Here is a 61,691-nt window from a genome sequence, read left to right on the forward strand (position 1 = left end):
TGGTTTTTTATTTGAAAATTAAGAGTAAGTGACATCTTGGTAAATTGTCCAAAATAGGGAGTTGAAACAAAAAACAAGATTTTGTCAGGGATTGGGAACAAAGTATTTCTGAAACAGGGACTGAGGAGAGATACAAGTTTACTTTTAGGGATTTATCACAAATTTCCCATATATTATTTGTATTTTTTAATTTTATGATATATATTTACTATTTTCGAAAATGTCTTTTGGGTGGGAAAATTTGTTTTATTTCTATTTAGGGGACTTTATATATATATATATATATATATATATATATATATAAAATATAGAATATAGATACAGGCGAAGGATTAATGAACATCATAATCTGTACGTCATCTAATTAGGGGTGTTCATCGGTCGGTTCGGTTTTAATTTGTCTAATTTTGGTTCGGTTTTTCAGTTTATAAAAAATGTAATCCGAAGTCAAACCGTTCTACTTCGGTTCGGCTCGATTTTTGTACTATAATGGACCGGTTTATACGGTTCGGTTTGGTCGGTTTGATCATTAATAATACAAAACACAATAAAAAAAACATAAATTTCATCCAACATGTAATTTAAATATCTTAACACACAACTTAAAGTTATAGTCATATAGTGAAGAAACAAAAAAATAACAAATAATACAAGGACATCCACAAATGAGGCTCTCCTTGGGTCATGATCAATGTCTTCCTCATACGACTTAGAAAATTTGAGGCACAAGACATTACAAGACAAACACTTGAGTGATAGTTCTCACAATTTCTATGGATTGAAAACTCCTCTCCACTTGTGTCATGCAGCGTATTATAGAATCTTGGAGCATGTTAACAAGGACATGCTTATTTGTGCCGTAAATCAAACAAATTATTTTTCATATTTATGAGATTGTTCCTAATACATGTCATTTTGATCCAAAGTTATTTCCACTAGGGGAATGTGATCCTCATGACCCACAATATTTTTTCTACAATCGAAACTTATTGTTCTCGATTGAATCGAATTTATCCCATCCTTGGGCACTAGTTGTGTTCGATCTCGCAGTCACGTGTTCTTAAAGATGAGTGAAATTAGAGAAAATGATAGTCCTCAAATTGTTGTATTAGATGAGAAAAAATCACATGAAACAACTCACTAGTGTGGAACTTGGAAAATATACCCCTATTGTATACATTGGGTGGCAATGGACATCCACAAATGAGGCTCTCCTTGGGTCATGATCAATGTCTTCCTCTTACGACTTATACAAAGTGAGGCACAAGACATTACAAGACAAACACTTGAGTGATAGTTCTCACAATTTCTATGGATTGAAAACTCCTCCCCACTTGTGTCATGCAGCGCATTATAGAATCTTGGAGCATGTTAACAAGGACATGCTTACTTGTGCCGTAAATCAAACAAATTATTCTTCATATTTTTGAGATTGTTCCTAATACATGACATTTTGATCCAAATCCATTTCCACTAGGGGATTGTGATCCTCATGACCGAGAACACATTGTTCTCGATTGAATCAAATTTATCCCATCCTTGGGCACTAGTTGTGCTCGATCTCGCAGTCACGTGTTCTTAAAGATGAGTGGAATTAGAGTAAATGATAATCCTCAAATTGTTGTATTAGATGAGAAAAAATCATGATCAATGTCTTCCTCCTACATCTTAGACAAAGTGGGGCACAAGACATTATAAGACAAACACTTGGGTGATGGTTCTCACAATCTCTATGGATTGAAAACTCCTAATACAAATTTAGTTCAAGTCCATTAATCGCACCACGCAAGAGATTATCCCAATGATTAAAGATATTATTCTTAATATGTGATAATTTATTCCTAAATTGAATTGTATAAAATATGAAGCTACTCGAACTTGTTTCATCCCAAATGGAGTTTTAGAAAATAATATAAACATACTTACGAACTATTGTATTTCCATCAATCACAAAAGCTTACAGAGACAGTTAATCAAAGTTGTTTTTGAGCAATCCCCTTGCATTTGATAAAATACTTGCAGCCAGTCGAGCACATTATGTGTCCATCTTCACTGTATTCTGATATTCACACATCTTAGCTAAGTCACGGGCTAGACACTCTACCCACATGCATGCAAAAACACCGCAATCAAGTGATTCACCTTGATGACGCGTACATTCTCTCAACACATTAGAGTCGGATATGACAAAATTTGAATGATGACGAACCCAACCAACCAAAAAACGTGACTTCAAAGATAAACATTATTAAAAAAAACTTTCTTACAAATCACATAACACACAATAAAAACTCACCAAAGTTCCACACGCTCCTAAGCTGAAAGAATCGGAAAGTGGATTCCACATTTTGAATATCCCTTCTTTAGCATGAAAATACCAGCAGAAACCAATGCACTCTGCTATTAATTTGGAAAGTGAGGTATTTGAATCTATTGAACAAATATCCGTTAATTTTCTGAAAACAAAACTTAGAGGCAGCAAAGAGTCCCGCAAAAAAGGATTCGTATTCATTGTTCTTGTAATGACCACACCCTCTGCATCTGCCATCATCTAGGCTCAGCTCTGGGTGGGTCAACTCATGTCTTCTCCCACCTGGATGAGGAGTTTTTGCCCTCCTCAGGGTTTGAACTTGCACTACCAAGTATATATGCAAATTCAACTCAACCCTGATACCACTTGAGGCAGTAGTGAGTCCCGCAAAAAAAGAGTCGTAGTCATTGTTCTTGTATTTTATTTTAGTGTGCATCCCTTCCCCATTTATTCTAAAAAAAAATACAGCATTCCATATTATTTTTTCAATGTCATTATTTATTTTTAAGTTAATAAAAGAGGACGTTACAGTTTGAAATTATACATTTATCTGGGAATGTCCCGAGTAGTTGTATATTGTGTTTAGAGTACTTTGAAGATGTTATTATGTATTTATCGAGGTTGTATTGTAATTTAGTTTGTGTATGTTGTGATTGTATCTGGCCGACACTCGTTTATGCATGTTATGTTGTTGAGAAAAGTGTTGAGTTATTTTGAGTATTTGAATTATTCATTTATGTCCTCTTTTATCGGGTTTCATGCCAAAAATTTTATAGGCCTAAACAAAATTTTTTAACTCAGTTTTTATGTTGTTTATGAATTAATTATGATTGCATGCTAATTAATCTTGATAAAGATAATGAGTCCTACAAAAAATATCGTATTGTGACACGATCGACAAGGTCACCTTGGGAGTTCAATGATACGAAAAATAATAAATAATTCTCATGGACATCCCTTATAGAACCATGAGATTTTTTTACACCATAATTGAACACTATTATTTGGGCATAATTGTCATCAATCATGCCAATCAAATTAAATCAGTCAAGTTTAACGATGAAAATAAAACTCGCTGGCCTATGCCCAACTTTATATAGTTGTAACACTATTGTTTGGCATAATTGCATCAACCCTCATAAAAATTAGTAATTGTTATTTGGAACAATTAAAAAACAAAATTTAATTTTGGGATAAGAATCTGAGTCAATAATGATTATATGGTTGACGTGATTATATTGTATAAAAAAAATAGTAATTGGTGGTATTATTATGGGAAAATGAGCATTTTTCAATTTTAAAAACCAAATCATGACACTATTTTGGATTTAATTGTGTCAAAGCCTTTATGAAAAAACGACATGTAAAATTAATAGCACTTTAGGGACCAAATTGATATTGGTGTGAAATCATGGGGACTTTTTTTATCCTTCTCCCAATTTTTGGTGTAATATGTTTGGTTTGATGTATTGTTAATCTATGTATAACTTATCACATCTAATTTCGCGTTATTTTCTATCGAATTCCTGCTAAGCAGCTCATCTTGATTTTTCGCCAAGTTTCTGATCTGAAAACCCTTTTCCAACTTTTTCGCGTGTGCAAATGGTTCGCGAGGCTAGTAGTCGAAGTGCGATGCATCTCATTCAAGATCCCCTACACCATCCCACTCTCTATGATCGATGGATTGAGGGGCCCTTCTTGGCCGTCCGACATGTGTGAATTTCTGAAGAAATTCCCCTCCATTAGAGTAGCAAACATCCAGTTTACTATGGTCGACGACGAACATCCCGCCGGAATCATTAGGTGGAAGTCTTATTTTTTTGGATTTGTACTGTTGGCTGCTCGATCTATGATGGTCGCAGGGGTTTCACTAGAAGGTTATGAGTATATTCAGAATCAGAATTTCTTTTTTATACACATATGAGACCAATGAATTAATATTCAACAAAATAGATGGAAAACCCAAATTTATCTTCCACAGTCAACCTAATTCCAAAAACCAATGTTATCCTCCACAATCAACATAATTCCTAGATTCCTAGATGAAAAATACAACTTTCCACAGTTGGAAAACCACATATATATGAATTCATCAAAACATTTAGAAAACCACATATCTATAAATTCATCAAAACATATGGTCGCACGTACGAGCATGTGAAACTATAGAATCGAGGTCTCCAGTCCTCAAGATGATCTTAGCCAATTTAGTATAATTGACTTGTTGGAAACAATTTGACAACAGTCGGTAATCTTGGACTCCAGTATTATTGACAATATACAAGAAAACATCCCCAAGTATATATTGAGAAAGGGGTAATCTGCAGTAGACTTTTTGCGTATCGTGGTGAAGCCGGTTGACTCTTCCAAAGACTCCAGTATAGAATCGAAAACGACAAACTCTTGTTCTTCAGAAACTATTCCTTCAGAAAGCAGCCAAGCCCTGTTCTCCCGCAACTTTTCCACATCCAGATCTATTGTCCTCAGTCCACTGGAGTCAACAACAGTGATATTTTTGATATGAGGAAAAATACCAACAATTTCAACAATATGTTTAACTCTGAGTACATAATCAGAGTAGCACAGGCCCATTAAATGGCGGAATGTTCGAGCTCCATCACACCCATCTAATTTCGCGTTACTTTTTATCGGGTTCCCGCTGAGCACCTCATCTTGATTTTTTGCCAAGTTTATGATCTGAAAACCCTTTCCAACTTTTTCGCGTGAACAAACGGTTTGCAAGGCTAGTCGTCAAAGTGCGATGCATCTCATTCAAGATCCCCTACACCATCCCACTCTCTATGATCGATGGATTGAGGGGCCCTTCTTGGCCGTCCGGTATGTGTGAATTTTTGAAGAAATTCCCTCCATCAGAGTAGCAAACATCCAGTTTACTGTGGTCGACGACGAACATCCTGCCGGATCGTTAGGTGGAAGTCTTTTTTTTCTGGATTTGTACTGCTGGCTCCTCGATCTATGATGGTCGCAGGGGTTTCACTAGAAGGTTATGAGTATATTCAGAATCAGAATTTCTTTTTTATACACATATGAGACCAATGAATTAAAATTCAACAAAATAGATGGAAAACCCAAAGTTATCTTCCACAGTAAACATAATTCCAAAAACCAATGTTATCCTCCACAATCAACATAATTCCTAGATGAAAAATACAACTTCCCACAGTTGGAAAACCACAGATATATGAATTCATCAATACATTTAGAAAAACACAGATCTATGAATTCATCAAAACATATGGTCGCACGTACGAGTTACGAGCATGTGAAACTATAGAATCGACGTCTCCAGTACTCAAGATGATCTTAGCCAATTCAATATAATTGACTTGTTGAAAACAATTTGACAACAGTCGGTAATCTTGGACTCCAGTATTATTGACAATATACAAGAAAACATCTCTAAGTATATATTGAGAAAGGGGCAATCTTACAGTAGACTTCTTGTGTATCGTGGTGAAGCCGGGCGACTCTTCCAAAGACTCTAGTATAGAATCGAAAACGGCAAACTCTTGTTCTTCAAAAACTATTCCTTCAGAAAGCAGCCAAGCCCTGTTCTCCCGCAACTTTTCCACATCCAGATCTACTGTCCCCAGTCCACTGGAGTAAAAAACAGTAATATTTGTGATATGAGGAGAAATACCAACAATTTCAACTAGGGGTGGGCACGGGTCGGGTAATTCAAGTTTCGGGTAGTTCGGGTTGGGTACCCGATTAGTCGGTAGTGTTTTACACTACTCGAAACCAAACCGACAACCTCGAATACCCGATTAAATCGGGTCGGGTCGGGTTTGGTTTCTACTTGTAACTAATGAAGAAAAATCATTTGAATCTTCTTGCTCTTTTTTTATTAGTGTCAATTTCAAAAACAAAAAAAGAGCATGAAAAAATCATTTGAATCATAGGTTTCCAATACCAGTTTTTCCCATGGAAGAATGAATAATAAATAAAAACAAAAATGAAGAAAAATAATTTGATTAAGATTAAAAAAAAATCAATTTCAAAAAAAAAAAGATTAAAAAAAATCATTTGATCCAAGTTTCCAATATGACCAGGTTCTCCCATTGAAGATTAATATCAATCAAATATATTGAAATTAATGGGCTTATTCCAATTCCAAAGCCCATATAACTTATATATATATATATATATATATATATATATATATATATATATATATATATATATATATTAAAAAAATAATAATTGGATAGTCGGGTACCCGATCGGGTATTTCGGGTAGTATTTTACTACCCGAAACCGAACCGACTAAATTTTAATCTGGCTCGGTTAATACCCGAACCCGATTAAAAAACCCAATTTACCCGAATTTTGCACCAATCTGTTTCGGGTCGGGTAGGGACCCGAACTACCCGATTTGATTGCTCACCCCTAAGTTCAACCATATGTTTAACTCTGAGTACAGAATCAGAGTAGCACTGTAAGACCCGAGATTATTTAATTTTAATCCAAAAATATTTAATTTGGAAATATTTAGAGTTTAGAATTAAATTCTAATATTCTTAAATGAATTAAGATTGAAATTAAATTAAATCATTTTTTCGGTGACTAATTGCAAATAGCCAAAAATACAGGGACTAAACTGCAATTATGCTATATATATATATATATATATATATATCTATATCTCATTTTCACTTGATTTCTCATTACTTATATGTGGATATCAGACTAAAAGGCAGAAGCACGGCTGAACTTCATTCCCACGCCATTTTTGTCCCGTTCAAGCTCCGATATTTTTTGATCCGGCCGTCAGTATTTCAAAAGAAATATATATCTGCGATCACCGCTCCGAGAGCTTTGTTTTGGTACAACTTTTATTGATATTTCTCATATTTAATTTTTATGTTAAGATGAGTTGTTATTATTCTTGGATATATGCATCTATGAGCTAGTACCGATTATATATTCGATAACAGATCGGTAAAAGACTGTCGTTCGAATTTGATATGATTTATTGAAGCAAATTCGAAAACCTTACAACTATGATTATGTTTTGGACGTCTATATAGATGCTTGAAATGGTGGGAATTATGTTAGAAATGAATATTGGTTTGATGTTGATCTAGTTTGGATTGCCGGTTTTCAGCCGTTACGCCGTTGGTTTCAGAATTGATTTCCTTTTGAACTTGTTTAACTAGCTATGTTGAGATTGATTTGGAAGATGATGTTTATGATTCAAAACACTTCATTTCAGCTTTGTTACTGATGTATTCGAATTCGAGAATCCGGAATTGAATCGGCAAAGAGTTCAAGAAGGTTTGAAGCCCTTTTGCATTTGAAGTTTGAGTTGAAAGTTGAGCAGCCTTTTGATATGAATTCATTGATGTATTTTCATATTTGAAATACTTTCAGACTCGACATTGAAAGGTATAAATGATAGCATATCTAGATGGGATAAAACACTCGAGATAGATATGATTCTCGAGTATTCCCTTGTCAATCACATACTTGTTTGCTTATATGTCTTTATGTGACTTTGATGAATGTGTTGCTTTGATTGCTTATGTGATTAGATGTTCAAGATGTTTTACAGTCATTAATGCATACAGATTATGTTGCATTCATCTTGAACTCTAGCCTGAAAAGCACAGAGTGCTGAAAGGCCTAGAGTGCATATGACGTTTGGAGGGCTATAGTTGAGTGGCACGGAATGTAAATTTACTTTCAGAGCTAGATGACTCACTATAGTTGCACAAAAGTTAGGGAAAATGAGATACTTGACGTCACCTCGATTGGTGAGTTGGTGATTGGTTAAGATTTTATTCCCCGGGATCCCAAGAACCGAAATTCTATTGTTATCAGACTTGATAGCCTACCCTTGAAATATGCATTGCATTCATGTTTATTATCTCGCATGTTATGTTATTTATACTGGGAATTGTATTTCTCACCGGAGTTATCCCGCTATTTCTGTGTTTTGTATGTGTGCATGACAATAGATAGGGCAAGAGCTGGACAAAGAGGTCTTGAATAGCTCGAGATAGCAAGATAAGCACGTGGTGACCTTGGGCTATGCTTAGAGTTGTTATCAAACTTTGTATTGCTTTTAGTTGGAACTTCATTGTACATAGAATAAACCTTGTAGAATACTTGGTTTTATTTGTATCTAGCATGTGTTTATGTTGAGTACCAACTTTGGAAAAATTGAGGTAGCAATACATGATTAGTTTGTGTTTTTGATGTGTTCTTCAATTGTATATCATGTTTGGCATGTATAGATCCATTCACATCAACAAAACAACAAAGATCAGCAATAGAGCAAAATTTCAGCAGGCCGGGCAGAACTCAGCTCGCTCGAGCGCAGCTTGGGCTCGCTCGAGCGAGCCAAGGGTGTTTGAAACCCGAGTGGTTCTCGCTCGAGCGAGCCACCCTACTAAAAAAAAATTTGGTTTTCTATTCTTGCATGCCTAGTTGATGATTAGTAGTTAATGATGCTTAACTTTTATTGGCCCCTTAAGATGAGATTAGCACCCGAGGTCCCCACAAACACAGACCCATTAAATGGCGGAATGTTCGAGCTCCTTCACACCCATCTAATTTTGCGTTATTTTCGATCGGCTTCCCGATAAGCACCTCATCTTGATTTTTCGCCAAGTTTCTGATCTGAAAACCCTTTTCCAACTTTTTTGCGTGTGCAAACGGTTTGCCAAGCTAGTCGTCGAAGTGCGATGCATCTCATTCAAGATCCCCTACATCATCTCACTCTCTATGATCGATGGATTGAGGGGCCCTTCTTGGCCGTCTGGCATGTGTGAATTTCTGAAGAAATTCCCCTCCATCAGAGTAGCAAACATCCAGTTTATTGTGGTCAACGACGAACATCCCAACGGAATCGTTAGGTGGAAGTCTTTTTTCTGGATTTGTACTGCTGGCTGCTCGATCTATGATAGTTGCAAGGGTTTCACTAGATGAAAAAGCCATTGAACCAAGTGACGGAGCTCGAACATTCCGCCATTTAATGGGCCTGTGCTACTCTGATTCTGTACTCATAGTTAAACATATGGTTGAACTTGTTGGTATTTTTCCTCATATCACAAATATTACTGTTGTTGACTCCAGTGGACTGGGGATAGTAGATCTGGATGTGGAAAAGTTGCGGCAGAACAGGGCTTGGATGATTTCTGAAGGAATAGTTTCTGAATAACAAGAGTTTGCCATTTTTGATTCTATACTAGAGTCTTTGAAAGAGTCTCCTGACTTCACCACGATACACAATAAGTCTACTGTAAGATTGCCCCTTTCTCAATATATACTTGGGGATGTTTTCTTGTATATTGTTAATAATACTGGAGTCCATGATTACCGACTGTTGTCAAATTGTTTCCAACAAGTCAATTATACTGAATTGGCTAAGATCATCTTGAGGACTGGAGACGTCGATTATATAGTTTCACATGATCGTACGTGCGACCATATATTTTGATGAATTAATAGATCTGTGATTTTCTAAATGTTTTGATGAATTCATATATCTGTGGTTTTCCAACGGTGGGAAGTTGTATTTTTCATATAGGAATCTAGGAATTATTTTGATTGTGGAGGATAACATTGGTTTTTGGAATTAGGTTGACTGTGGAAGATAAATTTGGTTTTTTCATCTATTTTTTTGAATATTAATTCATTGGTATCATATTTGTATAAAAAAATAATTCTGATTCTGAATATACTCATAACCTTCTGATGTTGCTGCTTTTATTTATTTCGAATGGAAATGGAATGTAGGCGATTGAAATCAATCCAAGAAGCTTTCACATGCCAATAATCCTATCCTATATATGAGCATTTACTGCTTCTTGCTTTGCTATCTTCCATGGCCTATACCACATCTATGTGCATGAACCCTGCCGTTCCTTACAAAAGTAACAGATCCACGCTCAAAATTCTTCTCTAGACAACCATGACATGGTAACCTGCCTAATGAATCAGCCACCGAGCTATACTGACCAATTCAGAAAGTCGCAATTATTGTAATGAAAATTTTTGAGGGGATCAGGGTATCGAACTTAAACCCGTGCGCACCTGCAAGAGACGCTGCAAATCAAGGTGCATTTTGGGGAATTTTTTGTCGTCTAACATCTTTTTATTTAGAGAACATCCACCTATAACCAGATCAGGAAACAGGTTTCAAAACAAATATCATGAGGCAGAAAATAAAAACAATGCCACCAATACAGCAAATCAGCCAAACAACTCTGCAATAAACTTGTGAGTAATCATGGTTTTAGTTACATTTCTGCCTTTTTTTCGGGATTTAAGAGCAGAGCTTATGCACCCACCTCTTTCTAACTGTTTTATGTATGAAATGGATCACAATTCAGTGCAACATTTTTTGACCTAGACCTCCATGCAGAAAACAATAAACTTGTGAGTTATCATGGTGTTTAGTTACATTTCTTCTGCCTTTTTTCGGCATTTAAGAGCAGAGCTTATGCACCTACCTCTTTCTGACTGTTTTATATACGAAATGCATCACAATTCAGTGCAACATTTATTGACCTACAACTCCATGCAGAAAACAATAAGATGTGTCTTGATAACCTACCAAGTTTCAGATATTTTCAGAATTCGATATATTGTTCGAGATGAAGCCATTTTCTGATATATCATATATATATATATATATATATATATATATTCTACCAAATGAACAAATAAAAAATTTAAATATAAACGAACTTAATTTGATTGTTAATTGAGACGATCAATATTCTTACAATTTCCATAAACACAGCTATTTTTTGAAACTTGAAGTCTTAGGCTAAATCTTAAACAGGTTTGACTATACACCTGCTACTTATCTGAATTTATTAATTTTCTTTTGCTTGAACATAATACGCTCAAAGTTCTTTCTGAATGTCCAAATCTTCACTATTCTGCACTCTAAAAGAAATAGATAAATTTAGTTTATACTTGCAGAACTTTCATTCGTTGTGCCGTTATCATGTTAACTTGATTCAATGGGATATTTAAGCTTTCTACTCCTAAATTAGAGAATTGAAAAGCCTAGAATGTAAAAACTTAACGAGTAACCTGACAGAAAATGTTTCCTATAGATCAACTTGCCCTTTTAAGCTATAGCTCCGAGTAACCACTTGACAAAGAACTCAAAATATCAACCTATCACTCAATGAAAACATGGATCCATGGAACTTGCCCAAAATTCCAAGCAACACAAGGAAATCAATTTGATCATAATCAGAAAAGATCAAATAAAAACAAAGAATGAGCATAAGAACACACCATGATGTTAGTGATTTTATCACTCATTATTTTTTCTCATGCAAATCCAAACCATCATTAACAATAAACATTTCAGAGAATCACAGATATCATTACTATGTAAATATGATAAAAAGTAGACAATCCAGACCAGGGAGATTTTGGGGTTGGGGGTAGGGGGGGGGGTGTGGGGGGTGGGGAATGGTTTAGCTGAAAGCATCAAATAACTTCTCACTCAACCAGTATAACTTACTAGCATAAATGGTTGTAACACAAGTATATCTTTTATGATCTGCCCAAAAATTGCCTTTAATTTATGAAAAATATTAGAAAAGGAAAAACTACAGAAAATTGTAACATGAAAATAGGATGGTATCCTTGCAGTCTATAATTACAGTGGTCAGGAGAAAAAGTTGCAATACGGGAGCAAAGTAAAGAACTTGGAAACAACAAACCTTTGTCCATCTCCAACTCAACCGAATCCAACTCAAGCTCAAGTTTAAGCTTGATCACAACATCCTGAAGGGTGTGTGTCGATTATGTGAACGACGATATTCGAAATAGATTTCGGCATTGGATTATCAGCCCCCTCTGAATGATGCATTGTCAACAGAAAATCAAGGACATGTTCCTTAATCACTATTCTACCACTATCCTTTGCTTCACTGCCACCGTAAGTCGAACCTTACACGATTGGAATCTCCGATAGCAGCGACTTGTTAGCTGGGGAGAAACCCAATCTTGGGACATGGCACGACCTAATGACACCGTAATAACTGAATTCTCAGTAACTCTTGAAGCAATTCTAAATGTAACAGGGCCAGGTGAATTAACTCTGAATACTAGAGCACCATCCACATGTTCACTCAAGGGTCCATTGCTAACAAGTGAGAGGATGTCTTGAAGTTTGAGGGGAGGACAAAACAATTTAATGAGGTATTGTGCAGATTGTGATAGTTTTTTATTCCCTTTGGAAAGTCTCTTCAAACCAATTATTCTCCTTGGTGAAATCTGGGGTTTCTCCTGCCGTAATCAGGGTCACCTCCTTAATTACACATCCAAAAAATGGCAACTAGCCTGGGGTGGTGCATTCCACCTTCTTATCCAAAACTCACGAAAACAATTGTTCCCGTTCTGCATAATAAAGAATGCCCGTCCCATGGGATCCACTTCCCAAACATCTACCACTGGAAAAACAGTACGAAAGTGATTATCTTTCACCTTAGAGATACCTTGTTCATCCAAAACAACTCTCCCCCGTCCCATGGAGTCCATGGCCTGCACACTTTTTAACTTTGGAAAAAGTGGAATAAGCTCTTCTAAGTAAAGAAAAATCAATCATATTCAAGGAGTGTTTGCAATAGATTGTGATTTTGTAGAAGTGATTAATTTATAAATTATAAAAAAGTTAAGAAAAATCAAAAGTTAATTAGTGCTTGAAAACAAATGTGAAAAATCTAAAAATCAAAGTTTGGTAGCATTTGATAAATAAGTGATTAGAATGATTTTAACAATGACCTTCTTATTAGAATCACTTTTGGAAAATTATAATCATCACGTGACTAGCTTTTGAATTTCAATTAACTTAAGCATAAGCTAACACATAATCTAGGTTTAAAAAACACAAAAAAATGATTTTTTTAAGCCAAAAGCTAACAATAACTTTTTTTTAGTGATTGCAAACACTCCCTTAGAGCTACGAAGATGAGATGATTTTGATTAACAAAAGAATTCTGACAAATTAAATTAAATAACAAGAAATTCGCAAGACGAAATATCAATGAGAATAAATTCTATTATTATATAGTTCAACTTCACTTGACTATCCACCATGATTAATTCTTATTGATTTCTTAATTATAAATTCTTCTAGTTTATTAGTCAAAAACCCAAATATTTCCTACGACATTTCTCAAGTGATAGTAGAAGTTCATATCTAATATTAAACCCAATATTCCTATCAAAGTTTGAATATTAAATCCGATAAACAACACAATAATTCTTCCAATGACTTTAATGGAGTTATATGCATTTCGAACAATACAAACATCAATAATGTATTTTCCTATGTCGTATTCAAAATTCTCTATCCCGAGTGATGAATTCTGAACAATAAATCATTCAATCTATGATCAATAAATTGAAAGCATTAAGAACAGAAAAACACAGATAAACTATGCAAAAAAATCAATACATCAAAATTATGGGTTCAAGTCAAGATGCATCTACCCTCAAGACTAAAAGTTTAGTTCATGACGAATTTGAAAATAAAACTAAGTACGTTCTTCCAAAAGTTCATCAAAGCAAAATTATAGAATAAAAGAGTAACAAGAACAAAGTTATAATAAGTTTCTCCATCCCCGGATGCTGTCGTCTTCCGTCTTCGTACCGAGTTCTCTTACTCTTGTGTGCTCCAAAAGTCTTCCAACTGTCTTATTTTTTGCAAACCCTCCATATCCCTCCAAAAAGACGCCCAAATTTCTTTTTTAAACCCACAAGAAAAGTTTCGAATTTTCAAACACTTCGCAGCGCAGAGGCGCTCTAAGACAACACAACTGCTCTGTAAAAATTATGGGTCTAGCGCAGAGGAGATAGACTGGCGTAGAGGCGCTGTCTGTCTTCTTTTTTTATTATTATTTTTACTTGAATTTCGATCTTTCTTCCATCTCTTTGTTTTCTCTATGCCTCTTTTCTACTCGATTTCAATTTTCACCATTTTTTCTCAACAAAAAATGATTGTTACCTAAACTCCTGCAAATGACAAAAACAAACACAAACACGCATAATATCGCTCAATACATAACAAAAGGCAAATTAAATCATATAAGATATAAGTGCAAAAATTACACTTATCAGTCATATCGAAAAAAAATGACTAAAACTATTTTTAAAAAACTGAAAATGAACTTTGACTATATAAAAACCAAAATCATAAAAAGATAAGCATACAAAACCAAAAATACAAAAATATTAGAATGTAAATAACATATCAACATTAATAATCTATTTTAAAGCCATGACTTTAAAATGAAGTGATGTAATAGTTTTTTTTTTTATGGTTAAGTGATGTAATAGTTAATGAGTTAGTTATGGAGTAAAGCGGTAAGTAAATGGAGCGTAAATATCATTAATAATCTATTTTGAAGCCATAACTTTAAAATGAAAATTTTCACTTCGTATGCATATCCAAAGTCTCACTCTTCAATATTGCGATTGAAAATTGGGTTTTTTTATTTTTAATGTAAAAATAAATAAATTTCAAAAATACCGTAAAATCAAAAAAAATTCACAAATACCGTAAAACTCCAAATCTGACAGCGGACGATTGTGTACACGTAGGCATCGTCCTCTGCCACGAGGCACGAATGCTACCCATTAGGCAGCGTCCGCGCCCCAAATTTAAAATTATTTTAAATTATTTAACACTTAAAATGATTAAAGAAAACGTGTTGACGCATAGCATTTGCGTGTAAAATAAAATAATTTAACGCGTAAACAATTAAATATATCATCTAAAGCGTAAATAATTAATTTAACGCGTAAACAATTAATTCTACGCGTATTAATTACTATATATATGTTCACAAATGTTATTCGGATATCACTCATAAAAATATCAATCTCTTTAAAATTTTCTCGTTTCTTTTATACGTTTTTCATTTTTATTTAAAAAAATCATGTCGGAAAACATTGATATATTTTTATATTTTGGTGGTCATATTATTATGGATAGTGGATCGATTGTGTATAGTATTCCTTATACTAGACCGATGCGAGTTCTACTTTCCATTACTTTGTCCGAGTTGGTTGAAGCTGTGCATCAAATATTGAGGATTGATCCAACTACTTTTACTATCAAATTATCAACAAAATATTCTTTCATGGAAAATTCATCTTGGCATGAAATTCAAGTCAATCTTGTCGATGACAATGCTTTAGAGTTTATGATGCAATATCCCAATATACGTATATTGCATTTGTACGTGGAAGTAAACCAAATTGACCATAACGTTGGTCATGTCGACCAAGAATCGGATATTTTACATGTCACTGAAGGAATGGGCAACATGTATATTTATCCTGAAAGTGGATCGTGGGATCAATATATCGCCGGCACATGCGAACCTGATCCTGCAAGTTGGCCGCAAAGTACACGTGTTTGGGAACAAAATTCTGGTAAAGCAAATTGGAATTCAGAAATTCAAAACTTTGTGCCACGTGTTGATGATCCTAGGAGTGAAAACGAAGATATCCAGAGAAGCGATACAGAGCCAGAGATGTCATACGTGGAGTCTGAGGAAGAAGATGATGACGATGTTGAAGATGTGAATGATGATGTACATGTGAATATCCATGCTAATACTAATGAGGGAACATCATCTCGTCCACCATCTCGTCAGAAATTACAGAGGCAAGATATTCCTTTCTTTTCTACCACTTCTGATATGTCATATTTTTTCAATACATATTTTGGAGAAGAGATTTCTGATTCTATTGGCGTACCTCATGACATGCGGACAAGATACTACAATGAGGAGAGAGGAGAACTATGTATAAACATGGTTTTCAAGGATAAAAAAGATCTGATTGCATCTGTGAAGGATTATTCGATCAGAGTTTCTAGGCGTAAATATCTTGTTGTTAAGAGCACACGCATTTTGTGGAAAATTCAATGCAAAAATGATTCTTCCACCCTCAGATGTCGTTGGGGTCTTCGCGCATCTTTCAAGGAGAAAACAGGTTATTGGAAAATAACCAGATATGGTGGGCCTCATACATGTATATCAACCAACGTCGGCATAGATCATCACAACTTGAATAGTGATATGGTTGCACATACACTATTGGGCATTGTACGATGTGATCCTTCGTACGAGATTAAATATATAATACAGAGTGTGAAAGATAAATATGGATATCAAATCTCGTATACGAAGGCATGGCGGAGTCTGAAACGTGCAGTGGAAATTGTTTATGGAAATTGGGAGAGCTCTGTTCAATTACTACCGAAGTATATGCGTGCTCTTTGCAAATACAATCTTGGAACAATTGTCGACTGGAAGCATCTCAGAAACAATGAAGAAATAAAAATATTGAACTATTGTTTTTGGGCGTTCAAGCCGTGTACTAATGGATTTCAACACTGTCGAAAAATTATTAGTGTCGACGGTACACATTTGTACACAAAGTACAAACACAAAATGTTGATCGCTGTCACTCTGGATGCTAACAATCAAGTTCTACCATTGGCTTTTGCAATTGTGGATGAAGAAACGTCTGATTCCTACCTCAACACCCGATCAGGACGATGCATATTCACAATATCAAAAAAAATCAGAGGACAAACACATCGCCAGATTCTATTATCGTATGTACTAATGATCGCTTTAACATCAACATCTTTTTATTGTAAACTATCCAGTTAAACTGCATAATAATAATAAAATCATTTTTAATTAATAAATATAAATTAATATAATTATTGTAAAGTTTCAGTAATCCTATAACACACCTCGATATTAGTCATACGATCGAAGCAATCCCTTATAATTCTAACAGCGTGCATTGGTGAATGAGTGTAACTAAACACATTTGACCACCTACATAAAAAAATATTATTAAAATTATTACAAAATGAATTTGTAATTTATACAATGCTAATATTTTTCAAATATTACCGTGTACCATAAGGAGCATATGAAATATTTTCTTCGAATTCATTTTGACGCACAGTCAGAGATAATCCATTCATATCAGGATTAACAAATGTAATCTTGCTCCATGCCCATATCTGCCATCAGTAATAAATTAAATTAAAAATTATTATAATATGATATTAGATGAACTTAAAAATTTATACCTGTAGGATAAATAGAGGCCCGGATATTATAGTTTTTCCTATCCGTGTTGCATTGCATAACCCACGATATAGAAATGCCAGAACTGCACTTCCCCAACTATAAGATCTGATGCATTCAATATCCCGAAGTAGTTGCAAAAAAAATCAATCTAACAGATCCTCCTTGATAATCTGGAACCATGATTCCTCCAATAATCATTAATGCTACACAACGGGTATATTTTACGATATCTATTTCTGGACTATTATCATCGATATGTGCAGCCATGCAATGCTCATATAAAGTGGTCATCGATAAGTGACCACCTTTGAAATATGACGTCAGTGGCGTAAATCCCAATAAATTCAAACATATATGTTGTCACTCTTCAACTTTATGTGAAACATCTATACCAATTACAGGCTCACCATCAATAGGCAGACCCCAAATAATGGAAATATCTTGTAAAGTGATGGTTGCTTCACCAAATCTAAAATGAAAGGTATGTGTTTCACGTCGCCATCGTTCAACCAAAGCAGTAATTAAATGATTATCATATTGTCGAGGTCCACACAGCAAAACATCATAAAACCCAATGTTATTTAAATATGCAATCACACGACTGTGCAGACCATGATCATTAAATAACTGTCAAATCAAATTATCGGATAGTTTGACTCGAACTATGTCATCAATTGTTTTTGTGGAAACTTCTGACGACATATGTGTTGCTTGTAAATATAGCACACTGAAATCTATTGGCCCTCGATTTGTTGTCATCCTGACAAATATACTAACAATTATATAATGCAAACCAATAAACACATATTATAAAATTACAAAATACAAAACATAAAAATAAAATAAAATATAATAAATTTTAATCTATGCATATAACAATATATGTCTATATATGCACATATTTAATATAAATAACGATAACAATAAAATATATATATATATATATTTCAATCTAATAATATATATTCTATATTTATATAGTATATCAATAATAAGGTAATATATATGCATATATATCTAATATAATAACAATAACAATAATAAAGTTTATATATATATATATTTTAGTCTTTTAATATATATATATATATATATATATATATATATATATATATATATAGAATTCTATATTTATATATATTATAAGATTTATGCTGCTGGTGGAAACGTGAAAATGAAGGTGGAAGGGGGTGGAGGCGGATGGGAAGGGTTTGGACGTGAATAGGGTAGGGTAATTAGGAGGTAATTTAGGTGTAATTAGTGTAAATTAATTACAAATTTGAATAATTAAATAAATAAATAAATATTATCAATAAAATTTAAAATAATTATTTGAAATATTATTAATTTAATTTTAGTTAATTTTACATATATTTGTATAAAAAAATTCATTAATGGTATATATATTATAATTTTGGTTCAAAATATGATATTTGATTAGATATTTCAAATTTTAAAATTTGATTAAATATTTTAATATTTTGATTTAAAATCTATATCTTTATGTAAGTATAATGATTTTAAAATAATATTATTATATTTACACACTTGATAAACATAATAAATATTATCATAGATATTTTTTTATCGTTACAATAGATAATTATAACAATATAATAAAATATATAAATTTGAACAAATAATAACAAAATAAATAATAAATAATTTAATTATGCATTACGAATTTGAGTAAATAAATAAATATTATCAATAAAATTTAAAATAATTATTTGAAATATTATTAATTTAATTTTAGTTATAATAACATCCACCAACAACTACAAATGTTCACCCGCTCTTCCTGATTCCAGTCTTGGAGGAAGGGAGCTTAACTATTTTTTATTATTAATACATTTAATTTTTATTAAATTAATATAATATATTTAATTATAAAAAAGAAGAAATTTGAAATATATACTAAAACATATTATTAAAATAAACTTAAAATTCAAAATAATGCTTAAAATAATTCTGAAAAATAATCCATACCTTTAAATGGCTTTTTTTTAAGTACCTACAAACAACAATTAAACATATTCAATTATAGTAACTCAATTAAACCAAAACACCAAAATTTCAAAACTCTAATCTCGAATTTACCTTCAAATTTTGAAATAGAGCTCCAACCAACCTAAATATTTTATTCCTAGCTTGAACAACGATCGGCGGCGATGAACAACGGTGAAAAAAAACACGATTGATCGGACGATGTTTCCGAGATGGCGAAAAAAACTTGAAAAATTGGTGTAAAAAAAACTCTCGTTGCAAGGATTCCAGAACTACTCTCGGATTTGCAATCGGACGAACGATGACGGAGAAATCTACTGTCAAAGAAACTAAAATTGAGAAGAGGAAGAAGAAATGCCATAGAGATAATAATGGAAGAACGAAATTGTTTCTGAAAAATTAATAGAGGTGGGTGGGGCAGCAAAAATAATAATGGAGCGGATGCTGCTGGCGTGGCACTGACCCACGCCACGACGCAGCATTCGCTCCAAATGTTAGCGGACTCTGCTACGTGTAGGCGAGTGTCCGCTGTCAGACTTAACGTTTTACGGTATTTGTGAAATTTTTTAATTTTACGATATTTTTGAAATTTATTTTTTAATTTACATTAGAAAAAAAAACCCTTGAAAATTTGTATATTTTAGTTCCATAAAAAAATATTGAATAAACAAATCCTTTTCACAAAAAGATCGTTTGTCTATAAATTTATATGTATTTTATTTTGACGGCAAATCTATATGTATTTTCTGTAAAATAAAAAAGATGAAGTTTGGTCTTAATTATTTGTAAAAACTTGCTTCCAGAAAAATAAATAAAAAAACATTTCATAAACATTTCAAAAAATATAAATAAATAAACATTTCATAAACAAAAAATAAGATACTTCTCCAAGGCATTCACATTTCACCAAAATTCCACCCAATTTACATATTTTTCATTTATTTTCATTAAATTTTAATGTCAAAATGTTACTGGTCTGATAATTTTACGATCCAAACTATTTTTGGATGTTCATATTATTTATAAATTTTTGTACACGTTATGTATTTCCATTTTAGATATCTTAGACTTATAATGTTTGAATTATATTTATATATATTCCTAATTAAAAATATTTATGAACATGAAATTAACCACTTTAATCATTGGTCATTTTATTTTATTTTAAAAAAACAAGATATGTTTCAAAGAACAATCAAACTTGACCATGTTACGTTTTTTTCAGTAATTCCCATATAATAATCAAAAACTATATTATGATGAACTTGTTTGGATTTCCAATCAGATACATGTTTTGACGCACAATCTTTTGGTAGTACGTACTTCATTCTTTAAAGATAACTGATGTTTTGATTTAAATTATCTTTTTTGCGTGGTCTTTGATCCAATATTAATGTGTCAACAAAAGTCTTTAAAATTTAAATATATTTCTTCTATCGTGCAAGCAAAGTCATGTTTTCACAAACATTAGTTAATACATAAGCCTGACATTGGTTGCTTTTGTAAGATATATAGGCGAAGGATTACTGAACATCATCATGGGTACGTCATCTAATGGTGGATGTTGTGAAGTAATTCACCCGAAGAATGGGTGTTTCGACAATAACTAACACAAATCAGTACTCGTAATCTGGAGAGTATCTAGAGTGTTAATTAAATCTTGTTTTTAGGGTATTAATCAAATCATGAATCTAATGATCTATATTTTAACACATAAGTATAATTAATGTTAGAGAGCTGACGTTACAAATTATGGAACCATTAGATTGACAAACAATTAAAGTAATACCCGTAAGATAAGTAAAAACTTTACCAGATCCGGACAACTCTTAAGATCTTTGCATACATCATATTCTATACTCTCTATCTATCTGGGTAATGCTACATGTAGACCGAGTGTTACACGTTTGTTATACATTACACCTAAAATTACATGATTATCCTACATGCATTTTCAAATAAAGTATAAAGATAATCATGTAATTTTAAGTGTAATGTGTAACACTTCATATACATATTGACTTATTAAAATAACTATGCAAATTTACTACTATATCTATATTAACTCATTAAATTTAAGCACCTCATATTGACTTTTGGTATGTCAATATGACGTTGAATTTTTCTTTATCTTCTCTCTGCTAATTCTATATCTCAAAGTTCAAACCATCTAAAGTCTAAACAAAATCATATCTAATCTATATCTATATATATAAAATCTTAATAAAATAATATAAATCCTCTACACTATAATTATTAAATACAAAAAAAATTCATTATGTATGTTCCTATCGTTTGCCAAAAAAAAAAAAATTAATTAAAGCTATGATCTCTATACTAATTAATTTTTAATTAATCCAATAAAAATTTATATAACTTTATCTCCACCTAAACTTATCTTATTATTATTTATCTTTAATTTTCAATTCAATTAACATCTTTATTTATATTTTTAATTTTTTTAAATAACTACATAAATAACAAAATTATAACATGTATATATAAATACACAGCATATACACAAACATTAATTTTAATAAAAGTATTTTATATTTTATTTCTTTCTGAAAAAAAAACTTCGAATTTCCAAGTGACACCCATTTCTGTGTCAATCTTTGAAAATTTCAGAGCCCGCTGGACCGAATAATCATTCAAAGAGACGATCTGCGGAACCAGCCCTGCGATTCATTCCCAGAATCCAAGCATAGACGATGTCAAAAATCGCCGTATATTTGCAATGTGATGCGGGATTCTACAAATTTACGTTCGATTCTGCAACCCTTTTTTCTAGCGGCTCGGACGATGCTTGGAGCCTTGGACAGCCGAATTTCGGGATGCAGAGCTATGGATTTTTCGAGCTTCCATTCCTGAAAAGCTCTGCATCGAAGACCTTCGAGAGTCAATGGTGTAGCAAATCGCGGAAATTTCATAATTGGAACCGTTCGCCTACTACCAAGTAATTAGTTAGCCCTAAAATAATTGCTGCCCCTTGAGTCCTCGTCTTTGCCTGCGGCGGGAGAAATTTCCTCATTCGGTCTACCAAATTTATGGCTTTATTAAAATGTTCAATCAATAACGTAATAAAACATCAACAATGTTGAGGTTTCCTCGAATTTTAGCCTCCTTTTCGCCCCAAATCAGAGTCTTTCTCGACATGGTGGGATCCTCCATTAAAGTACTGCAACTTCTGCTCAAGAAATGCTTCAGGGAATCTATAAAAGGCGTGCTTTTGTTGAGAAATTCATCCCAACTTTGCGGGGCTGTTCATTCTGCTACTGGCTAACTTACAGCAATCACGTAAGATCATCAATCTGCCGACGTTGGATGACAGTTGATGGGTTTTGACCCGAAAGTTGGGTTTTTCTTCAACTCCAAGTGTTCGTTCAATTCACGTTTCTTCCCCTACGCAGTTTCTCGGATATACTCGTGTTCACACACACGTGTTAAATATTTAAGGTTAAGCGGTTCGATATCTTTCTTGATCTCGTCTATCCTTTATCCACAAGTTTTCAATTTTTAAACTTCATAATTCATATTAACCGCCTTTATCGTAATCTAGAGTCCTAGACGACATTGAATCTTCTTGGCTTGTTATATAAATATACAGAGGTAGTAGAATTGTATTGCACATTCCAATCTAGAAGGCCAGGCATTCAAAAGTTAAAGATAACTTTTGTTCTTTATTTTTCGGTCATTATTTCGGAAAAAAAGCTGGTGGTTTTTGGATCCCTTTTTCCTGTGTTGGCGTCTCGTATAATTGATATTGGACAGTTTCTTTGACTCGCCGCATCGCAAGAATCCGGGTCGTGTGGTTTTAAGAGATTTGAGATTTGTGTGATGGGAAATAAAAGCTCACGTCCTAGGGAAAGGGAAAGCAGGAGGCAATCTTCGTCTGGTGCCTCGCAATATGCTCGTAATTATCCCGTGCAGCATCCTTATCCGGAAGGGCATGTGACAACGAATCAACACTATGCCCCTGCTCAAGGTCATGGCACTACATCTCAATTACATGCACCACAGAAGAAGTTCGAGAGGAGGTATTCAAGGATCGCCGATAACTATAATTCGTTAGAGGAGGTACGTGCACGTTAAATATTTGTACAAAAAACATTCATAAGCGTTATCCGATACAAGCCTAAATGCTTAGAAGATGAAAACACATGCATAGCAAGATTTGAGGTAGTTTTTTAGAAGGCTCATATATTTCAATACTCGAGGAAGAATATCTTTAACATTAAAACATGTAGTGGGTCCACCACTGACCATAATTTCCTCTAAAGGATTTGGTGGTAAAACCAAACTCTACTGCTGATCTGCAGTGGTTTATCAAATAAATATGTTTTGTATGGATTCATATCATAATCATCCAAAGTCTCTGTTGTGTTTTTATTTGAGTAGGTGTTAAAATTACAGTTCTCTTTTTGAGCCACTTGAATGCTTAATTTTTCATCAAATGTTTCTAATGCGAAATCTTTTCTTTCAGGTGACTGGAGCTCTTTCACATGCTGGCCTCGAGTCTTCCAACCTAATTGTTGGAATCGATTTTACCAAGAGCAACGAGTGGACAGGTTCAGTGATTTCTTCTATGCCATTTAATCTCTTAGTTACTAAACTTTGTGTAGAAATATGCTGAGCTCAGTTGAATGTTTAGGCAAGAGGTCGTATCATGGTCAAAGCTTGCATCATATTGGAAGTGGTTCGAATCCCTATGAACAAGCAATATTTATTATCGGAAAAACCTTGGCTGCTTTTGATGATGATAACTTGATTCCCTGTTTCGGATTTGGAGATGGTATGACATCAATAAGCTTTCTTTTTTTTTTTACCTTACACGATGAGTGTTCGTGTCTCCGTGTGTTGTTTTTTTAAAATCTAATTCATTTCTTCTAATCAATCTTGGCAGCATCAACTCATGATCAAAATGTATTCAGTTTCTACCCGGATGAGAGACCTTGCAGTGGATTTGAGGAAGTTTTAAGCCGGTACAGAGAGATTATTCCGAGTTTGAAACTCGCAGGTAGCACACATATTTTTTTGTCGAGATTAGCATCTGTTGATGAATTGAATGTTTTAGCTTAGACTCTCTCACTTTGCTGCAGGTCCAACATCATTCGCACCTATTATTGAAATGGCCATGACTATTGTCGAGCAAAGCGGAGGCCAATATCATGTTTTACTGATTATTGCGGATGGACAGGTATAATTCCATCAATACAGCTGGCTGTGTTTTCGATCACAATCAAGAATATGTACAATCACAATGTTTCGGTGATCTTTATCTAGAGATTCAGTAGCGGATATCACGTTTTTTAATATTGTTCTTTATGGTAGGTTACTAGAAGTGTTGATACAATAGGTGGTCAATTAAGTCCTCAGGAGCAGAGAACTGTACAGGCGATTGCTCAAGCGAGGTAACTTGCCAGAAATTGGCAAAACAACTCCCAAGATTTGTAGATCTTTAGTTTTTTTTTTGTTTTTGTTTATATTTTATTATTATTATATATATATAATTTTTGGTGACGTTTTTAATGTTTGCAGCAAATTGCCTTTGTCTATCGTTTTGGTTGGAGTTGGAGACGGACCTTGGGACATGATGAAGGAATTCGATGACAACATCCCTGCTCGGGATTACGATAATTTCCAGGTTTGTGTCATCCTTTTAATCTGAATTTGCACACTATTTGTTCGTTTCTCTCACGTATTACTGTTGTTATCCAGTTTGTCAATTTTACGGAAATTATGTCCAAAAACGTGCACCAATCTCGAAAAGAGACGGAATTTGCTCTTGCAGCATTGATGGAAATTCCAGCTCAATATAAAGCAACTATGGAACTCAACTTGTTGGGGTAATGATTACTTTACATGGTTCTTTCTTGATCATAGATATATGTGATGCATCCGCAATCACGCATGGGTGAATTTGCTACCGATCTTACATTTTTTGGGTTTGCAGTACACGGAGAGGAAATATACCTCATAGAATTGCCCTTCCACCTCCTGTCTACGGTGCTGGTAGCAATTCAAAACTGTTTGGTAGCAATTCAAAACCCTCTCGTGCCACCAGTTTTCAGCATAGCCCAAGTTCGTATTACAACCAAAGTCTTGTTTCTGGCAGTGAAAGTCCTTCCGCCTCGAGCTCTACCTATGAAACACAGGTATATCTGAGTACATAGAAACGTTTCTACGCCTCTTCTCGTTAGATTCAGTTGATGGGCACTTGCTAGTTCATTTGCAAGTGTTCTTCTCCGATGGCCAATATAAAAAAACGTAACCAATTGTTGTTTCTTTGCTGAGCAGATTTGTCCTATTTGCCTAAGTAACACAAAAGATATGGCTTTTGGCTGTGGACATCAGGTACGTCTATACAGATGAGCAAGATTCTAAAACACGTGAAGCATGTCCCAAGTATTGGGTCAAGCACGCATTATAAACTTAAACTAGTCAAAGTTTAAGCACAAAAATATTGTATTCCGTTTTTATATAATCTTAATTACCTTGAGCAAACAATTGATAAGATAATGTACAAACATCATAAATTTAAGACCAAGTCATAAATTTGTTTCGTTCTTTTTCCAGACGTGTTGCGAGTGTGGAACGGACCTTCAGCTGTGCCCGATTTGTCGAAGTTCAATCCGGACGAGAATAAAGCTCTACTGAGGAGCATCTCTGCTTCTCGTTCTCTCTTTCAACTCCAGCATCAAATTATTCTTTGCATTGGTTGTGTTACTATCTGGAAGATGAAGTTTTGACTTTTTCATGTACAGTTTATGATTGGCCTTTATTTGCTTGTTTTGATTTTTTCCCCTACGGGCCTACGAGAGTTTCTTTTTTTCCTTTTTCTAAAAAATATAGTTTTATTTTTTATTTTTTATTTTGGGTGATGGCTCTTTGGAGTTAGCCGACAGTTTTGGGAATTAAGACACATTTTATGGGGGTGATTGAGATTGCATGGTTGGACATTTATTTTGTTTTGATCTGATGATGCTGGCGATTTTTCATTATTAATTCTGGATATTTTAAATCTCTCTCATATTATGAATTTTACAGCATAAATAATTGGACATTCAGTTTTCGTCTGGATATGTATTTATAAAACGTTTTTGTCGAAAAATATTTTTTAAAAACTTTTTATAAAATGTTTTAAAAATAAATGTGTTTGGATAACTATACATAAAAAACATTTTAACATTACAAAAGTAATGTTTTTCATCTGTTTTTCATAGTTATATTCTAAAAAAATTTAAAAACACATCTCTAAGTGTTTTTAAAAAACACTTTCTAAAAAATACTTTTATAAAAATCTTGTCCAAACAAACACATTTTTTTTATTTATAAAACGTTTTCAGATTTAAAGGAGATGTTTTGAATCAGATTATTATTAATAAAAAAAAAATTTGAGAAAAAATATTATTATGTTTTGAGTGGACAAATACTAAAGATTTTAAAACCGATTATTCCGGTTATAATGGAACTGAAACCGTACCCTCTTGGATGTAATTAAGAACTAAAGATTTCGGTATCTTGTTGCAACGGTGTTGGTTACGATATGAATCAAATTGAACTAAATTTATTCATTTGAGATTTAATAGTATTACAATACCAAGACGATTATAGTTTGAGTAATTGCGATTGTATTCAAAGAAAAAATAATGATTCAACTATATTAGGTACTTCTGTAATTTGTATAGATAATTCGTGAATATTTCAATTTCGGATTAATAAGTTTGAGGACTGACGAGGCTATAAATTTACTAAAATATAGCTATGTTTACTTTGATTTTGTAAAATAATACGGTGCAGCAGATAGTATAGAAAACTCATATATATATATATATATATATATATATATATATATATATATATAATTTACAACCAATAAATGAATGACACGTCAGTTGGTCCTCACGTATTTACTCAGAAGATCAAAAGGTTCAGTTCAGATAATTTAACCTAACCTTTCAGGTATTATTTTAATTGTTAATCTAATGTTTCAATGATTTGCCACAACATCTCTCCAACATTAATTATGCATATGTACTAAAATATAAATCATTATATGAATGATTTGAGCGATACCCTAAAAGCAGTGTTTTAAAAAACTTAAGCGACGCTTAATCTTGCTTAAACTTTAATACGCTTAACCTCGATTAAACGACCGATTTTTAGAACTGAAGATTTCATTTGTTTTTTTTAAATGAAAGCATTTTATTTTTATAAATATATATATATTTATAGTTTAGAAATCAATTAAATCATATATTTATGGTTAATCTAAAATTTTATTTAATGTTTGTCTTAAAATAATTAAAATTATAATAAAAATTGAAAAAAAAAATTCACGCTTAAGCTCGTTCTAAACTCGCTTAAATTTAAAAAAACTTGACATTTGACCTCCACGCTTTAACGTTAAAATCTTGTCTAAACGTAAGATGTACTCATTAACCAGATCAAAACCCCTGTTTGGCCCACAATGACAAAATGTACTTAAAGAATTAATTGATGTAGTATTTTATTCCACACCGTATGATCCTCCCCTCTACCGCTAGCTAGCTAGCAATGAATGCAATCAACAACCTAATAACCACTTCCCTTGTCCCTTCCTATATTCTCATCCTCCTTTCATTCCCTTTTCCACCAACATTAATCCATGGCTACTACCGACTCTCTCAAACTCTCCTACCAGAGGCTGAAACAAGATCATGACATCTCTTCCGAAGAAGACTACCAGAAGGTGATCGAGAGGTACTACTCCCACAGGCGGCTCTTCAGAAGGGTTCACATCAGGAGGAGGTTTAGGGTCAAGATTCCGAGCTTGCGGAGATTCTTGAGCCGGAAAGCTAGGGTTCTCAAGTCTGCATGGCTCAAAATGTGCCGGAGATTGAAGGAGAGTCAAGCCCATTTCGGCGATATCTTTGCTGGGAATTATCTCTTCATGCAGGTCACTCCCACCCCTTTGAAGTCATCAGCTTCTTCTCTTCATCATTATCGTAATAAACAACCTTTTGTGTATCACAAACATCATCAAACAGTACTACTTCACCGCGGGTTTTCGTCCACTAAGTATTCGGTTTCTTGATGATCTAGCTCCTTGTATCGATTTTTCACAAACTTTGATAAGATAATCGATCGGCTGGGATATATATATGTATACAATTTAATTTGTGTTTTGATTTGTTCTTTGTGTAACTTGTAAGTTTATATATGTAGCTTTATATACATTGCACGTTGTCCGAGTTAAAGAGATTAAGGTTTGAAATTAACAATATATACTCGAGATAAATATATAAGACCAAAAATAAAGTTTTTTAAACCATTCGATTGCATAATTGTATGGCCATTAAATATACATTCATAGTGGCAGTGAAGAAAGTGAACAATTAATGACTGCACAGTACGTAAGATATCAGAATGACCTTTTAATATCCATTTCATGAAGTTGTTAATATATATCTTTCAATTCAAGCATCTTCCTCCCAAATATAAACCTCAACGTTTCATTTATTTTTAAGGGGAAATTTGTGATATTGTTGCAACAGCTTTTTCTTTGCATTTATGACGCCATCAATTCAGTCGTTGAAGTTCAATTATGGACGTGACCTTTTAAAAATAAAAAAAATGTTTCCAAAATTTTTATATTTCATTTATAGATTTAGATAAATTATTTAAACCTTTAAAGTCGATTTTTTCACATTTGAGACATGACCACTTGATATTAGTTACATGACATATTTTGCAATAGAGCTTGTGGAAATAGGCTGTCAAATTAGGACTCCATTTATTTATTTATTTTAAATTAAATGGTGTAGGACTCCAAGTTATTTTATTATTAAAATACTAGGAGTGGAGTGGGGGTGGCCCGTTATATTATAAAAAACTATGGTTAGAAAATACTGGATAAATTTGGTGGATGCGTGATGAGTCTGATGACTAGTGGACTCGCCAAAAGAGTGATCACTTTAACAAATCAGTGATGATTTTCCATTTTTTTAATAAGCCTTGCTTTTGTCTAAATTAATGAAAATATTCTAAATTATTTTTTAGAAAAAAATTTTAAATTACATAATCATATTCAGCACAAGGATCATTATGAACAAAACATTTCTTTAATAAGTTTTATTCTTGTATATTTCCATTGAATTACTTATTTACTTTATTTTTTTATTCAACTAAAAAAATGGCCTTTATCCATTAAAAGTAACTAAAGTGACGTATATATAGCGCGCTTCGTCGTAACCATGCGTGTACACAAAATATAAAAAATGAACGATTTTTTTTAAATAAAGAAATATAATTATATAATGTTGAATTATTTATAATTATGGCCGAACAATTTCAAACATTCTTTCACTAAAAAAAATAAAGTTTAAATAAATAAATTAAAAAAAGTAAATCAAATTTGAATAAAAAAACAAAAGCCACAACAAATTAAGGATATATTTGAAATATTAAAAAAAGTCTCACCAAATGTTGTTATTATTAGGCTTTCTTCCTTTATTAATAGTATTAATAGTATAGATAAGTAAATAAATGAATAAATAAATTGACTGTGTAAGTTCATTTATTTTGTGTTTGGTTCCGTAAGTCGGACTATATCTTGACTTTTGGTCGTCTTTTGTTCGGGTGTCGATTTGCTCATGTGAAATAGCGATGTGGCTTGATAAAATGCTAATGTGATATTAAAAAATATTTTCATATTCAGTACCTCATCAGTCATCAGTGCTCGAGAAAATAAAATGACGAAAATGACCAAAGAGACCTATCTTGCATGAATAAAAGCCAAATTTGAATACTTAACCACCAGAACAAAACACAAAATATAAAAACTTCGAGAAAGTTTATTATTCCTTAAAGTAGTAGTGTTCTAAAAAACGCGAAAAATACGTGAAGAGTGAGAAAAAGCTTCGTTTTTGGCAAAAGCGTGAAAAAAGCGGTCAATTTTTTGGTAGACAATATTTAATTTAAATTGTTATTTTTTAAAAATTTTAATATTTTTATTTTAAATGATAAATATTTAATAATATTATTTTTTTTTATTTAAATGCATCCAAATTAAATTTGCTTCGTACAGTTCCTTTTTTTGCGACTAAAAGTTGAACCTAACACAAAGAATTTACTCTAGATAATTTGTTATTTTGAGACTTATGTTTTTTATAACTTGAAATTTTATGTATTCATTCTTAAAATCTTTAAGTTTATATGTTATTTAATTAACTTAATATAATTAAAATTATACAAAAAATGAAAAACGTTTTTTCAAGCTTAAATTTATTCTAAACTCGTTTAATCTTTTGAAGCTTGAAGCTTGATCGTCACGTTTCGCGCTTTTTATAACCTTAGTTAATAGATAATAACGATACAATATAAAATTTTTACCATAAAATATTTCAAACACTTATGTTTCGATTGTCTCGATTTAACACAAATCCTCTTCGTAGTAGTTTAATCTCCAATATGATTAAACGACAATTAAACAAGAAATGGTAGCTTTAATACAAATTGTCAAACCATTTAGGTAGTATTTGAGATTACTTTAAAAAAATACTTTTGAGTTTATCTTTCACAAAATTTTGAATTTTTTTTTAGAAGTAACTTCGAACACTACCTTGATAATCTACATAAAAATCCTATAAAATAGTTTCACGATTTAATTTTGTGTAACGTCTCCGAATTATATCCTAACCTAACTATACACAAAAATAAAGATCGATAAAACCGTCTCGAAACGTTATCGTCCATGAATCAAACAGTTGCCACAAAAAAGTGCACCAAGTTTCCGAACATTACCACCATACTAAACAAGAAAAAAGAAAAAGGGTGGTTTCCAAACATTACCCTGTAACGTGGCCACGTGTACTTCTTCTTCACAATCTCTAGGGTTTTGTCAATTCCCCCTTTACTCGACCTTCGCTTGAGAAAACCAAAGACTACAGAATTACGCCAATTTACGAGTGCTGCGTTTATAATGCAGATTTTGCGGATACTCTCAGGTACTCTGCGAACCTACCTTCTGTTCTTGTGCAAAATATTTAGTAGTTTAGCTCGTTTATGTATTTAGTTGCAATCTAGTGCTTGATTTCGATTTTTTTTTTTTTTGCCCTGTGTGTTGCGATTCATATTTCAATTATACAGGAAACCGTCGAGCAGTAATCCGAACCATAGGCCGTAGAAATTTCAGTGCTCCTTCGGAAGAGTATTTAAAAAGAAATTATGCTGCCAATGAGGCGGAATATAACACAGTCATTGGCTCTCTCGTTTCTCAGCGAAGGTTTAGTGCTTCTTTGCTGTTTTTGCTAGCATAATTGTGCTGGTTTTTGTTTTTGATGAGATGGCCTGGCGTTTGTGAATTGCAAAAATTAGGCATTATATGATGAGGGATGTGTACGACGACATGATGCTTGATGGGGTGAAGCCAGAGAGGGATACATTTCACTCACTTATAGTTGGGACTATGAAAGGGGCTCGCTTGCAAGATGCATTCTTTTTTCGTGATGAAATGAAGTCTATGGGTTTGGTACCAGATGTATGTATTTTCTTTACATATGTTTTTAATGTTTTGTGATAATGCAGCGCAACTGCATAGTCTTGGACCTCTTGGTTGTGAATTGTGACAAAAACACCAATTTGACTTGTGGTTGTGACAGTCTGTCGATTGGTCCTATCACCCAGATGGTTATTCTCATGCTTAAATGAAACAGTAAGATATGTTCGTTTTCTACCTAGGTTTTTTTGTACAACTACTTGATCTCGACGTGCGGAAAGTGCAAGAATCCGGACCAGGCTATTCTGGTATTGTTCATCAATTGGCTTGCCATCTTTTGTTCTCCCTTTTGCTAAGAGTTCAGTAATAGTGTTTGAAAAATTAATACTGTTATTTTTTCCACATCTTTTATGTCTGTCTAAGCTCCTAGATGAAATGAAGAGATCCGAATTAAAACCTACCGGGCAAACCTACATATGTTTGCTTCATGCTTGTGCAGCTGGTGGTCGATTAGATAAAGTGTAAGTTAACTTTTCTCTGTCTTTACGTCTGTGTTAGTTAATGCCTGAAATTTAAAAAATTCAGTGTAGTGGCTGTATTCGTGGATGATTAATGTTTTTATAGCTTACCATTCTGGGTTTCATTGCAGCAAAGCAAATGTAATACAATTGACACAGCGCCCATCTGTTTTAGTTTGTACATGCCCTATCATACCCTAACAAATTCTAATCATGTATTTTCTTTCATTATTTTGAGTATTTTAAACTTTTCCGCATGATTGATATTTTACTCCTTTATTTGTATGTTGACCCACAAACGCTGATCAGTCCAACCAATGATTCTTCATATCGTAAATGTACATGCTAATTGTTTCAGTTTCTCGCATTTTCTGTATTGCAGATATGCAATTGTTAGAGATATGACAGCTTCTGGTCTCGGTTTGAATCAATTTTGCTATGCTGGAATAATAAATGCATATAAGAACAGGAAACCTTTTACTGATGATACAGCCTCCAAAGTAAATACCAAGTACACTTGTTTAACTTCATTGAATTTGATTCTTGCCATCCTTAACTACTCTCGATTTTACAAATAAAATCTCTTTGGTTTGGTTATAATACTCATGTCCTATTTCTGGAAAAGATTATCGAGCTCGTTGAGCAGTCCAAAGGATGGTCCTCAGTTGATCAAACAAAACAAAGCGCCGAAAATGTAATGATGGGTATATTTGAAGAAGAACTGTATGGTCTCCCTACAGCTGAATATGTTCATCGCCGTGGTGGATTCATTTTCAGGGAGTTGACTGTATACCATGTTGCATTCCATGCTTGTGCTGATCTTATGGATGTTGAGGTACTATGTGAATGACTAAATGATTCAGTTAGCATCATGCATTGTAGTTTAACACATTTATGTGTTCTTCTATTTACTAATTTCTTCTTTCTTCGCATTGTATTTAAAAACATGTTTGCATTTCATTGTTATATGTAGTTTTTGTGGTCTTCTAGATTTAGAGGGAAGAGAAACTACAGTAGCATTTGTTCCTAGGTTGCATCTGATGGGTTTTCCCCTGTGTTTGGGCATTTTACTTGCACATTATTGTCATATGTATACAATTTATATTTTATCATGTATTTCCCCAATCCCCTAATATCCTTATTTGAGTAAAGATAGTCGAGGCCAATGTGCAAGGGAGCACTAGTTGGTGTTTTGTGTTTGTGAATGCTTCAACTTTCACTCTCTTGTTTGCAATGAAGTTCCATCCACCACCCCTTTACCCTGGTCATTTTTGTTGTGCTTGATTTTGACTGCACCATCTTAGATTAAGATCTTTTTTTGTCACTAAGCAATCCTTTCAATCTGCTGCGAAATTTATGCATCGGTGTTTCTTATGTTAGCATTTATTTTTGGTTGAAACTGGGAAAACAAAAGAGTGATGCTTTATAGCAAGGAACTGAAGTCTGAAAGTATTACATATTTCACACTGTTCATGAATGCATGAACTGTTGCACTATCGCACATGATATTTTGCGCTCCCTCAAAGCATTACAGGGTAAAATGTAATTCGTCTAAACTTTTTCTGTCATTGATCTTAAGCCTTTCCTTATCCTATTAAACTTAAGAATGTATAATCAATGCTTTGGTCCTCACTTATATACGCCTCTGGTGAGTCTGGTCTGAAATATGCTACTGGTTAGTGGTACAGAACAGCTCAAAATCTTCACGTACAATTAGTTTTACTAATTTGTATCTTGTCAGGCCACAGATAGACTCTTGGCGATGCTTGAAAAAGATGGAAAAACCCCAGATGCATTCATTTTGCTGCAAGTTATGAGGTAATTTGCATTTGGCTGGTCATTTCTTGGGATACCTAGCCTCACAATTTGGATATTATGTTTATACTTTCTCACAGATATTCCAGCTTTCTTTGTGAAGGACAATTTGTGGGCCTTCACTTTCCATTCAATTCGTGGCTAAATGTAATATGGTTTCCATGTGCTCACATAATTTAATAATTTGTAGAAAGAAATATTTTAAGAAAAACCATAAGAAAGGAAAAAAACATGTCAGTTTGAGATGAAATAGGGAGGAGTTGGAGGAAAAAACTGGGAAGGAGCGAGGAATGAAAATTACCAATAAGTCCACACCATCAAAGTTACATAAAAATTTTGAATGGTCAAAACTGGAAATAAACCTTGGTGTCACATTTACATTTCACATACCGAATTGGTTACTAATGAGGTGCTCAAGTATTATATAATAGTAAAGATTTAACAATTTATAGCACCCTCCTTGACGTAAAACGGCAAGTACTACCTGTTCCGTTTTTCTTTGGTAGTTGTGCACCATTCACTACCGAGTTACCATTAATGAACTTTTGGGTATTCATATTAACTTGGCTATAAAAATGAGGGAACTTTGATGGATTCTGACTACCAAATCTCGATAGAAAAGAAGTGAAAGCATTATTATTTTTCTATTCTAGGGATGGTGGCAGCTGCTGCTTTGACTTGTTAGCACGCTGATAATTTGATTTGAACTTTCTCGTGTAGGTGCTATCTTCATGCTGGGCACATAGACCGGGGTGTGAAAGTATTTGAAGACTACAAGAATGCAAAAAAGACACCCTTTATTGAACTTTATGTGGTAAGTTCAGAGACAAGCAGAATGCACCTCTTGCTGACTTAGTTGATGTGTATCAATTAGCACACCCAACTTTAAGAACAGAGACAGCCATGATACAAAAATGACCATTTTTTATTTGATTATTGTCGATAGTTCTCGGAAGTCTGAGATGTGCTTCTGTGAAATCGACAACTTTGCAGAGCCTGATGTTATCTTTGTTGTTTTGGGAACTTCGGTTTGCTTAGCTGCATATAATCCATTTAATTTCGAGTAGTTTATAAAACCTGTTATACATCACCCTACCATGGTGATGTTGCTCATAACTTTCATCTTTTAATTAGTCCCATTGAATTTGATAAATTGTTGTTAATGGTGGTAGACACTCGCAGAAGGAGCAATGGTCGGATATACTCCAAGGGGCATGCAGATTGCGCAAGATACATTGGTATGCAACAGTTTGCAAAGTGCATTTTTATTGATCACTTGGAAACTATTTACGAGACACTGCTATTTGGTGTTTCAGGTTGCCATGAACTCCAGGAATTATTTCTTGAATGCTAAAATGGCAAATGATCTCTTGTTCACCGCCTCTGGTGAAAAGGTATCACATAGTGGTTTGTCTTGGTTTGGCATGTAATTTGCAGTCCCTTCTGTTAAGGCCCTTTAACCGTGTTTATATTTGTCTGCAGACCGGTGGGTATACGACTGCAAACTTACTATGGGATATGGCTCAAGCGCTCAAAATCAACCTCTCACTTCCCGCTGTTGAAGCTTATTACTCTGGTTTGAAAGTGAGTTCTCAATTTTTTTAATTGATATCACATTTTCTACTAAACCTTTTAGTGAAGACCTGGTTGCGTTACTGCTCCTAGAAAACTCAAAAGAGAACAAATCCCCGACATTACACCAACTTCCAGTGCTGTTTCTGTGTTTTTTGGGTTGTCATTTATTTTGAGACATAGATAAAACAAGAATATGGCATGTGGATGTAATCTAAAAACTTACTATGATTTGTTCGACCCTATCCAATTGTGGTAACAAGTCTTGAGTGTGTTACTGTCTTTGCATGTAGATCAACGTGTTGCGTCAAATGAAAAAAACGATTTATAGTTCTTGATGTAGTACCTTAAGACTAGGATCGAACTAACCCTTATGATGGTGGCTAGGGTATTATTTATCAGATCGCTTCAATGTTTTTCGAATTTCAGGAAAGACAGATACCCGAGGACGATCCACGACTGTTGAATGTTTCCAAAACGCGTGACAGTTTACGACTCAGAAATGGGAGCATCGCCGGACGATAGATGAGAGATACTTATTTTAATTTCTTGCATTTGTAGTTTTAGGAACAAAATTTTCACTTTTGTTACTCATTTTTTCCCCGCCTCTGTTTCTGGGGAAAAGTAGCATAAAATTCCTTTTTTTTTTCCCGGAATATAACATCATCAACAAGGTAAACCCCTCAATTGAAGGACGAGTCTTGCTTTGAAATAAATGTGAAATCTTTTTTTTTTTTTTAAATGACGATCTTGATCGATTTGAACACAGACTCGAGACATGTTTATATCGAGTTGAAGAATTACAAAGAAATTGCAAAAAAAAAAACTTTTAAATCTACGTAAATAAATTAGGAAAATTATCCGCAACCAACGAGAATCGAATCTGAGACCAATTGATATTTGTAGGGTGTGTTTGCTTGCTATGATAAGTATATGATTATATTAATAATCTTATCAATCTTATGTTTAATTGTTTTTTGAGGGCCCGTGTTAACTTATAAAGCACATTCATATTTACTTAATTTTACATTTAAATTTTGATGATTTATCACAAATAAATGGTGTAATAAATAATTATTTTAAATTAATTATGTTTCCAATTGAAAAAAATTACACTAATATCATTTACTTCCAAAAGAAATAATATATGAAAACCCCACTACTTAAAGATATATTAATACATTTCATTTGATTTTATTATATAAAAGATTCATTTAAAAATTATAAAACATGAATTAAAGTATGATTATTAAGATAATTTGATAGGATATAGAGTGGTTATGATAAATAATAATATGTTTAGTTGGATGGATTAAAAAAAAAATTCACTCTCTCACCTTGTAAAGATTTATAATCCCATAAAAAATTTAGGACTAAAAATCATCTGTGAATCCTATCATTAACGGGCCAAAAGATTTATATCCATTTTCAATTTTGCAAGTAACTATAGGATTAGTCGGTATTAATTATGTAATTCTTCATTCATCAAGGAAAATAAACGCAACCTTAATATTATTTATCTATATATAATTAATCTCACTAAGTAAACACAACATTATAGAATTTTGATTTATAATATTATGGTATATGTAGATAAAACCTTTAGTAATATGTCAGGACAATGAAAATTTTACTGATTTATATAGATATTAACTAATTGACAAATTAATAATTTATCATTTTAAAAAGTGCATTTTCGATCTAACTAATATATAGTAATAAAATTGATGTAGCATTATAAATTTTCAAATTATTAACTAAAAAATTGTTTCCATATTATCTGATGAAAATGGATGAGTTCACAAGTGCAAAACTTAGAAATTGAAGATGTTACAGTATCTATAGAACCAGTTACGCGAAAAAAGAAGAAAACTGCTTTTTGCAATTTTTCATCATAATTCGAGAATAAAACACCAGAATTTTTTGGATGTAATAAGCAAAGTTAGAGCTAAAGTTCAATTAGAAGTACATTTAATTTATATTTGAATTTCAAGAAAAAAAACAAATTACCCACATTTTACTAGTTTTTCTTAATCATATTTTGTAAATTAAATGACTATTAATTTAAAATATTGAAGGGACCATATCTTTATATAAAAGTCTTTTAAAAATTTATTATCTTATTAATTTATCAAAATTATTGATTTAATAAATTGGCCCAAATCGAAACTGGTAAAAAATATTATTTATAGAGACTATTAATTTTTTGAGTATTAATTTACTGAAGTTCTACACTATATTGTTTTCATTCCGAATGATCTCAAAAGTTTTGAATTATTTTTATAAAGAAAAGAATCAAAATAGTTCAAAGCATTTTGAATTTTCGTACAAATAGTTTACACTGATTTGATTTTATTAAAGTATACAATCAAAATATTTTTAAGGATATTTCTCTAACTTAGTAATATTCTTTCAAATAATCAATCGTTATTGTAATATAAAATCATTTTTATTATTAATTTTGAAGAAAAATATAATATTATGAAAGAGTTATATAATTGACCGAAACGAATTAAACCCGAAAAGCTCAGAACTGATTTGTGTTGGGCTATAGGTGGCGTTGTAGTGTGAAAAGCCCAACCAGACTGAACCCGATTGGCAAAGATCCAAATTCCGCTCAACCTCCTCCGCCGCCGCCGCAGTGAATGCTTCGGCGGCCAACGTCCTGTAATCAAGCTACTGGAACTACAGGCCGAAGATATTGGTACATTCAGTAGTTCATCGATCGCCATTTTTTCTGATCTGTGATAATAACTTCGATGGCGTATTTCTAGTTCTCTTTCTGTTGCCAACTGAATTCTATGATAGATTTTTTGGATTTGTTGATTGTAAGCCGAACCTTGGCTTTCACTTCTGAAACCCTTCATTTTTTTAAAATTAAAATAAGTGTTTTATTTTATTTTTTTTAAAAAAATCTGGCGAATGGCATTCAATTTACTTCAATTTGTTATCTGTAATTTTATATCTATTTCACTAGTGTATCACTTGAACTTTAATGGAGTCATCATGGATTTTGATTCACGTTTTGCTTCTGTGCAGTTTTTAGCTATATTGCGTGGATCAGGTTGAAGGATTTTGATTGTAGAAGTCTAGTTAGAGTTGGATAGGATGACAGTGGATGAACCAGTCTTAGCCGGAACAAGTTGTCAAATTGAGGATGATAAAGGCTTGAATATATTGACAAAGAAGGAAAGGCTGAAAAACAAAAGGAAGAAGAGCTTGATGAAGGAAGCTGAAAAGGCTGACAAGCGAGGAGTTTGCTATTTAAGTAGGGTACCTCCTCATATGAACCCTTTGAAGCTTCGCCAGATTCTTTCTGAGTATGGAGATATTCAAAGAATTTATCTTACACCTGAAGGTGAAGCATTGAAGTTTTTAGATGACTCCAGAGGGAGGTTTTGGGCTGAATGTTTAGTTACCTTTTGTAGTGATAAAATTTTGCATAAAATGGTGTATTGTTTAGTTAACAAAATGCTATACTTGTCAAACAAGGTGTGCGTCGTACACATGGAAAGGTTTTCTAATTTTTTTAAACCAGATTGATATTGCTACCTATCAGCTAATTTTAATTTGCAGATCCTGCCGCACAAGTCCGTCGTAAAAAATCTGGTGGATTCCGAGGACAAGAATTTTCAGAAGGGTATGTTTAATGCCTCTAATGTCTATGTAGTTTGCCTTTGTATCTTCAACATGCTAGTAACATTGACTGCTACAAATATGTGCTATCAGTTATTTTGAACTTGCTTGTGATTGCATTTTTAGTTTTCAAAGCTCAATCTCAAAGAGGATGCTCTTGTCATTTTCTGCTCTTCCTTTCTCCTTTTGACATAGCTTCTAAAACCAGTAAAATTGGTATGCTTTTTCACGCAGGTGGGTTGAGTTCACCGAGAAAGGCGTTGCGAAGAGAGTTGCAAAGATGTTGAATGGCGAACAAATTGGTATGTTGAACAGAATAGTTTGTCCGTATCTCTTTTGAATCGTTGATCTCTCAATTCTATGATATTTGGTTGTGGATGGGATCCTGCACCAGTCAAAGTTGTAGCGATACTCGATTTTTTACATGAAATCATCCCCTTATTTTTTCATGCATTAAATGGTTTTTACATGAAAAGTTCAGCAATGTATTGCTAATTGAAGCAGTTATTTTGGGCTCCAGTGATTTAAGAGATGGAATGGTGATAGAGTTTGTTTTTCCCTTGCTCCTTTTTTCGAACAGGACTGTGTTTCTTTAGTATTCAATTCGATTTGATGGATTTTGTTAAATATCTTGTATTATGACTTTATGAGTATCACTTTGGTGTTGGCACTTTTACACATTATGGTTCAGGTGGCAGGAAAAAGTCATCCTTCTATTACGACCTTTGGAATATCAAATACTTGAGCAAATTCAAGTGGGATGATCTTACTGAAGAGATAGGTACTCGAATTAGGTTGTTCCATATTTTCTGATGTGTTACAGTCTGTAAGCTCGACATGAATTGAGCTAAGACAACTCAAATGTTTGCAGCAATGAAAAATGCGACTCGAGAGCAGAAATTAGCATTGGAACTCTCCGCTGCTAAAAGAGAGCGGGACTTTTACCTATCAAAGGTTGACCAGGCTAACACCTTAAGTAAAATTGAAGAACGACTAAAAAAGGTGAATTTAGTTGTAAATTTGTGTTTCGACGCCGACCTATGATCTAATTTTATGTTGATCGACATGATGTATCATGTATAATATTCCATCATCTTAACGGAACACAAATTGAGTTTTCTTATTCGAATTAACTACTGCTTGCATTATTTTTTGCTGATGCAGAAACAAAAGGTCGAAATGATACGTAAAGTGAAACGTAACTTCCCTCAGAAAAAACCAATTGTTGCTGAAACTGGAGAGGCCAAGGAGTTGTCTAGGGATGTCCTAGCAGGAGTAAGTATCTCTTTCAGATTTATGCCCCGGTTATGAAATCAGCTATCGCTAATTTAAGATTTGTCGTGCACTTCTTTCAGGTTTTCGGTGGTTCTTAACGATCATATTTACCCAGTTTTGCCGTTTCTTGCTACCTAATACCTATGATCACCTTTTATCCAAATTTTGACTTTGCAGTCAACTTTCACTGCAAGTTAGCAATGCTGTGCTTGCAATTCATCTGGTGTTGTAATGAGATGGTATGTTTAATGGATGATGGTGTAAACATTCTGCGGTCTGGATAATAGTTAACCAAAATGTGTGTTTAATTTTCTCACATAACATAAGAAGCATGTTTATGTGCAGTGGCTGAATATAAATGTTACTTGCACTGTAGATTTTTGCCAAGTTTTGGTGTTTGAATTTAACGGAACCACACGCACTACTACCCAGAATCCACAGTTCTACGCTAGTGTATGCATTCATGTAGTATCTTTGCTGCAGTTTTGTGAATGCCTGAGATAAAGCACATTAATCAACACTACTAAAATACAGAACTGTTATAATACTGTAAATTGTTGAAATGTCGAATGTTCGAGATCCTTGATACTCAACCAGCAGAAATGGTTGAATTCAGATCATAGAAGTATAAAATAGTTACTCCAGGTCCAAAGCATATCCTTTGCTGTTCCAGCAGATGCTCCAAAGAACGGTCCATTCGCTTTTGCGAACTGCTCCCCACGCATCCCTACAATGAGAAGCATCACTTTATTGTGTGCATGCAAGAATGTCATATTGGAGTATGATTGATGAAACATTTTGAATGTCATTTGTTTTTCTAAAAGAGTCACCCATCGATCAAGTAAAGCTGAGTTCAAGACATTCATTCGCATAAACCTTGTCGATCATTGTGATCGTTGAAACTAGACACCATCCATAACCCCTAATGGTCGTAAGTGAAGGTGCACCCATCCAAAACTAGCTGAATACTTTGAAAATCAGTTGTTTTCCGGAACCGAGTTCAAGACGATACCTTCATCAACCTTGTCAAGCGTACGATAATTGAAGCTTAGCCAGCTGCACTATCCAAAGCCTATGTTTGATGGGCCTCCCATCTATTGTCACCATAGGATCCCCGGATTATACTCTGCTAGAAGCACCAAACATCTCCTCCGTGGATTGTGAAAGTAAGCAATTCTTGATAAAGATTAATAATACCAATCAATGAAGTCAAGTACAATATTTTATAAATAGTGGTAAGATAAATCATTTTTTTAAAAAAAATTGTTTTCTGAGTACAATTTTTAGAAAACAATTAGGAGATGTTTTTTGGAAAAAATATTTTATAAAAAAGTTTTACAAATACATGTACAAACGAAGCTCATATCTTTTAAACATTTTGTACCCATACTTTTTTTCACTTTTCCCTTCCGACGAGTGAAAAACTAATAGACATCAACATAAAATGAAATAATATTTTAGGATAAAAAGAAAACGGAAAAAATAAATCAAAAAAAGAAAGGAAAATAAAAAGAAAAATAAAAAGAAAAAGAAAAAGAAGAATGCACTAAAACTCGCACACGCGACTCTGAACGACAATGACGTCAGTTGTGGATCCAATCCTAAATCTTCCGAAACCCTAATGAGCGAAATCTTGCCCTCCTCAATTTTACCGTCCGGTTGATTCAGTCTGAATTTCCACTTCAAACATGGCGGCATCAGGTTTGCAAAGATTGTCCAGAAATCAATTGAATTCAAGCGGTAGAATTATCAATTATCTTCGCAAAGCGCAAACTCCACTGCCGACGCCAATGGTGCTGACTCAAGTCCCCGAAATCACCAAACCCATCGATCATTTCTCCTTTTTCGATCCCCTTCGGACAGAAGGTATGAAAGGAAATCGGTTTTGCGATTCAAGTTTCTACCCGGGCTTCTCTTTTGAATTTTTTCTCAATCCGGGTTCTACAATCGTCCCATTTCGATCGGAGCTCGATGATGTCTCTGCTGATGATGAAGATTCTCGTACCATTAGGGCTGACAGCGTGAAGAAGAAGAGGAAGAAGAAGATGAACAAGCACAAGTTGAGGAAACTGAGAAAGCGTTTGAGGAGGAAAACGAAAACGTAGTTTTGATTATTATGCATTAGGTTTACTCAACAGGTGTGTTACTGCAGCTTTTGTTATTCTTTTTCCGGGGAAAAGGATTGCATTTCTCCTATTTCTGCGATTAATTATGACATGATTGGCGAAGAACATCAACAATCATTTACATTTTGTGATGAAGAAAGTAATTGCTGGTTCCGGGCTGCTGTTGAATGTACTGGTGGCTGTTTAATAATATTCGAATACTTTTTGTTCTTTTAAGTTATAAAAATACTTATTGGACAAATGATCTTCGAATCAATTCAGACGGACCGTGTTATTGCATATGTTCTTGAGTTCCGAATCTAACCAGCTGGTTTGAATTGGGTCATGAATTATCAGCTTTGTCATATTCAATTGTTTAGACGCACTTTCTTGTTCATCTGTCCGAGAACGTTGATGTGTTTTCCAGGAATTCGTTCTTCATTATCTACGGAGGAAGTCATTATTAGAATAATGTACTTCATATAGTCTTCATGGATTATTTACTCCAGACTTTCAAATCTAGATGTCCCGCCATATCCTATTTCCATTATTTATATCATGGAGGGTGAAACAATTCAAGAACTGGATGATATTTAGCCAATATTTGTGTTCTATTCCTTAAAACTTGTGCTGATACTACCTAGTTGGCTGATGAGCTCCAAAGAAATATGCCCAGTTGAAAATACCCGTGGACAAGGAAGACGAATGGGGTATATCAAATTTTTTTTTCACGGTTTCTTTTAGCTGGTTTGTGTTTTGCTTTAACTGGTCACACTTGCTTTGTCTTTTACATTTGTTTTCCAACCAGCTGTATCTTACTTGTGGAATGTATCATGTATTTAAAAAACTTTGTGATGAAAGCAACACATGGAGCTGATGGTAAAGCTTTTCTACGTGCAATTGGTTCCGTTGGTTTGATTTTTCTTTCTTTTTTCCTTTCTTCTTTTTCCCCTTTTTTGTGTATGAAAGTATGAACCTCGCCTATTTTGACAGGCCGCCTTGAACATGCCAGATTTGATAAGCAATGAAGCTTTGGTTGGCAAATTTTAGAAACTTCAAATGTCTATTCGAGAGGTGAAATGTTGTATGGTTATGTCGGTTTTTGCTAAATTCGCCTTGTGAAGAAACATTTGTTCTGTTTGGTTCGAACATTATTTTTGTGTTTACATGACACTGTTGTGAATAAGAAACATAGAAGGATCTATTTTAAGTACGAACCACATATATTTGATACAGATAACTTCTCAAAGCAATAAAACAAAAGAAAACATTCAAAATAGTAATAAGGGTAAGAAATTTTGTTGACATTTGTTTGTCTGGCTAGCTCCCTTGATATCTACTCTTTCCCCATTATTCTCGATTGATCCACTTAGCACGAGCCATCATCATTATACTCCATGGACATGGGCACCGGAAATTTGGGTCCTTTGCACATGCCTCATGCTTGCATTGGTTTACTTTTGCTTTGTAGGGAATAATTTTGTTGAAGCTTCAGCATCTGAACCTACCTTTTGTCAATCATACATGCTAAAGATGATGAGAAAGGAAAAGCTAATGGTGGGACACACGATTTCCCCCCCTCGCCCTTTCTTTAATCCGCCCTCGCGATTCGAATTCCACCATGGCGCAATCGAGGCGGGATCAGCCTTTATGATGCGACTAAATGTGTCCATGAAATCATGTACGGCTAACAAAGGCGATATATGTTATCGGAGATTGAATGAATTCACCAAATCCACTACTCTAATGTCATTCACAACACCTCTTCATTCTTCAACATATGGGAATATTTCATGAGTGGATTCCCACAAATTCCAATTCCAAAAAATGACTTTTTCTTATTAGTTTTTAAAATATTACATGGTAGGATTACGTGTTCACACGACCTTTTAATTTTAAAATTTTGCAATGTCCTTTTCACATTTAGCAGATCTAAATAGAGTTTCAAAAACGTGTTTATGAATAAAAAATATTTGGAGAAAAAAAGGGTACATATTATGCATTCTTAAAAGGGTTCTCCTTAGGGATAGAATTTCAAAAACATCGAAATGATGTGAATTGGCCTCATTCGAAAAGTGGACTGATTTTACTTTGAGAACGAAAATCTTTCACGCCTGAAATTATGTATTATTGGTCAAATGTAAATGTCATGGACAATAAAAACAAACCAAAAAAATTCAAGATTATAAGTGTATATACTATGATTGAAATGTGGGGGCAGCGGCAAGCAAACCAAACCCACAAAGAAAATGAAGAACAAGGAGAAGGAATTTGGGGAGATTTGCGCCCACTCGCGTCCTTTTCGATTGTCATAGGGACAATAATACAAACATGTTCCATGCGTCATCGAATATCAAAAGATAAACAATGCAAGAAAAGTGTTTTCCTCTCTCCACATGCACATACTTTCCCCTTTCGGCTTCCCCACTTCCATTATTGTGTGTTTGGTTTCTCCATTCTACACTTTTTCCTACGTTCACTCCCTTTCAACTTTACTTCTATTGCAACGGTACACCACCCTCTTCATCTCGGGGTCCTGCGGTAGCTCTTTTGAGTGTTAGCCAAACGGAAAGATAAAAAACCACCCAGGTGAAAGTGGGAAAATCGATCGATCGATCATGGGCGGGATGACGTCATCCATGGCCGCGAAGTTCGCTTTCTTTCCGCCCAATCCGCCGTCTTACAAGGTGGTGAACGATGAAGGGACGGGTCTGCTGCTGTTGAGCCCGTTTCCGCACAGGGAAAACGTGGAGATCATGAGGCTGCCTACGCGGCGTGGTACGGAGGTTGTGGCCGTTTACGTGAGGTACCCCATGGCTGGTTCTACGCTTCTCTATTCCCATGGCAATGCCGCTGATCTGGGGCAGATGTATGAACTTTTTGTTGAGCTCAGTATTCACTTGCGTGTTAATTTGATCGGGTAATTTGAGCTTCTCTACTTGTGTCTTTCCTATGTTTTGCTTTCGGGTTTGCGATCATTGTTCTGATTTGTGAAGCTTCGGATTTTGTTTGTTCATGTTATTTTTCTATGTTTATGAAGTGGGATTTAGCTATATTTCAAATTGACAGTATCTGTGATGGTAGATCATTTTTCATGGCTTCTGTGATTAAGTAAGAATCGGCTGCATTAGTTTGCGATTGTGAACTTTCTAGAATAAGCTCGATGAAGTTCCTCGACCTGAACGATGTTCCGGATCAAAGGCTGAATTTTGCTGCCGACAGGTTGATTAAAGTACCCCTTTATTGGACGTTAAAATACAAATATGATGAACTTAATTGAGAAATACACTAATGAACTTATATATGACAATTTTGGGTAGAAAATCAATCAAGTGATTGTCTGCACTCTGCAGTACCTGCAATGTGTGGAAGGATGTCTATGTGTTTGCCAATTTTGAATTTCTCTTTTAAATGAAGAGAGTGATGGATCGAGGAAGAAGGTTTCGTTTCAATTTTCATTAGTTGGCGATTGGTGAAAGTAACATCTAAACATGTGCAAGGCAATGTCCCTGTTCAATCTTAGTTAATGGAGCTTGGCAACCTCATTGGTGTTATTTAATTGACAATTACTGCATTTGTTTGAAAGCTGGTAGTGGGTTGGATATATTAATTGGCTTGATAGTGCCAATATGTACTTACATAATTGATCTTTGAATTTTCTTGATGAACTACACATCTTTATTGTTTTAATGTTTTTTAATGAAGTTGTATGCAACTAAATTGGTATTGAAATTAGTCGATTTTCAGTTTTTCCAAGGCGAGCCTGGTTTTATTGGAAAATCTAAATAATCAATTTGCTTGTGTTTCTGAAAAGGATTTGTATAACTAGCGGATGGGTTGTGCATTTAATTATTTATGGTCCAATTGCTTGAAAGTTTTAAGTGGTCACCATTTGATGACATTTCATCTATATGTTTGACTATACTTCCATTTTCATAATTTGTTGCCGACTTTGATGATGTTAAAGACTCTGGCAACCAAATAGATCCCAGATTACATTTTTACTGTATTGCCAGTGCCACAATGAGCCTACTCGAAAGTGAATTCTTGAAATATCATCACATGCTTTAAGTTTTTTCTTCATCATGTGGGGACTGAAATTTTGTGGCTGCTTGTTAACACTCTTCACATTTGAGAGAGATACTCCTGAATTTTTCCTGTCCTTTTTCATTGGCTAAATTGCATCTGACCCACTGTTAATAGTCTAAAAGGTATAAAACCCCTAAAAATATATTAATAGGGTAATATACCTCAATTCTTTAAAATCAAGCTTATTTAACCCCGTGTTAAACAAACTCGAGCACATTTACCCGATTTGTAAGGGTTTTATACCCGATTTTTAAAAGCACAGGGTTTTAAATAAAGATTAATTTCATAAAGGTGGTTTTTCATGTTTTTTAATTCTTAAAGGGCTGTAGATGCAATTTGCCATATTTTCATAAATAAGATTTCATGAAAGCTGTTTTTAAGCTGAAAACAGATCATATTTGTGATGCTTCTGTAATTTGTAATTTGTTCAGGTATGACTACTCTGGATATGGCCAATCATCTGGGAAGGTGTGCATTACGTCTTTCTTTTTTTCTTTTTTCTCCAGTTTTGGGATCATAAGATGTAGTTTACATGTCGAATTCCAGAATAAAATCTACAATGTGGTTATGATGTTTGTAGCCAAGTGAGCAGAATACTTATGGAGATATTGACGCAGTATTTAAGTGTCTTGAGGAGAACTATGGAACCAAACAAGAAGATGTCATTCTCTATGGTCAATCTGTTGGAAGCGGACCGACTCTGGAACTTGCAACTCGGTTGCCTAGGTTAAGAGCTGTTGTGTTGCATAGTCCTATACTCTCAGGAGTAAGAGTCATGTATCCTGTTAAGCGCACTTACTGGTTTGACATCTACAAGGTACAGTCTCTCTCTTTATCAGCAGTCTTTACCAATCTCTTGGTTGAAAAATCTGTGTATTGATATTTCTACTCATACTTGGTCATGTTGCAGAACATTGATAAAATCCCTCTCGTTAATTGTCCTGTACTTATTATTCATGTAAGTGCTACATTTTCATCAATCACAACTTTTTATTTAACACCAGATGTAAGTTTGCGTTATATAACCAACATCGTGTGTGCAGGGAACTGCGGATGAAGTAGTTGATTTTTCGCATGGTAAGCAGCTCTGGGAACTGTGTAAGGAGAAATATGAACCCTTATGGGTTAAAGGAGGAAATCACTGTGATTTAGAACTCTACCCAGAGTACATCAGACATTTGAAGAAGTTTGTGGCAACTGTGGAGAGGTCGACTGCACACAGAATCAGTACTAGGAAAAGCACAGACCAGTTTGAGCCATCTAGAAAGAGTACAGATTTATTTGATGCTCCAAGAAAGAGCACTGACAGGAGAGAAAAGCCCAGACACAGTACAGACAAACCCGAGAGATTAAAAACTCATTCAAACAATGGTGACAAGCTCGAGAAATTGAGGGCATTTGAAAAGTTGGAAAGGTCGCGCAGAAGCGTTGACTGCATTGAGAAGGCACGGAAAAGCGTCGACCATCAAGTGGAAAGAGCTCGGAAGAGTGTAGACACACTGGATAGAATACGCACTGGATAAATTTTTCCCTTGAATTTTGTAAAATTTATGCGCTGAATATGGTAATGAGGGGTATAGAAAAATGTGTTTGGGGTTGATTTGTCTTCTGTCTTGTTGATTCACTGGTTATTATTTGTTGTTTGTGGGTATATCATGTAATAACTGGACTTCATTACAAATATTCTATTCTAATAGGTTTCTTTTTAACCCATTGGAATTTCTCATAGTGAAATCTTGGATCTATACCCCCTTTGTTTTGAATGTCAAGGCCTAAGGATGGATGGAAAGTATTTGATAAACTGTCTCCAAGTTTTCTATGGGAACATATAAGAAAATCTAGCTGTGGAGTAGAGATGGTGCAAGTGGAAAGGATGAAATCTACATTATTTCAAATTACTTACACTTAAATTCGAATATAGATTTGGATCCGTGACTCGGAGTATCTTTCAATGTTGTTCTCTGCCATATGCTACAACGATGCGACACAGTTTGGAAGTGTCATACTAGTTGTTGAAGAGCAAACTTTAGTATTATAAATTCTGAGTATATAGTGTAAAATTGTTGGTGCAAAAAGATCAGAAAAATTGAGCAGAACCTCCAACAATGGAAAAATTGGGTTTGTGCTCACTGTACTCGACTATGGCTGATGGTGGGAGTTGACCGATGCAAATCTTGTGCACTGTCGAGAACAGAGGGAAAAGCTCTAACCATCCCCGATGATTCAAAACTTCATAAACCTCTTTTGCAGTTGATACACCCTGCATAAATTGAACAGGATTATACAAAATAGGCAAATAACAAAGAAACCATCACATAAATTTTAGCCTTGACACATCGATTCCCAGAGAAAAATAACTCATTGACAATGTCGTGCGAATGAATTAGATATGATAAAACACATTGAAGGAAGTTTTAGCCTCAATATATCAATCCCTCAAGAAAAACGGGTCATTGATCATCTTGTGTGAATAAATTAGATATGCTTATTTGATAAAGCGCTACTGAAGGAAGTTTTAGTATTGATATATTGATCCCTCGAGAAAAACAACTCATGATCATCTTGTGCGAACACGTTGGATATGCTTGGATTCATTGGCTATCCGAGAATTTAAACGAGATCGACTTGCCAATAATTTTGAATGAGGGGAATGAATTGTGAGTGTGTGTGCAATAGAAACTACAATTTTATGAACAAATCATACAGTATAGGTTTTATGTCCATAGGTGAATCCCGGCTTGAAATTCTTGAATTCAATAAAGTTGTATTTAGACGGATTCATTTGATTCCAAAAAGATTTCAACTCTGGATTTCAAATGGTTTTCATCTTGGATGAGTTTAACGTCTATCACAATCATTACTGAAAAGTGTTTTAATTTGATAAGAAGAGTTCGAAATTATGGATTTGAAGAACTTCAGAAGTTCTTCAATCCAAACACTCCTGAGATGTATCTTTAACACTTCATTTGTTAGCTGGGTGTTACCTGTAATTTCTGGCCCTGCAACATCTCTGCTTCAAGCTCATCGAAAGATCTCTTCCCACCATTCCTAGCAAAAGCATCCGCGCATTTCCTGTTTCTTCCCCCCACTGCCAATTAAAACACACAAGACTATTGAAGTCTCTGTCTTCACACAAATTCAAAAGGTGAAACTAGAACTTCACCAAAACGAAGTCCATGAAAGCCAACTTACAGCATGTTGTAATTAAATCTGCAATGCCACAGCTTTCGAAGAATGTACTGTCTTTAACAGAAGGGAAAAGCAGCTTTGAAAACGCCTTCATTTCTCGCAAACCAATTCTCATTATTGCAGCCTGTTAAATCATCACATAGAAAAATTTTAAGGTGACCAATATCATAGAAAGTAACCAAGAAATTAAGCTCAGAAAATTTATGCTTCTTTCACCTTCGTATTGTTTCCCATCTCCAACCCATCCACGAAACCTATTTCAGAATTCCATAATAATCAACCCTCCATTAGTTACAACACCATAAAACCAGTCAACAATAAGAAAGTTTGGAATGACAGAATATACCAGCAGCAATAGCCACAACATTTTTCAGCGTCCCACATAGTTCAACTCCTTCCACATCTTGGACCTATTTTTATTTCGATATAAGATTGTGTATTGTTGCATCACAACTCAATATATAATTGAATCAAACGATTGTCTAGTAATATCACTCACCGGTGAGACCATGAAGTAAGAGGTGTTGAACAGTTTTACCCATTTCTCCGCAATCTCTTTATCTTTTCTATATCCCACAGTCGCCTCACTAAATTTCTCCACCGCAATCTGCACACACCACAATGATCTCCGTCTTCAAAAAAAGAAAAAAAGAAAAAAAATTACTAGTTGTGCTAAGCATAAGAGACTGGCTGGCTGCCTAAATGACCTCATTGGCAATATTTGCTCCCATAAGAACACAACAATTAATTCCGAGTTGTTCGGTGATGAGCGTAGAAATCATGCATGGACCTTCCTTCTTCACCTCCATTCCTTTGATCAGAGAGATTGCTTCTGCATCATCCCTTATCTTTCCTACTAGCTTTTTACATATCCCCTCCATGAATTGGTGGGGTGTCACAAATACCAACATGTTGGCATTCCTCACTGGGCAATTTCAAAATAAACACACGAATTCATACCCGTTCTCTTATTCGAATTTATGATACCAATTACCAACCCAATCAAGATTTTCATACCTGCATTCTCAATATCAGGGTCTGCAACAACATTTTTGCCAAGCTTTATGCCTGGAAGATATTTTACATTCTCCTGTAAAAGAAATAACAATTTAACTAAGCTCCAGATGGGTAAAATCAAATACAGTAAGAATAAAAGAACAAGCAACACATTACATTGGTTTGATTTATAACTTCAGAGAGCTTTTCACCTGTTGGCAAAACTTCCTCAAACACCCACATCCTCACTTCATCTGTACACGCCACCCAAAATTATTTCACAAAAATTTTAAAAAAAAATTCAAACACGCTGACAACTAAATTGATTCCATCTACTGATAAAAGAAAATTGTCCAATTACGCCGAAATACAAACATGAACGATCGATCAACAAACGAGCTGGTTTAAAAAAAAATGAAAAGGGTAACCGTGAAATGAATTAAGCTTGAGGGTGTTGGACGCAATGAGCTTGGCAGCAACGCTCCCCCAATTCCCACTGCCAACAACCGTGACTCTGGACGGCGGCGGCGGCGGCGCTTGAGTCCCAGCTCCGGCGGTATTGTGATTACTCTCCCCGTCGAGAAACGGAGCCATGGGCACAAACAGCGAAGAATAGGATCGAGAGGAGAAAAGGGAATGCGGAGAAATGGCGGAGCGGAGATGAATGGAGAAGAGAGAAATGAGGAGGAGAGGCGAAGAATTAAATGGCATTTGGTGGGCAGAGAAGAGAGAAATAAGACAGTACAGCACAGGTTTCGTTAGTATCAATGCAGTGTCATGTTAAACTTGGCGATCTATTCTATTCTCTTTATTTTTTTTTAATTTATTTCAACACCAACGGCTTTTCATTCCACGTGGAATTTCTTTTCTTTTTTAATCATTATTATTATTATTATTATTATTATTATTATTTCGGGTTATATTTCATTTCCAGGAAGATGAATTTATTTATTATGACATGGAAGCCCGCAGTTGCTATTTTTCGATATGCAATGAGTAAATCTTCGAACTAACGTAATATATTACAATCAGACTAATCCAAGAAGAGAATCGGATTTTTAACATCTGTTCAAACGTTCACCTACTCCACCAACTTGAACATTTACCGACACAAGGTGGAATCGAAACCAAATCGTTTTCGAATTTGGATAAACTAAATGGTGTATGTACTAAAACTTAATATTTGTTTTTTTTTTTTGAAATAACTTAATATTTGTTAGGTAGGCAGGTATTATAGATTAGTTTTCTATAATTATTTTCATGAAATTTATGTAATTTGTTCATTTTAAAAAAAATTGGTAAAATAATAGGAGTCCATGTTTGCGGGCTAATTGTGGCCACAAGATTGGAGGCAAGTGGAACCCCGCAAGCTTTCTTCCGTAGTTACCCATTTCATATTTTCTTTTTTTGAAGAGCCCATTTCATATTTTCACCTGGACTAGATTCAGATGTTTTAACTTTTAATTAATTAATATTTTTTTCTCTCTTTTTCAGAGGAAACCTAACTATTAATTTTCCCATTCCCTCAACCATGAAGGTTCGTGGATGCCGTTAAATAGATTATCGATCGAACCTGAGTGGATGTTGGGGTATTTTGTTAAATAGATCATCGATTGAATCGAATTAATTAATTAATTGAGTGGATGTTGGGGTATTTCGTTAAATAGATTATCGATCGAATCGAATTAATTAATTTATTGAGTGGATGCGGGGGTATTTCGTTAAATAGATTATCGATCGAACCGAATTAATTATATTGAGATAAAAAAATTTTGTGAGACGATCTCACGAGTTAATTTTGTGAGAAATATATCTTATTTAGATTACTCATAAAAAAATATTATTTTTTATGTCAAAATTAATATTTTTTTCTATAAATATGGGTAAAGTTGATCCGTCTCACAAGAAAGCTGCTCATTTATTGAACTATTGAGCAATAGTTGATTAAAAAATATTCTTCGGAACCAGAAGATCAATTATTTTATTCCGCAACCAAATTAACCGGTTTTTTAAAAACCAAAACGAAAAAAATCATATAAAAAAACTGAAGTAGAGAGCATTCACAGCCTATTAATGAATGAAAACCTAGTTCAACACCAATTGAATATAATAAACTCGTATGGAAAATTGAAATTTATTTAGGAAAATATAATTATTATTACAGGTTATTTTTTGTTTTTAAAAAATGGAATTGAAACGAATAAAAGAAATACTCGACTTTTAATACAATTAAAATTTTGGTTTCTGAATTAATCGAATTGAATTTTTAAATTGATTTAATTCAATCAGTTATTTTAGTTTGACCAAAATTTTGAACATCTTTAGTTATTATGAGTGTGACCGATCCTGATCAAATTACATGCTTTTACATATCTATTAAGAGTGTTTGAAAAAGTAGATAAATATGATATTTTTAAAGTATTTTGAAAAACTACGAGAAATCCACTTGATCCAAATTCAAGTGGTACATGCCTACATGGTCCTCCCAACTCTACAGTCTATATAGTGAAAGAGGAGTCATTAAATATGTTGTATTGTAGTTTTTTTTTTAGTGAAAATCTCCATTAAATACGTTAATCCATTAATTTAAATACAAAATTGTTGCCAATTATGTGTAACTTATTTGACGAAGTCTCAAATATAGGATGTTATCTCGAGTTCAAAATTTTTGGTTAGTTTTATTTTATATATATAAATAAATAAAATTTTTGTAGGGAAAATTGTTGTTTTAGGTGGAAAAAATGTTATTTATTATAAGAATCTGTGAGTTGATATAAATAGATTTTCCTTGATAACATTACATTGGATCAATAATTTGATTTTGGGCTTCAATTGATTTTGGGCTTCAATTGATAGTTCATTCAATGTTTAATTAGGTAGTGAAGTTATTCTCGTATACAAGAAAGGGGAAAAAAAAAAGGAAAAGAAGTTTGTGGGTGTTTAAGTTGGTAGAGTATATGCGAGTGTTTAGTCACTATTCAGAAGTTTGATTTTTCCTGTTAAAACTTTTTTAGACTAACATGTCGCATAGAGCTTGTCTAGTAGTGCAAGTAAAAGAAAAAATGTAAAAGGAAAATCTAAAGGTCCTTGCAACAATACCACAAACACCAATATGGATGAGGCCTTTATTATCGTGCAAAATTTAGACGTTTGACCGTCAAAACCGGTCAACCATTTGGGGACCAAAGTCAAACAGAACAGTGTGAATGAAATCTACCATGCAACGTACATCCGAGTCTTTATATTTATACGACTCCTCCTCCTCACCTTTTTCTTGCCTTCGTTTCTTTGTTTCACAATATTTTCTCACGTAACAAAGAACAAAAGCAAAATGGCTCGTCAAGTCATAGCTCTTGCCCTCATCTTTATCGCCGCCTCAGCCGCGGTCGTCTCCGCCCAATCCTCACCCGCCCAATCTCCGTCACTGTCTCCGGCCAAATCCCAGACTAAGAATACCCCCGCCACCCCCGGCGTATCCCCTGTCCCGGCCCCGAAGGCAACCGAGACCCCATCCGCTACCGCAGCCACCCCCAGCTCATCCCCCGCCGCCTCCACGGAGGAGGAGCCGTCGTCTCCTCCAGTGCTCCCATCCGGCGAGGCTCCCTCTCCCACTGAGGATGCCACTGTAGCTGCAGGACCCACGGTCAGCACACCTGCACCCGTGGCTGACACGGAAGGTCCCAAGGGTGATGCCACCACCTTGACTGTCTCTGCTGCTGCTGGAGCCGCTGCCGCTGCCGCCGGCTTCTTCTTGTTCTAAGCTGCATGTTACGAGAATGAAGGGTACTACGCAGTTTGTTTATCAAGCTATTGCTTGAATTAGGTTGATTCTTTTTGTTCGAGATGGTTGCCTCAACGTCAACAACATATAGACTTGTTTTGTAATTTTGAGGTTAAATTTTCATTCTTTATGAATATTAATATAAATATAATAATAAATGAGATACCATTTTTTTTTTCGTCTCTAAATTACTTTGGAAAAATTGTTTTTTTAGTTCTGTAAGTTTGTTATTTTGCGATTTTGGTCCTCTATATTTTTAGATTACAGTTTTAGTCCGTTATCTTTATTTTTTTGGACAATTTTAGTCTTTTTTCTAATGTGGCGCTGATGTGGCACTAATTTAGTGCTGACGTGTATAGTGTCACGTAAGCATTTTCGAATAAAAAGGACTAAAATCGCCAAAAATCGAAACATGTAGGACTAAAACTGAAATATGAAAACATAGATGACCGAAATCGCAAAGTGACAAACATAAAGGACCAAAATTGCAGTTTTCTCAATTACTTTTAAGAGGGATAATAATGAATTATGTCCCTAAAGTTTCCATAGTTTTCCAAAAATATACTAACATTTTATTCGTTCCCAATTATGTCCCTCTTTTTACAAAAATGTTCCCTGATATGTCCTTCAGACTAAAAATTTCCTATAATACCCTTAAATTAAAATATCATTTTAATTATTCCCTTAGGCTCAAAAAATGGTATCAGAGCCTAGGTAATTTTATTCAGACTTTAAATTATTCATTAAATCATACTTTTCTTTGTTGAGGAAGAGATTTTCAACAAACTATGGATTCAAACGAGAGTTTGAACCAGAAGGATTTCATTTATATGAAATCCCATAAACAAGTGAATCTATTTAAAATATATTCTTTACAACAGAAGTTAAAAAGACTTGGGTCTTTTATACGCTCTAAAGAGATTAAGAAATATAATTTCTAATTCTCAATTTTTAGAAATTACACCAGATTCCTCTAAACTCTCCGGAGATCTTAGAGAAATTCAAAATACGGTATAATATTACAGCAATCAGCTGTATGAAATACCTCGGCAGATTGAAGAAATCCTTAAGAAACAAGAAAAAATTCTTGGAACTCTAAAGGATCTTCAAACAAAAATCATAAATCTAGAACACACATCTGGTTCTAGAAAAGGAAATACAGGAGGAAGGTTACCACTTTCGTTTGGTACCGAACATTTGCTACATCAGAAAGGTAGAACCAAAATGGTACAAAAACTTTAACTGATGAAGAAATGATGATTAATCTTATAAAAGCAGTATTAGAGAAAAACATTATCTGATGACTACTTTAGAAAGATTAAATCTCAAGGATCTACAAAATTTTTCAAATTCATTTGCAAATCTCAAATTAGTAGATCTAAAAATGAATTTCCCTGAGGGTGAAAAACCCATAGGAAATCCTCCAAGATATGTGGTTAAAACAAAAGAACCACATAGTGAGTTCCATGTTGGGGAAAATTCACATCCAGCAGGAACCAGGTCAAGAAGAAGTAAGATACCACTACATCAAACTCCTTACGAAAAAACTGTTTTAGATCTGATACATCCTTACGGGGTTATGTTAAACCTTGATGTTCTGGACTTCAAAAACAGAGAAGATCTCATAGATGATTGGACATCAGCTATGAGAATAGCAGCAGGAACTTTAGATCTCAATAAAGAAGGATTTATCAAACTTCTGGAAATGAGTCTAATGGGATCTGTTAAGATATCTTGGGAAATAACCATGCCAGAGACTAAAGAATCAGTCTTAGCAGGAGAATCTCTAAGCGAAATTGGAGGAAGAATGACCACCATATTCAAGGCACAATTTATAGGAGTGAATTATTTTAATAATCAAGATACAAAGAAGAAAAGAAGATATACTCAAGCTCTGTATAGTCTCAAATTGCACGATATCTGTTTAGTTGATGAATACATTATGTTATTCACTAAATACAGATGGAATTCGGGAGTCGAGGAAAATATAGCTATTCAGCTATTTTTTGCAAAGATGTCAAGTCCCTGGAGAGAAATGTTGATAAAAGAATACGTTACATGTAATCCAGATACGTTGGCAAGACGAGCCTCTTTTCTTAAAGGAAAATTGACAGAATGGTGTCATATGGCAGCCTTACAAAAGAATTACAAAAAGATATGGGGTATTAATAAGCATACTTCTCTATATTGTAGAGAAAATGATCTCCCTACGGTTATTGGGAATAGATCACAGGGATTTAAGAGGAAGAAATTCAGAAATAATCCCTACAATAAAAGAGTGAAAAGTTCTTGGAAACCAAGAACATTTTGGTCCAAACAAAAGGCCATATCTTATAGATTGGGTAGAAGAAGTGTACCTACAAGAACATCCCCGGCAACAAACTCATCACAAAGCAGTGGAAGAGCACCATCTACAAGAACATTCAGAAGAACTCATACAAGAGCAAGTGAAAGTTTCAAAGATTGCAACTGCTAGACATGTGGAGCTAGAGGACATATATCTACAAACTGTCGAGATAACGAGAAAAAAAGAGTTAAACTCTTTGAAGCAACATCGGATATGGATGATGTGGTCTTCTTTCAAGATCTAGTCCAAGTATATCAATTAGAGGATATCCCCTCAGATAAAAGTATATACGAAGAAGAGATATTGTTTAGCCAAGAAGAATCTGAAGATGAATCAGAATCAGAATCAAAATAAAGAAGAAGTGTTTCGACACGAAACACATGAGAGTTTGGCTGGGTTTTTTAGTCAAACCACGATATCTCATAATATGGTCCAAAGGATTATGAGAGAAAATCCAACATTATAGAAGTACCAAGGATTTTCGGCAAGACAAGTAGAAAGAGTCTCAGGCAACCTAGGGCTTAGACAAAGAAGACATCATTTGATTTACAAAGTATCCAAAAGGGAAATGGCAATCCCTATGGAGATAACGAGTAATCAAATAGAGATGCAGTTAATTCCTTTTGAAGAAGTAAGAGAGGAATTGCAAAAGCTGAAAAGTGAGGTAGCAAGAACGATGTTTTGGATTCATATTGGAGCAATCCAAATTATGATCAAGGCAACTTTCAAAGAAGGAATAGATTCACCCATAGATATCGTAGTATGTGATAAAAGAATGGGGAATATCCAAGATGTTGTTCTGGGTACGATATCAGGAAATCTATATGCAGGAAAAATTGTAGGTGTTATTTATACTAGAATAGCCTACAATTTAGCTGACATAGACTTCAGTCGAGCCTTGACGTTGCATCAAATCTTCAAGGAAAAAAGTTAATGAAGGAAGGTAATAGACCATATTATATTACTTATCAAATTTCATATGCTCTTTCTAATACTCACCATTCTGAATTATTTATTAGAAATGAGTTTATTGAAATTTCAGAAACCTTTGGGAAAGTTGCTCAAGCAATATACCCGAAAAGAATCGAGTTTTCTTTAATTCAGAAAACAAACATTCAAATACAAGATAAACCGGTTCTATACAGAGATCTTAAAATAGAAACCCGAAAGTTATCTTTCCAAGGTGACCGAATGACAAGTCGAAGGTAAGAAAAATCTCCTATTCAGGAAATTCCACCAGAAGAAAAGGAGTTTTCAATAATAGAAAAACTTAGATCTCCAGAAGGATGGAAAGAAGTCAAAATCGTATTCGAAATTACAAGTCACAGGAACCAATTTCCTTGTAACTCGATTTACTATTTAGAGCAGCAAGTAAAAGAAACTTACCAAGGATTAATAAATGTCGGTGAATTGGAAGTTCAAATTTCGGGGATCCCGGGAAAAGAAATAGATCAACTAATTCTTGGCTTAAAATTCCTGAAAGATCATAAACCATGGAAACGCCTTGAAAAAGGAATAAAGTTCATGGAAAAAGAAAAAACTTGAAGAATTCAATAAGAATCCTGCAAGATGGAAAAACAAGAGAATTGGATAAGGGACAATCCCTTAATCAGATTCAAAAACTCTGTTCACAAACAGAGGAAGAAGCAACTTTTAAAATTAGTAAGTCATGAGCATGATTTACTAAAACGCATTGAAGAAGTAGAAAAGAGTAACCATACTCTACCTTATGAGGCCTTAGGAAAATTAAAGGTGAATAGTCTTAATCGGATTAATGAGTTACAACACAGTCTGTTAAAGATGGCGGGGCCATTTAGTAATCCCTTTAAAAAATGACAACAAGTCCTTTTTCCATATACATTCCCATAGAGATGTTGTACGAACAATATAAGGCTGAATACTTTGCAGCCTATATTGATTCCGGAGCAGGAATTTGTACAGCAAAAAGATGAGTCTTCACTACAGACTGTGAAGAAGAATTGCCAAAAATTGCTGGACGAGATTTCTCGAAAAAAATTCTTATTCTTTGCAGAGAAATAAAACAATCAGAAATCCTTATAGGAGGCGCAGTCCTTGGTACAAGGTAAAGACACCACCAATATATTTTCATGATACAGGAGCCGATATCTTGTTGGGAAATAACTTTTTATAAATGTTTAAAAAGTACACACAAGCTAACGAGTTAAGACGACTTATGTTTACTACCATTTGTGAACATAAGATTATCGTTTAAAGACTCAAGATGGCCTTTTATCGAAAAATGCCGATAATGTTTCGCAGCCAGCGTGGTGATGAAGGACAAATTTTTCATCCAAAAATGAAAGATCCAAGAAGGTTTGGAGAAACCATGTTGAAAATAACAACAGAACAAGAACTCCAAATAGAGGATATGGAACTTCTCAAGGTAACTCTGAATCACAGAGATATAGAGTTAGAAAACAATGTATCCCTTGAAGATGTCAAAAAAGGCTGAAAGAAAGTTATAACGAGCATCCTTCGGCATGGTAACACTACGAAGCGGTTAGGGCTGACGTCAGGCTGACATATTTTATCACCCGGGAAAATAAGGAACAATGACACTTATTCCTCGGGAGCAGAGCAGGATCTAGCCCGACTATCTTTAGGAAGTATGGTGATATCCTGGTAAGAAAACCCCGGAGGGGTTTAATCACCCAGAAAGTCGAGGGACCCGGGTGTGATCATTCCTCGAGACAGCGGAGCAGGTCCTAGCCTGACTATCTTTAGGAAGTTTGGTGATATCCTGGTAAGAAAACCCGGAGGGTTTAATCACCCAGGAAGTCGAGGGACCCGGGTGAATGAAAACCCCGGAGGGTTTAATCACCCGGGAAGTCGATGGACCCGGGTGTGATCATTCCTTGGGAGAGCGGAGCAGGTCCTAGCCCGAATATCTTTAGGAAGTGTGGTGATATTCTGGTAAGAAAACCCCGGGGGGTTTAATCACCCGGGAAGTCGAGGGACCCAGGTGTGATAAAAGAAAACCCCGGAGGGTGTTATCACCCGGGAAGTCTCGAGAATCCCGGGAGATCGGTGGGACCCGAGCTTTTCTATTCTTAGGGCCAGGAAGTGGCCACGTCTACTTGGAGTATTTCAGGTTCTGAGCACAGACCAAATCATGACTAATCACGTTTCAACGGAATGGGCTTTTTCCTGAGATTACGGGGTGTCTAAATCACACATGGTATCCGTCCCATCACCCTAAAAGCTGTCAGTAAGTCCATACCCAGCAATCATTGATGACTCGGGAGGACGAGTATAAAGGCCAGGCTCGGGCACCTGGCCCAGGTAACTTTTCCTAGGGTATTTTCACTTATCATTATCATTTTTTCCGCACATATTCACTCTCTCAAATACCATAAGCCCACTCCATACATCTTAATCTGACTTAAGCATCGGAGTGGCGATGCCGGAGAACCCTTCCGGTGCCCCATTGACGAGTTTTTCTTATTTCTTGGTGTGTAGGCTTCGTCTTCTGAGGAACGAGGAATCTTGCTGTTATTTTACCCGGGGTCATACCCACCATCCCGAAAAATTCATTTTATGATAATCGCATCATTATTGGTTAATTTACTTATTAATATTTTATGTAAAATTATGCAACCTGTAATAATTCATCAAATTGACTTAATTACCTTTCAGAAGTGGAGAATGCAGAGATTGTTTAACGGGAAGTTAAAAGCCAACATCTCCTTCCAAAACTACAGTTTTGATGCTTTCCTTCCACAAATTCGTTATGAAAGTTACTTAGGTCCACTTATCCAAGTACTTTATAAAAAAAAAATTTAATGTTTCATAAGCGAAAAAACTTAAAGTAATGTATCTGTTTGGACAAGATTTTTTCAAAACGTTTTTGAAAAATATTTTTTTTAAAAATGTTTTTCAAAGTATTATAAGTTATAGAGAACAGTTGAGATTGCGGAAGAACTAGGGACTGACAAACTTAGCGATTGATGATATATTAATTTCGTGTTACAAAGTAAAGAAAAGAGTGGAAGAACATGCATCAAATTAGAACACTTCCTCTTAAGCCAAGTCTTCCAAAAGCTATCCTATCCCGCGAACTAAGGCCTAGTTAGAAAACAAGCTCAACTGATATTTAAAAAATATTTTTCATAGAACAATTGAGATTTTTTAATGCTTTTAGACTTGAAAGTGATGATGAAAAATAAGACATATCACTTTTTTATTGTAAAAACATTTTTATAGAATATAGTTGTTCGAAAGCATATTTATTTTTTTTAAAAAAAACTTTTATTTTAAAATATTTTTTTTTAATAAAAACATTTTATAGGTAATGGTTCAAACAGAACCCTGTGTTTTACTTTCACATTATCCATTGTAAATTATTTTGATATTAATCTTGACTCCCCACTTTTACCACATTCACATGGCGGAGTCAGAGCCGAGCCGTGATAGGTGGCCGTAGTGAAGG

At 34.3% G+C, this 61,691-nt stretch overlaps 6 protein-coding genes and 1 long non-coding RNA gene across 9 annotated transcripts; 6 read left to right on the forward strand and 1 right to left on the reverse strand.

The window, feature by feature from the left end:
* Positions 1 to 22,071: 22,071 nt before the first annotated feature.
* Positions 22,072 to 26,445, forward strand: LOC140877519 (E3 ubiquitin-protein ligase RGLG2-like). Its single transcript, XM_073281059.1, has 11 exons — positions 22,072 to 23,517; positions 23,924 to 24,008; positions 24,092 to 24,232; positions 24,344 to 24,457; positions 24,540 to 24,637; positions 24,772 to 24,851; positions 24,979 to 25,084; positions 25,159 to 25,286; positions 25,394 to 25,595; positions 25,738 to 25,794; positions 26,017 to 26,445. Exons 1-11 carry the CDS (start codon positions 23,278 to 23,280, stop codon positions 26,095 to 26,097), a joined length of 1,332 nt encoding a protein of 443 aa, XP_073137160.1. The 5' UTR covers positions 22,072 to 23,277; the 3' UTR covers positions 26,098 to 26,445.
* Positions 26,446 to 31,221: 4,776 nt separating this feature from the next.
* Positions 31,222 to 36,541, forward strand: LOC140881724 (pentatricopeptide repeat-containing protein At4g35850, mitochondrial). Its single transcript, XM_073287256.1, has 13 exons — positions 31,222 to 31,427; positions 31,570 to 31,705; positions 31,798 to 31,960; positions 32,161 to 32,226; positions 32,342 to 32,439; positions 32,819 to 32,936; positions 33,062 to 33,271; positions 34,178 to 34,254; positions 34,972 to 35,065; positions 35,424 to 35,489; positions 35,568 to 35,645; positions 35,734 to 35,835; positions 36,253 to 36,541. Exons 1-13 carry the CDS (start codon positions 31,403 to 31,405, stop codon positions 36,346 to 36,348), a joined length of 1,329 nt encoding a protein of 442 aa, XP_073143357.1. The 5' UTR covers positions 31,222 to 31,402; the 3' UTR covers positions 36,349 to 36,541.
* A 1,821-nt stretch (positions 36,542 to 38,362) lies between these two features.
* Positions 38,363 to 41,040, forward strand: LOC140883373 (pre-rRNA-processing protein ESF2). Its single transcript, XM_073289810.1, has 8 exons — positions 38,363 to 38,527; positions 38,863 to 39,181; positions 39,400 to 39,463; positions 39,694 to 39,761; positions 40,151 to 40,240; positions 40,331 to 40,461; positions 40,624 to 40,734; positions 40,815 to 41,040. The coding sequence occupies exons 2-8, from the start codon at positions 38,932 to 38,934 to the stop codon at positions 40,830 to 40,832; spliced, it is 732 nt and encodes a 243-aa protein (XP_073145911.1). The 5' UTR covers positions 38,363 to 38,527; positions 38,863 to 38,931; the 3' UTR covers positions 40,833 to 41,040.
* Positions 41,041 to 42,301: 1,261 nt separating this feature from the next.
* On the forward strand, positions 42,302 to 44,585 carry LOC140883774 (uncharacterized). 2 transcript variants are annotated; one of them, XR_012150458.1, is made up of 3 exons: positions 42,302 to 43,751; positions 43,833 to 43,913; positions 44,311 to 44,585. It is a non-coding gene; the product is annotated as an uncharacterized lncRNA (long non-coding RNA). The 2 variants fall into 2 exon arrangements; XR_012150459.1 differs by having other exon boundaries at positions 42,302 to 43,718.
* A 492-nt stretch (positions 44,586 to 45,077) lies between these two features.
* LOC140879731 (uncharacterized) lies at positions 45,078 to 48,656 on the forward strand. 2 transcript variants are annotated; one of them, XM_073283591.1, is made up of 5 exons: positions 45,078 to 45,708; positions 47,360 to 47,396; positions 47,509 to 47,745; positions 47,839 to 47,886; positions 47,972 to 48,656. In XM_073283591.1, exons 1-5 carry the CDS (start codon positions 45,458 to 45,460, stop codon positions 48,449 to 48,451), a joined length of 1,053 nt encoding a protein of 350 aa, XP_073139692.1. In that variant the 5' UTR covers positions 45,078 to 45,457; the 3' UTR covers positions 48,452 to 48,656. The 2 variants fall into 2 exon arrangements, with proteins under 2 accessions (XP_073139692.1, XP_073139691.1); XM_073283590.1 differs by having other exon boundaries at positions 45,078 to 45,759; positions 47,972 to 48,654.
* A 211-nt stretch (positions 48,657 to 48,867) lies between these two features.
* On the reverse strand, positions 48,868 to 51,867 carry LOC140883550 (glycerol-3-phosphate dehydrogenase [NAD(+)]). The gene is made up of 10 exons (XM_073290070.1): positions 51,542 to 51,867; positions 51,291 to 51,367; positions 51,135 to 51,207; positions 50,825 to 51,042; positions 50,617 to 50,724; positions 50,464 to 50,527; positions 50,334 to 50,371; positions 50,121 to 50,241; positions 49,913 to 50,016; positions 48,868 to 49,188 (listed from the first exon to the last, which is right to left on the reverse strand). The coding sequence occupies exons 1-10, from the start codon at positions 51,822 to 51,824 to the stop codon at positions 49,006 to 49,008; spliced, it is 1,269 nt and encodes a 422-aa protein (XP_073146171.1). The 5' UTR covers positions 51,825 to 51,867; the 3' UTR covers positions 48,868 to 49,005.
* A 2,538-nt stretch (positions 51,868 to 54,405) lies between these two features.
* On the forward strand, positions 54,406 to 55,055 carry LOC140885553 (uncharacterized). Its single transcript, XM_073292534.1, has one exon. It carries the CDS (start codon positions 54,445 to 54,447, stop codon positions 54,871 to 54,873), a length of 429 nt encoding a protein of 142 aa, XP_073148635.1. The 5' UTR covers positions 54,406 to 54,444; the 3' UTR covers positions 54,874 to 55,055.
* Positions 55,056 to 61,691: the final 6,636 nt, after the last annotated feature.

Source organism: Henckelia pumila, chromosome 2 (genome assembly GCF_033568475.1).
Source record: "Henckelia pumila isolate YLH828 chromosome 2, ASM3356847v2, whole genome shotgun sequence".
Taxonomy (NCBI): domain Eukaryota; kingdom Viridiplantae; phylum Streptophyta; class Magnoliopsida; order Lamiales; family Gesneriaceae; genus Henckelia; species Henckelia pumila.

Bases quoted from the DNA above. Each gene is read 5' to 3' on its own strand.
- LOC140883373 (XM_073289810.1), top strand. From the start codon at position 38,932: ATGACAGTGGATGAACCAGTCTTAGCCGGAACAAGTTGTCAAATTGAG. The intron at 39,182-39,399 runs GTGAAGCATTGA...TTTAATTTGCAG, and splicing joins AATTTATCTTACACCTGAAG to ATCCTGCCGCACAAGTCCGT. The intron at 40,462-40,623 runs GTGAATTTAGTT...TTGCTGATGCAG, and splicing joins TTGAAGAACGACTAAAAAAG to AAACAAAAGGTCGAAATGAT.
- LOC140883550 (XM_073290070.1), bottom strand. From the start codon at position 51,824: ATGCCATTTAATTCTTCGCCTCTCCTCCTCATTTCTCTCTTCTCCATT. The intron at 50,528-50,616 runs GTGAGTGATATT...AAATAAAAATAG, and splicing joins CTTACTTCATGGTCTCACCG to GTCCAAGATGTGGAAGGAGT. The intron at 50,017-50,120 runs GTAAGTTGGCTT...TTTAATTGGCAG, and splicing joins AGATTTAATTACAACATGCT to TGGGGGGAAGAAACAGGAAA.
- LOC140881724 (XM_073287256.1), top strand. From the start codon at position 31,403: ATGCAGATTTTGCGGATACTCTCAG. The intron at 32,227-32,341 runs GTATTGTTCATC...TGTCTGTCTAAG, and splicing joins ATCCGGACCAGGCTATTCTG to CTCCTAGATGAAATGAAGAG. The intron at 35,646-35,733 runs GTATCACATAGT...ATTTGTCTGCAG, and splicing joins TCACCGCCTCTGGTGAAAAG to ACCGGTGGGTATACGACTGC.
- LOC140885553 (XM_073292534.1), top strand. From the start codon at position 54,445: ATGGCTCGTCAAGTCATAGCTCTTGCCCTCATCTTTATCGCCGCCTCA.
- LOC140877519 (XM_073281059.1), top strand. From the start codon at position 23,278: ATGGGAAATAAAAGCTCACGTCCTAGGGAAAGGGAAAGCAGGAGGCAA. The intron at 24,638-24,771 runs GTATAATTCCAT...TCTTTATGGTAG, and splicing joins TGATTATTGCGGATGGACAG to GTTACTAGAAGTGTTGATAC. The intron at 24,852-24,978 runs GTAACTTGCCAG...TAATGTTTGCAG, and splicing joins CAGGCGATTGCTCAAGCGAG to CAAATTGCCTTTGTCTATCG.
- LOC140879731 (XM_073283590.1), top strand. From the start codon at position 45,458: ATGGGCGGGATGACGTCATCCATGGCCGCGAAGTTCGCTTTCTTTCCG. The intron at 47,397-47,508 runs GTGTGCATTACG...TGATGTTTGTAG, and splicing joins ATGGCCAATCATCTGGGAAG to CCAAGTGAGCAGAATACTTA. The intron at 47,887-47,971 runs GTAAGTGCTACA...TCGTGTGTGCAG, and splicing joins GTCCTGTACTTATTATTCAT to GGAACTGCGGATGAAGTAGT.